At 40.4% G+C, this 72,089-nt stretch overlaps 1 protein-coding gene across 1 annotated transcript; it reads right to left on the bottom strand.

Moving 5' to 3' along the window:
- Positions 1 to 6,131: 6,131 nt before the first annotated feature.
- Positions 6,132 to 35,536, bottom strand: prelp (proline/arginine-rich end leucine-rich repeat protein). Its single transcript, XM_060845404.1, has 3 exons — positions 35,357 to 35,536; positions 15,060 to 16,102; positions 6,132 to 13,479 (listed from the first exon to the last, which is right to left on the bottom strand). The coding sequence occupies exons 2-3, from the start codon at positions 16,081 to 16,083 to the stop codon at positions 13,304 to 13,306; spliced, it is 1,200 nt and encodes a 399-aa protein (XP_060701387.1). The 5' UTR covers positions 16,084 to 16,102; positions 35,357 to 35,536; the 3' UTR covers positions 6,132 to 13,303.
- Positions 35,537 to 72,089: the final 36,553 nt, after the last annotated feature.

Here is a 72,089-nt window from a genome sequence, read left to right on the forward strand (position 1 = left end):
TAGAGGGTATGAGCTATAAGGAGAGGCTGGACAAACCAGGGTTGCTTTCTCTGGAGTGGCAGAGGCTGAGGAGAGATAGAAGTTTATAAAATTATGAGAGCCATAGATAGATTAGGCAATCAGAATCAGAATCTTTTTTCCAAGATATTATATCTAATACTAGAGGGCATGCATTTAAGGTAAGAGGGGAAATTTCAAAGGAGATGTGAGGGACAAGAAATGGAAGGATGTGGACCAAGGGCAGGTAGAAGGGATTGGTTTAATTTGGTGTCATGTTCAGCACAACAGCTTGGGCCAAAAGGCCCATTCCTGGGCTGTAGTGTTCTAAGTTCAATGTTCTATGAATTGCTAAATTGATGACTGGCTGATCTGGTCCAGTACAGTACTTTGGGCGGATACAACAATTTCAAAAAGAAAAAGATGTTCTCTTGACTTCTGCCTCAAACCAACAACGCTAAAAAAAAAGCAACAGAACATTTGAACCATTGTTGTTTATTGGAACTTATTGCACACAGAACAGAATGAAAATATTAACATAATAAGTCATTCACTTGAGTCAAAGTCTTTAGAAAAGGAAAGAAATAATAAAAGGAATATTGTAAAATGGAACATTCCTAATGGAAAGCTGCAATGGTGAAGCAAAGAAAAATCTTTTCACTCAGTGATTAGTTTGGGTATTGAATGCACTGACTGGAAGTGTGGCAGAGGCAGGTTCAATCGATGCATTCAAATGGGTATTGGATGGTACAAAATATTGTGCAAGGGAGAAAGCTGGAGATTGTCACTTGGTAAGGAGGTTCATTTAATGAGGCAGTATATGCACAATGGACTGAATGGTCTGTTTTTGTATTGCAGCACTTCTGTGTTAATTACTTTCATGTAACAGATCACAAGTTTTCTGGAGGCACTCAGTGAGGAACGAAGTTTGGAGGAGTTCACCAATATCATGCTGGCTCTGGTATGTGCGTGTAAGGCTGTCTTCATGAATAATTGGTGGCTGCCATGGAGACCAGATTTAGCACACACAGTGTCTGCTGGTCATCTGCACAGATCTGCACTGCACTCCTTGTGCTATTGGTATTCGGAATCATAAGCAAGGCAATGGGCATCAGGGAGTATTGACCCCACTCCAGATGATACTTCCTCATGGAATCCTCAAAATACTGGGCATGAAAGCCTCTGAGAAGGGGAGAAGTAGGATGGTTCTAGATGGATTATTAACATTGTATAATTAATTCAGAAACAAAAGCTATTTGGTGCACACAAGGATTGTGAGGTTGGGATGCAGAATGTGATTTTCTTCTCTCAACCCAAACCCTACGTTATCCAAGAAGGGCAGTGTGTGCATTTTATAGCCCAACATGTGAGGTAAATAGATCTGAGACCTTGTGCAGTCTATATGGAAATTTTGCGAGAATCATGGAACTGCGGTAAAAGTTTACACCTCGTGTGACGTTACTTGTGCTTCACCATCGTTACTGGGATTAATTTGCAATGTTCTGCGACATGGTGCGGTTGCTTGTGATCTGGATTTGTAGTTGACATTGTTGCTCATTGCATGAGGTGCACAACTGGATTTCTGTAATAACAGATAAATTGAACCTATGCTGAGCCTCTGATTATTGCAATTTTCTCTTGAAAGGCCTCACATTACTTAGAAGAAGAAGAAACAAATTACACCGCCGACTCTGTATGTGATGGCCATTTTTCATCCCAATTATGCCCTTGTGATTTGGATGAGGATGAAAGGTGACACAGAATAGAGTGAGTTGAAAGACCAGTGTCTCAATCTAGGTTGCACCATGCCCCAAAACTTCCATGTTCCTATCTGCTTTTCCTCTATGTCTAAGTTATTGGGTTTGATACTCCTCAAAGTCATACCCAACTCTTTCATTTAATTCTTTATCTGCCCACTCTTCACCAACTCTTACCCCACTCATGCCAAGTTCCAGCTTAGTCATGCCAACTATTGTTATGCACAACCCCTTACCAAAGCCTGGGCAGTGGTAGCCGTCAAAGATGCCACTTCTGCAGCCCTGCTGCTATCCCATGCTCTACCATCTCTCACCCTTATATGTTGACAATTCATAGTTATCCCCTCTGCATGCCAGCATGTTATCTCAATTCACACATTTGACCTCCCCCACTTTTCTGCTACAACAACCGACCCTGATAATCCCGCCTACCCCCAGCACCCACTTGACTTTCAGACATCATATCTTCTGCACTGACTAGTATCCATGCTCATAACTGACTTGACTAACTCACGACCAACCAAATCATTGACTGATATCTGTGTAGATCTTCCCTAATTTACTACTAATTCCTCGACTGGTTGCCTGGGGCCTGCAGGCCAGATTGTGAACCACTCTCTGGACTGCACTGAAATGGGCCTTTGACCCTGAATACCTAAATGGCCAACTGACTGCATCTAAGCCCCTGAATTGGCATTGATCACATTCTTGACTAATTGTGCCAGTATCCTCTGCCAGGTGACAGTTCTCATTGACTTCATTGCGGACCATTTCCCTTAGATATTGAGATGAGGGTATTTGTTGAAGGAGATTCAGTGTGTTTGCTGAATGTGCTGCTGGCACATTGTGTGTGTGTGTGCATTGACATTAATGCACAATGTCATACAGCAATATCAGCCCCTGTGAACTGATCATGTGTGGCATAACTGTCAAGCTGATTGGCTTTGTGGCTGTGCTAAAAGATAAGAATGCATAAGGACTGTAAACCTTCAAGTTCCTGTTGGGGGAGTAATGTGCGAAAAGGCAAAGCTGAGATCTTGTGAGCATGGAAGGAGGCTCAAAGTGAGTCAGTGCTAAGAAAGAAAACCAGGAGCTCTGAGATGCACCCAGTTCTGATTGGTGAGATGGGTGTCTATTCATGTGTGCAAAGTGGCCTGGCTAACTCATTGAAACGAAAACAGTCAGTGAGCTCTAGAGCTCAGTATTGTAGTGTCGAAATGTATAGTTTAAGTGACTCAGAGATGTGCCATGATAATGTGGTGAAGCTAATGCTTAGCTGATGTCCAAGTTCATGGACGAAGGATGCGGACAACATTTGGAGTGTGCCCTGTGGTGTTGTGGAATGCTAGCCAAGATAGATACCCAGGAAAAAAATGCAGATGACTTGCAGCTGCCGGATACCTATCAGATATTTATGTCAACAATTCTATCCATCTGATTCCTCTCTGCTGCCTAGGAAAATGTTTTCAGGATGGCAGTCGGTGACTTGAGGAGTTCTGCAGGGACCAGTGTTGGGACCACAACTATTCAAATTATTGATTAACGATCTGAATGAAGGAATGGAGGGTATTGTTGTTAAGTTTGCAGATGGAAAAAAGGAAGGTGGTAGGACAAAGAGTATTGAGGAGGAGAATAGGTGCAGAAGGACTTGGACAGACTAGGAGAGCGGGCAAAGAAGTGTCAGATAGAATACAATATGTGTAAGTGTGATGTTTTGCTAAGAAGGATAGAGGTGTGGATTATTTTCTAAGTGGACTAAGGCTTTGAAAATCTGAATCGCAAAGGGACTTGGGAATCTTGGTTCAGGATTCTCTTAAATTTAACATGCAGGTTCAGTTGGCATTTAGGAAGGCAAATGCAATGTTGGCATTCATTTCAAGAGGGCTAGAAAACAAGAGTAGCGATGGACTGCTGAGGCTGTGTAAGACTCTGGCCGGATGGTATTTGGGATATTGTGAACAGTTTTGGACCTTACATCTAAGGGAGGATTTATTGGCATTAGAGGGGGTCCAGAGGAGGTTTACAAGAATGACCCTGGATTGAAAAGCTTGTCATAACAGGATCAGTTGTCGACTCTGTGCCTGTGCTTGATGGAGTTTAGAAAGATGAGAGGGAGAACTCATTGAAACTTAGAATATTGGGAGACCTGGATAGAATGAACGTGATGATGTTTCCACTGGTAGGAGAGACTAGGAGCCAAGGGCACAGACTAAGGGTGAAGGCATGACCCTTTAGAACTGAAATGAGAATGAATTTCTTCAGCCAAAGGGTAGTTAATCCATGGAACTCATTGCCACAGAGGGCTGTGGAGGCCACGTCATTGATTATATTTAAATTAGCGAGAGATAGGGTTCTAAATTAAAGGGATCAAGGATTACAGGGAGAAGGCAGGAGATTGAGATTGAAAAACATATCAGCTATGATTGAATGGTGGATCAGATTTGATGGACTGAATGGTCTAATTCTGCTCCAGTATGTTATGGTCTTAAGGCCTAAAATAGCAACTCAAACATAATAGAGGCAAGATTAGTTAGTAATGAGATGTTTATTTATGTAACTATGTCCCATGCCTCTCAGTAGCAAGATTATCACCGAGCCGTTAGAGCCCAGAGTGGGGCTGTAGCAGTGGAGAGGGAAAAGTTAGACACTCTCTTTGTTATCTTTTCTAAATTTGATTCTAAGTTAATGTGAATGGCACCAATGCACAGTGACTTTTTAAATTAGACTTACAGTGTGGAAACAGGCCCTTCGGCCCAACAAGTCCACACCGACCCGCCGAAGCGAAACCCACCCATACCCCTACATTACCCCTTACCTAACACTACGGGCAACTTAGCATGGCCAATTCACCTGACCCGCACATCTTTGGACTGTGGGAGGAAACCGGAGCACCCGGAGGAAACCCACGCAGACACGGGGAGAACGTGCAAACTCCACACAGTCAGTCGCCTGAGTCGGGAATTGAACCCGGGTCTTCAGGCGCTGTGAGGCAGCAGTGCTAACCACTGTGCCACCGTGCCGCCCAAATATTTAGATTAGATTACTTACAGTGTGGAAACAGGCCCTTCGGCCCAACAAGTCCACACCGACCCGCCGAAGCGCAACCCACCCATACCCCTACATTTACCCTTTACTTAACACTACAGGCAATTTAGCATGGCCAATTCACCTGACTGTGGGAGGAAACCGGAGCACCCAGCGGACACCCACGCAGACACGGGGAGAACGTGCAAACTCCACACAGTCAGTCGCTTGAGTCGGGAATTGAACCCGGGTCTCAGGCGCTGTGAGGCAACAGTGCTAACCGCTGTGCCACCGTGCCGCCTCATTGTATTTTATATTGAATACATGAGACAATAAATGATACAAGTCAATTCAATTCATCATTATGTGCAAGGTCATATTTTCCTTTCACAATGTTGAGAGTTTAATTTTTCCAATCTCAATGTATTTTCCCAATTGAACTTCCTTTGGTCACATCCTCCCTGTGTATCATAACATTGGTCCTTGTGGTTGATTGCATTATGCAATAATTACAACTTGTTTAAGACAACAAAATCTTCTTGTCAGAATACCGAGTGACTTTGCTTTAGTACTCTATACCAGGCAGGCCCTTAATAGCTCAACCTGAAAGGAGGATGGTGGCAATAAATCTACTTGTTGCATCTTTCACCAAGATGCCAGTGGTGAGCATCCATTAGACAACAAAATGTGTTGTAATGCTGAGTCTGCAGTCTGGAAATTCTTAGCCCTTGTGGTGCCGTGGTAGTACATCTGCCTCTAGATAGAAGGCTTGGGGTCAAGCCATGGCATAACATCTCTGAGCTGGTTGTTTAGAAAATATCTGCATTCTTGAAATGCAGTAAGTGTTCATTTGTAATCCTCACGTGTTTTTGCATGAAGTAAGAGATATCAAAATTTGTGGGTTGTTGGCTAATTAGTGCTTTGCATCTGATTTAGTTCATTGCAGCACATTCCTGATTGTGAAAGACCTCACATTCTTTAATTTTCACTTCCAATAGAAATTGTAACAGTCTGAAAGTGAATAGTTCCCACTGAGTGGGGAGTAGACAAAACATTCCCATGTCTTTCAGGATTCCACTCTTGGTTAAAGAGGAGGAATTTTTCTGAGGAGGATAAATCTGACCCAATTCATGGTCAACCGTAGAATTTTAAGGCTAATTTTCTTCATCTACATTTCCCAGCAGGCCAACCAAAACATCTTAATTCAGATGCAATGGAAAATAAATAATTTTAATTAATGCTCTGAATGATCACACCAACACTTCTTTGATGAACAAGTAACAGTTATATTTGAAGCTTTTAATCTCAGGACATTGAGATGTATTTCAAATGACTATCAAAAAATGTTTCAAGTATTGAAATAATATTTATTTATTGCTGTTTAAGATAACAAACTTACAGTTAGTGAACCAACAGTTACCCTAGCCTTTTTATTGATCTTCCACATCTGGAATTTAATTCTTAACATAAATATATACATTATCTGTTAATAATTTCAGAAGCTTTAATAAAAAGCATTGCCATTTATAGTTCCTTCTGGATTAAAGATTTCAGAAAATTTATGGTTATATTTGTGTACTGTGTCTCATGTTACAATTGATAGGTACCTTAATTACTGTTTGGACTACCAAATGGAGTCTTACTTTTAAAGGAAGGAAAAACATACGTTGAACTAAATATGCCCTATATTATACACTCAGGTTATTCTGAGGGATAACACAGCCAAATAATATATGTAACATGTGTTCACTGTTATCTGTCCAAAGACAAACATTGATTAGGGACAAAAAAAAACTGCAGATGTTGGATTCCAAGTAGACGAACAGAAGACTGGAAGAACACAGCAAGCCAGGCAGCATCAGGAAGTGAAGCCTCCACCTCCTGATGCTGCCTGGCTTGTTGTGTTGTTCCGCCCTCCAGCCCATCTATGAAAGATAAACAAAGGAGTAGAATTAGGCCATTTGGGCCCTCCATAGGATCATGGTTGATCTGCTTGTGTTTTGAATTCCACATTACCACATACCCCTGATAACCTTTGATTTCACTGCCCATCAAGAATCTATCTGCCCTAAAAATATGAATTTATCTCACATCCACAGCCCTCTGAGGCATAGGGTTCCAAAGTTGCACAACCCTGAGGGAGATAAAAGAAACTCATCCCTATCGTAAAAAAGGAGATCCCTAATTTTTAATCAGTGCACCCTAATAATGTGGTTTCACCAGTATAACTGAAACATATCACCTTTTTTCTCTTATATTCAATACCCCTCCCAATAAAGACCAACATTCATTTAGCTTTCTTAATTACTTGCTATATTTCCTTGAAAAGGTTTAGTTATGTATGCATTAGGAATTCTTCAACCATTTCCCATTTGAGTAATACTCTGCATTTTCTATTCAACTAACTGGTCTACAATTCCCTCTTTCAGCTTCAATTCCTTCTTGAATAGAAACTTATCTTTGCTACTTTCCAGTTCAAATTGACCTTTCCAAAACTTGGCAAATTTTGGAAAATTAACACCAACTCATCCATTACCCCATGAGACACCACTTTTAAAACTCTAGGATGAAGTCCATCTGGACCCATCAATTTGAGAGCACAAAGATGTCGCAGTTTGCTCAGCACCATTTCTCCAGTGATTGTAATTTCATCAAGTTCTTTTTCTTCTGTCTTTGGATTTACAGGTATTACTGTCAATTTTTATGCAACATCAATAGTGAACTAGACTTAGTAAAGTCCAAATGCTGTTAACTCCTCATTGTTACTCTCTAACAGACCAATGCTAATTTACTTTTGTCATTTTCAAATACCTGTAGCAACACTTGCTATCTGTTTTTATTTTTCTTCGCTTGATTAATCTTTTAGTCATTCTTTGACAATCTTCACATAATGTACGATTATCAAACCTCCCAGTCATCTTTGTGCAGTAATATACTTTTACTTTAAAGTTTGATTCATGTCTTAATTTCTTTAATTATCTAAGAATGATGGGTACTTCATGCAGAAATTTTCTTACAGTGGGAATATTCTTATTCTTTGAATATTATGAAAAGTAACCATAAATGTCCACCATTGCTTCTCAATTGATCTATCTTTTACTCTAGTATCACAATTCACTCTAGTTATCTCAGATTTCATGCCAATATAGATGGTCTTACTTAAGTGTAAAATACCAGTTTTACTGCCATCTTCTATCTTTCAAAGTGAGTGAAAAAAATCACTCATTTTACAGTCACTGGTACTAGAAAGTGCATTTACTCTGAGGTCATTAATTAATTCAGTCACTTTATGCAATACCAAGTCCAGTATAATCTGCTGTCTGGTTGATTCCAGAATGTGCTGCTCCTGGAAAATAACTTAAAAGCAATCTATAAACTCTCAGTTAGACTACTTTTGTCAAACTGATTTTTATAGTTTACATGTAAAGTAATTCATCCATGATTATTCTTGGATCTTTATCCCCGACTCAGGCGACTGACTGTGTGGAGTTTGCACGTTCTCCCCGTGTCTGCGTGGGTTTCCTCCGGGTGCTCCGGTTTCCTCCCACAGTCCAAAGATGTGCGGGTCAGGTGAATTGGCCATGCTAAATTGCCTGTAGCGTTAGGTAGGGGTAAATGTAGGGTATGGGTGGGTTGCGCTTCGGCGGGTCGGTGTGGACTTGTTGGGCCGAAGGGCCTGTTTCCACACTGTAAGTAATCTAATCTAATCTTTATTTTATATACCCAATTTTTCTTCTTTTATATTTCTTCCTGCTTTGTGGTTACTCTTAAGGGGTCTGTAAACCACTCCCACCAGTGATTTCTTTCCCCAGTTGTTCCTCATTATCAAAGAGATTCTACATCCTGATCTCCTGAACCAAGGTCATCTCCAGTCATTGTATAAATGTCATCCTTGATTAGCAATGCTACCCCTCCACCTTTACCTAGTCTCCTATACTGCTTGAACTTCTTCTTGAACAGAATGTTCAATATTCAAGATGCAATCCTTGTCATCATGTCTTTTTAATGGCTGCCAGGCCATATTCATTTATTTTGCCATATACTATCAATTTGTTTGCTTAGTTATAAATGCTATACACCTTCAGATATAGAAACATTAGACTGTCTTCTTATAGTCTTTGTAATCTTCAGTCTTGACTTTTGGTGTACTCTTAGATTTAATCTCCTTCCTGCCATTCTCTGACTCTCTTTTCCCATATTATATTAAATGTGGCGAGATCTACAAACAACAGAGAAATAATCAGTTAAGTTTATTTTGGTGGTATTGATTGAGAAATTTTGGGAGAACTTCAGTACTCTTTTTTTCTAAGTAGTGCGGTAAGATCTTTTGCATGGAACTAATTTTGTGTCCTCTACCAGGCTCTTGGAAGGCAAAATGGATGGACTTGCAGTTTTTGTAAACCTAGCAAGTCTTAATTTTCCCCTGAAATGTAATGTTTATGAAGAAGAATTTTGTATAATAATAATCCAGTCGCTTTATGAAAAGCAACTGGTAATAGGTAGAATCTTTCCTGCAGACACAGAATGCTTTACAAACCAGGAAGCATTCCTCATTAAATATTCATGTTGGATTCTTTGTGACTTATGATTTGGATTCTGATTGATAGATTTTGTATGATATGTCCTCTTCAGGTCACTTGATCCCATGTCTAAGATCTTGTTGTTAATTTGTGTATAACTATTTGTAACCGTCAATTAAAATATAATCATTATATATTTTAACAATATACTTTGTACTGGCTTTAGGATTTCATCTCGGCCTTAGGGTTAAAATCTAACTGTTGCAGTAAAGTCTCTTTATCACAGAGAGTTCATTTCTGAGATGCCCTCTTCCAATGATTCTATCCCGTATGTTTAAATAACTCCAATAATTTGTCTCTCTTTGATCTCTTGTCAAAACCAACCACAAAAAAAGTTTAAAGAACATTTACTGCATAAAAAAACTCCCAATGTCCTTTTTGCTGAAGAACTGTAAATCAATTTATTTATTTTGTGCGAAATGTGAAGTAAGCAATGCTGACAATATTTGCTTTTGTGCAAGAAATGCATTAAACTGCACTGCAGTAAATTACAGATCTGTGCAAGTAAACAAATAAAACAAAGCAAATGAAAACAATTTGCATATCAAATTCTGAGGAAGGTGCTTAAAGCTGCAATTTGTTATAGTAAAATATGTTGGCTATAAATAATGTTAAAAATTTTGCTTAATAAAATATGCATGCTAGGAATGATTTTTTTAAAAAGCTATTATCTAATTATTATCTGACAGATACATTTTAAAACAAACAAGCTTTTAAAAGATGATAATAGCGGTAATCTAATCATTGTATAAAGCAAAGCTTTGAAAATGGATATATGTGAACAGAAGACCTGATAGGAATTTAATGATATTTTGCCCCAGCACTCACTTGCTTTGAAAACATTTTTGCTTTTTAGGATTAATATTCTATATATTTATTAATTGATTTAAAGGCAAGATAGAAATGTGCGCTGTCATTAAAATAAAACCTTATCTGCTATAAAATATTGCAGCTTTAAAGACCTTTGTAATATATTAACCTGGGATGAATGGATTTCCATGTGAATTCCTTAGAGGTAACATCACCGAACTGCTCACCATCAACTTTCTTTGGGTCATGATTGATCAGGAATCAGACTTGACATGCCCATAATGCCATGGATATAAGAACATGTCAGAAGCTGCGTAGTTTGCAACAAATGGTCCATCTCTTAATTCCCTACAGCTTCTACACAAGGCAGACTCAGGATAGATAGAGTAGAATTCTCCTCACCTGTCTTAATGAGTGCAGAAATAGCACCAATACCCAAGAAGTCCAATACCATCCAGAACAACATCATCCACTTCAAGCTCATTTCCACCCTTGGCATTTTTTTCTTTATTCTTTCATTGAATGTGGGAGTCACTGGTGAAGCCATCATTTATTACCTGTCCCTATCTGCCCTTGAACTGAGTGGCTTGCCAGGCCATTTCAGAAATCAGTTAAGTGTTAACAACTTCCTATGCACCTGGAGTCACATGTAAGCCAGACCAGATAAGGATAGTGGGTTTCCTTCATTAGTTAGGGGAAATCTAGAGTAATAAGTGTGGAGGAATGGGTCTGGATGGGTTACTCTTTGGAGGGTCAGTATGGATCTGTAGGGCAAAATGGCCTGTTTCCATACTGTAGAGGTTTTGTTTCTAACTGTAGGGATTCTAATTCTAAATAGCATAAGTGAACCAGATTGTTTTTAATGACAATATTTCCAACACATCATTAGAGATTTATATTCCAGATTTATTGATTGAATCAACATTTCATCATATATTCATGGCACCACCCCAAACATTCTTCAAAGGCACTATTGAAGTAACTTATTGAGGCTGCTTTGGAAGTATTTTCCAAATGCATAACATTGTCAGCTAGAAGGACAATACACTGCTCTGTCAGGAGCACAGCAGCTTCTCAGTTTCATTTCAAATCAGATGCAACCTCGATATGGATGCAAATTGCCGATCCTTCATCGGCATTGAAGTTATATCTTGGAACTCCTTGTCTAAAAGCATTTTGGATGTCCCTCCATGTAATAGGCAGCTAAGATTCAATAAGACAGCACAACACAACCTTCTCCAGGGTAACCATCTTAGGCAATAAATAATGACCTTGCTCCCAACATTGATCTCCCAAGAACAATTGTTTTTTTAACAAATTGAATCAAAGCAGAGCTATAGTGGAAGTAGAATTCAGAAATTTTGGCTGTGAATGCAAAATCTAAGCCAACTGACTTCAAATGTAATTTACTGATGGCATATATTGCTATTGATGGAAGGCATACATTTTCTAATTTCAAGAAAATATGTTTGCAAGCTGAAACAAACATAAATTCTATGTTTTAGACACAGTGCTCATATCTCAATATTTCCTGAAGCACATGTTGGATCCCTATACACTCTCATGAAATCTTTTTTAGTTTAGAATAAAAGCAGGAATGTTCAGTCTCCGATATGAATACATGAAAAGATAGATCCAAATAAGGATCTGTTTTCCTTTCCCTCTTTTGGTACTTTAACTGCAAAATTTTCAGATTCAGGACAAGTAATGAAAAATGTATAAGGCACAAACTAAGAGGGAAGTGAAACAACCTCACTAATAGCCAGGTGATATACTCTACAGAGTCTCAGGCCTTACATTGTATTTGTGATGACTGTGTTAGTGCTGGGGAACATTGCTCACAGTAATGCTTATGGCATTACTAATTTTCCTCAAGAGGCTGACAGAAGAGGCCACATGAGGACAGACAGACTTTAAATAAATTGGAGCAATCGAGCAGAATGCAAAATAGATCCAATTTAACATGTTTGAATTACTACAAACACTAATTTTCACCTTCCTCTCTGGATTTCATACTAATGAATTTTGGAAGTGATAATTATGTCTGCTATTATCTTGTCCATTAGTTCTACATCAATGGCACCAGCTGCTGAAAAGGGACAAAATGACTATTTAATCATTTCAAAGTCAGCACAAATTCAACAGCATGTAGTCTGATTGCCATTAACTGTGCATGAAATGATAAGACAGTGTGTAGGACAAAACTACCCTGTGTAAACAATTAACAATGACAAAAAAGTCTACAGGAGAGCAAAAGAATTACCAGAAGCAATTGTTAATGATGCATTTTGTTGCTGCCTTTGCTTTATTTCCTTGCATTAATACATAATTGGTGATAGATTTACAAAAGGGATAGATGACATTGGCATTGAACAGGTCTTATTTGGTTCAATTCACATGGAAGCCCATGGATCCCCTAATGTCTTAAATTGAGAAGGATATATAGGCAACGAATTAGAGAGAGAAAGGGAATAAATCTTAAGCTTTCCAGCAGATATTACCAAACCATACTACAGTAATTTCACATAACAAGTGGCATATTAGCTTTCATTAGATTAGAGAAAAAGGTGATTCTGCATTCTTCTGATCTGCACCACAGCAAGGGCAAATATCAATGTCATTATTTGCTCATCGTCTTAATACTGCAAATGGAGTATTTGAGAATCAGAGAGGCAATCACAAAGTGTGTTCTGTAGGTGCAAGGCTTACTACAGTTTCAACGTTTATTTCTTCCTAAATATCACTTAACTTTTTAAAACCTGTTTTTTGTCCCTTGTTTCTTCCAGGATAGGTTGATGTGCATGGAGTCTAAACCATATTTATATGCGACTGACTGAACATATCAGCTGGTCTTGTCTTTCCTCTTCATATGATACTTCTCCTATGAAGCAAATTTTTGCACACAATACTGAGGGTTTAATGCTGATGTAGTGGCCCCATTTGTTAGATTAATTTTGTGTCCAAATTGAAACAATAATAATCTGAAAAGGAAGAAACTGTTTCTGCAGTATTTTGTGTCTTGCCATTTAACACAATCATAGCAATAATCTGACAGAAAGAGAGTTGGACTAATAGTCCCATGAGAAAATTGGCTCTGTTTCAAAAGTGGAAAGAGAACTTGCAGGGATCTAGCTTTCAAACCACTATTGCCTGCAGGAGTCTGAAACACATCCTTATTTCCACTGGTATCGGGGGCGCCAGCGCATTCCCATCCAATCTTAGATATCGGAGGCGTGGTATCAGCTCCAGATCGTGGGCATGTAAAGCAATATTATCGATGGGACATGGGCAGATTTCAGTTCCATTGATTTCTGTGAGGAAGAGAAAAGTAACTTTAAATTGGTAGTTGTTTAGGAAACAAAACTTCCTGCACCAACCTTTTCCACAATTCCTATGTCCACTTTGACAGTGGCAAATGTTTATGGAAATGAATCACACTGTCATCACATCTGTTCAGCAGTAGTGGGTTATGTACCTCCCAGCTCCTTACCCTGGGCTGCAGTGAAATGTTGCAGCTAACTGTACTTTGCTGTTTCCAAAATTATTTTAAACTTTGTGAAATGACCATACAAAAATAAAGGAGAATTTAGGGCTTTCATATGCTGACTGAATCTCCTCTGACCCTTCATATTTGAAAACTAAACTTGGCATTCAATCATTGTGCAAAATGATTACAAGGTTGGGCATTTCCAAAGGCCACATTTACAAAATACGGTTGTAACCTGGGAGAATAGTGACATCATGTATTGGGATGGCACCATCACATGCAGAATGACATTATTACTTTTTTGGATGATATCATCACCTGTGAAGGAATGGGCATGGTGAAGGAATGGGCAAAAGATATGTATATCAATTTGACTTCTGCATGCCAATCTCTTTGAGATTGCTGTAGATGGGGAAAGGTCACTATTGGCATCACAGGCAGGTACCTATGGAATAGTGGGAGTGTCCGTATCTCTAAAACAGAAGTTGCAGCTTTGAGTCACTCCTGCTTTGTAGGTATTTCTAAACAGGTTGAGTTTTGTCTGATCTCTGTATAAACAAGGGTATGCTTTCTTTCACAGGGCACTTGTGGCGCAGTAGTTGTTCCCTACCTCTGAACTAGGAGGCCTCAGTTTAAGATCAACCTGCTTCAGAGGTGGGTAACAATACCTCTGAGCAGGTTGATTAGGAAAATATTTACAAATGCACAAATTATCAGGCAGTAAAAGTGTGATGTTGGACAGTGGCTAGATTGCCAAAGAAACGGAGTTGTCCAGTATAAAACTGCATGGAAGGCCACTGTAACAATATAGGAGATTTACATATTAATTATTTTTCATTGAATAGATAGGTTAAAATAATTCAGATCCGTGTTTTCAGATATAAATAGATGTTTTGTGCAGGTTTCTGACTTCTTAAACAATATTTGAGGCCATCAATGAAGAAGAGTTTTAGCTTTAAGGTAAGTACAAGATTTGAGTGACCTATTAGCAGGATATTGTTATTTTTGATGTCACAAATCAACTCTGTAGGCACAAATGATGTCAAAATTCATGATGCTTGTTTAATAATGAATCAATATCATCTATTAACTAAAGTACACAATATTACTGATTTTCTTCCATCTAGCTAATTACTGATAATTCCCATTACCTTGCATTAAATTAATTGCTTTACAAGTGTAAATCAAATAGCGACTTAGTGCTAAAACATCTCTGCTGATCCAATAATTTGAATGAAATGTTAAGAGGGAGTATCTTTGATGATCTAAATAATTAAAAGTTCATCAATAGTTCAACAGATATCTCAAAGTAAATTACTTATAAGTCTGAATAGTTTATCATATTCTATTGAAGTAGAACATTGAAATTGGAACCTGTCAAATAAAATACAAAAAAAAACTTACTATCAATATGGTTGTGGCTGAGATGCAGGTGTTCCAGCTTTGTGCTAAAGGTTGGTATCGAATTGAGATTGTTGTTGGACAGGTGGAGATCGAGGAGAGTTGATAGATTAAAAAGACCATTGGGAATACCTTGGTCTGTCAACTGGTTAAAATTCAGCCTTAAGAAAGCCAAATGATGTAAATTCTTGAAATAGTTGTCAGGTATTTCCTTGATTTGATTTTTATCCAAGAAGAGTTGGAATATATCCTGAGGTAGAGTTGGAGGCATCTTCTTCAAGGAATTGTGAGCCAGGTTGAGCTGCATTAGGCTTTTGAGACCTTTGAATGTATTCTTGTTGAACACACCGTCAGATAGCTTGTTGTGGTGGAGGTCAAGTAAAGTGAGATTCTCCAACTTGCTAAAGGTACCCGGTGGGATTTTGGAGATTTGATTCCTTGAGAGTCGAAGTTGTTCTAGACTAGATGGAAGATTTGGGGGAACTCCATTTAACTTATTTCTATCCATGTACAAGAAAAGAAGTTTGTTCAGAATGTTGAAAACTTGTTTATCAAGTTTTTGGTTCGAAATCCTGTTGTTGTCCAAATTGATCCATTTGAGTTCCGTTGCATTCCTGAAAGCCCGCTCTGGAAGAGCATCAATGAAATTATTTTGGAGATAAAGATAATGGATCCTGGGTGGAATGATGGGGACTATTCTCAGATTGCGACTGTCACAGTAGAGTGCATTGGGATAGTCAGGGGGACAGTTACACTCTCTGGGGCAGTCTGGGAACACAGACACTGGACCTGGGGGGAGAGGTGGTGGAAGCGTTGTGGCATGAAATGGCTCTGTAGGCTCAATGGCAATTGCTTTTCCAGGCTTTGGAGTTTTGGGGAGCTTGGGAAGCTTGGGAGGCTTGGGAGGCTTGGGAGGCTTGGGAGGCTTTGGACGTTTGGAAGGTTTGACTTTAGGTTGACGATCCTGGCAATGGACCACTGTAGTCAGAATAAGACAAATAGAAAGTATGTATCCAAAATGGGTCATGATCCAGATGAACGTTTACCTGAGAAAATACAATTTCCAAAGTTTTTAGAAGAATATCCAATGCAATGAATAAATAAATGAAAAGCAGTGACTGAAACAAAAGTTTAACAGTGCCTCATAAAACAAACCTGTACACAACAGGGGAATAAGTTTAGGAAAGGGTTCAGATCATACTTTTGCCTTTGAGCTTGAAGGTTGTGGGTTCACGTCTCACTCTAGAACCTGATGACCATGGATGGACTGAGCATAGTGCAAGCTATGAGGTTGTTAGTCAGCCGATAAACCCTTCTATATGGTTCTCCAAAGGAGAAGCAAGTATAAGATACGATAAACAAGCTTATGAAATTTTTCTTCCATAAAATCATGGATGCGCAGCCTAATCTGTTCTGGTAGATCCAGTATTATTTTAATGTTAGTATTAACTCATTACTTTTAATGAAAAAGTTAAACAACACAGAAAAATCATCACACATGTCTTTTTATAGGAGTAGCTGGTCTCACGTTGGCTGGTGATAGTAAGACATCAAAGTAGGTATTCTACAATGTAAGATTTTCTTCACCTTTTGTAGAACACAATTCTTGTAACTGTCTTGCGCTTTGGTAAGATACAACCTGAAGTATTGTGTGTAGCTGGTCTCCTTACCAAAAGAAGGATAATCTTGCTAAAGAAAGAGTGCAATGTAGGTTCAACAGACAGATTCCTGGGATGGCAGGATTGTCCTATGAGAAGTGATTGGGGAGACTGGGCCTGTATTCTCAGGAGTTTAGAAGAATGAGAGGCAATCTTGTGAAAACACACAAATTTTTGACAAGGCTCAACTATATAGATGTGAGAAGGCTGTTTCCCTTGACTGGGGATTTTGGAAACAAGGGTCAGAGTATTGCAATAAGGGATAGACCATTTAGGCTTGAGATGAGGGAGAATTACTTCACTAAGAGAGAGGTAGTATCTCGGAATTCTCTGTACCAGAGAGCTGTGGAGGCTCAGTTGTTCAACATGTTAAAGCCAGAGATTGATACATTTATTAGAATCATAGAATCCCTATAGTCTGAAAGGAGGCCATTCAGCCCATTGAGGGTGCACCAACCCTCCAAAGAGCATCCCACCAGACCCTCACTGTATCTTGTAAGCCCACATTTACCTTGACTAATCCATTTAGCCTAACACATCCGTGAACACAATGGACAATTCCAATGTGGCCAATCCTCCTAATCTGCACATCTTCGGACTGTGGGAGGAAACCAGAGCACCCAGAGAAACCCATGCTGGCATGGGGATAATGTACAAACTCCACATCACCCGAGGCTGGAATTGAATTCAGGTGCCTGGTGCAATGAAGCAGCAATGCTCACCACTGAGCCACCATGCCACCCAAATTTCTAGATCCTAAAGATATCTAGGGATAGGGAAATAGTGTGGGAAAATAGCATATCAATCAGCCATGATCTTGTTGAATTGTTGAAACAGGATAATTGGACTGAATAGTTTTACTTTTGCTTCTGCTTCCTGTGTTCCGAAGAGCCAGTTGCTCCTTGTTCAGTGTTCAGTGAAGATTTGGAGGTCCTGATCGTCTAGATTTGAAATGTTAGCTTGCTTTCTCTTCATGGATGCTACCTGACCGGCAGTGATCTCCAGCATTTTTTGATTTCAGTTTTAGGTCCTATTGCACTGCCTCAAAACATTTCCATTCAAAATAGAGCACTGCTCATCTAATCTATAGCCTATCTGTAGTGTCACAGGAGGGGATCCTTTTCAAGCTGAAAAGGTATTCCGTACTATTATCAATCAAAAATTAAGAATTTTTAAAATGAAACTTTCACTCTGGGATTTTAACAGGGGCTTTTGTTTTCACTGGGATTAACATTCTTGTTAAAATGGTGGATAGAAGAGCCAAAGCAAACATATGGTGCAGCCATACAAAAACATTATGTGAAATAACTCTACAGAGGGCGGTATCCTGAAACCGAGTCCCCTTTTATTTACACATGGAGAATCCTTGGCACTAATCCAGCTCCCACAGAGCCAGCTCTTAGTGTGAACAGGATGTCTGACACTCATGTTCTTTTCGGTCAGCCAGGACTCCTTGATTGGACCAGATTAACAGTGCCAATTAGGAACTCATATTCTATGAGGTCTACCTAACTGACCTCATTATAATCACTATATCTCTCCCTGTCTGAGTTCAACGATGTAGGCCGATTAAAAAATTTTTTTTTTGTGTAGCTCCTCCTGGGGTGTCTTAGCACCAGGTCAAGTTCCTCTGACTATGCCTCTGATGCGGATGGAGTGTAATGCACAGGAGCTCACCTCTTGTGCCTGGAGTGTCTCAGAAAAAATTCATTCTCTTCTCCAGGTGACAATGGCAACAAGGCAGCAGCACCTACCATGTCCATCTCAGATTCCAATGTACCTTCAATGCTTGACAGAGATGGAGAACCCACTGGCTCCAGACCAGTAGAAAGGCTGTCAAGTATTCGGGCATGTTTTGCTTCCATGCCATTTGCAAGTCCTGGCTTTCATATGATCTATGTGTATGTTTTCGGACTGTCACACCTACCCAAACTTTATTCATCACTGGACCTGACCTCACTCCGGCCATGCCTCTTACCCATGCAGGGCCATTCCCTTGGTTCCTACACCAAATCTCATCCCCTCAAGTATACTATCAGTCTCATTTAGCGGAATCTTGCGTCCACCATTGGTGTTTTTGATTTCATTTCACCCTTTCCCCTGGTCCAGGATGATGAGATTTAACTTGGTGTGGAGTCTTTTCCCTGGCTCTGCTGGAGCTATCCCTGTAGTTGCATAAGTGATGGTCCTGTAATCAAGTAAGGACTGGGACAGTTTGATATCTAGTGAAGCAGTAGGCAGTTGCTTTAAGCCTGCATTCAAAGTTTGGACTGCTCTTTCTGCCAGACCATTGTACAATGGCTGGTTTGGAGCTATCGTTATGTGTCGAATACCATTCAATTTTAGGAACACTCCGATTTCCTGCTGATAAATCATGGCCATTATATAAAAAAAATGAACAAAGAAAATTTTCAGCCCAGAAACAGACCCTTTGGCTCTCCAAGCCAGTGCCAATCTGTGACCAACTCTTCTGGAAGTCTGTGTGTTTCAAAAGATGTGTGTTTTTTTTTCTATCATCGTCTCTGTGTTTAATGAATGAACTTTATGCACATCCAGTCACTTAGAGTGGGTGTCCTCAGTGACTAGGAGCATTGACTGCATGAAAAGACCTACATAGTCAATGTGTAACTGAGTCCAGGATTTACCCACCATTCCGATGAATGTGGGGGAGCTGCCAATGGTAATTTTTATCCTTGTTGGCACTATTGGCACTAGCCCATCAATGCAGCTATGTCTACATCCTATACTGACCACCAAATATAACTTCTTGCCAGTATCTTCATTTTGAAAACCCCTGGATGACTCTAGTGGAGTCAGCCAGTATGTGGTGGGAAACTTCACTCAGGACAATCATATGCCATTCTCTACTGTGAGCTGGTGTCTCTGGGTCCATAGTGGTTTCAGTTCTGGTTGTGACAACACGTTGGTTTCCCATATCACCATGAACTGTTTTAGTTTTGCTAGAAATGGACCTTTCTGCATCCAAGGTCTGATACTTCCAGTCACAGCTGATAATATGTCGAGATAATTTAAAACCTTTATGGACTCTTCCAGTGGTGGTACTATCAGTAGTGCATCTGCCAGCGGGAGGCAGCTCAATGCATCCATATTTGCTACGCGGCCTTCCGGATGGCGTTCCAGCTTGCAATTATATACAGTTAGAAGTAGAAGTGAAGCTATGGGTGGTCGCTGCCTTGTCCTCTTTTAAAAGACTTAGCCGGGGATTGTGGTCCATTATTATTCAGAATTTATGTCTGTTAAGGTATAGGTGGAACTTGTTGAAAGAAAATATGACCACCAAGCCTTCTTTCTCTATCTGCGCATACTTTCCCTCTGCATTAGCCAAAGTCCTGGATACGTATGCTATTGGCCATTCCTCTTCATTGTGTCACATGTGAGCCAATGCTTCCCCAATGCCTTACAAGGAGGCATCTCATGTCAACATCAGACCTCGTTTAGAATTATACTGTGCCAACAGCTTGGAGGCTGATAGCTGTTTCTCCACTTCCTGGGAAGCTATGGCTTAGCAATGTGACCAATTCCAAGGCTAACTTTTTTTTTAAAAGAGTCAATGCAAAAGTGCCAGGATGGAGGCTGGGTTATGTACACACTTTCTGGAATAATTCACCAGCCCAAGGAAAGACCTAAGCTCTGGTACAGACGTGGGAACCGGGGCAAATATGACTGCCCTCACTTTTTCTTCCACCGGGTATAATCCTACTCTTATTGCCAGTGAAATAATTCCATAGAGACCAGTATCCCATCACCAAGTTGTCCATTATTTATACATGGACAGTCCTTGACACTGATCCAGCTCCCTCACCTCCAGCTGTCAGACTGTCAGGATGTCTGATACATGTCTTTCTCTCTGTTAACAGCCCCAATCAGGCAACACATATTCTGTGAGGTCAACCTGGATGACATTGTTACAATCACTAACAGTAAAGCTTGGATATGATAATGCATGATGTAAACAGTTGCACAAAATGCAAAAATTAAGATCAGACTCATTGAAAAAGACTTTAGCATAAACATCTCTCACACATAAAACATATGTAACAGAAATTGCTCCTTTTCAAAATCCAAATTACTGCGCACAGTTCAACACTTGTGGCATAATGACAGACTACTAAAAAATATATTATTTTCCAAGTGATCTCACTCTTTTACTAAGTTGGACTGATTGATTCCTCATGGCTACTCTGAAAAGCTCAGTGAGTTCACACTGAAGGATTCTATTTAGAATTGAAACAGTTTTGGTCAAAGAAAGAAACCAAGAGCATATGGTACATCACTTAGAATCTTTCAAAGCTGCTGAAGTAGTTGTATGCACAGAATAAAAATGGGAATTATATTACCATAGTGCACTCTCTGTCATCCCTTTGGCAGTGCATTGCTGGCATCGTTTGCTTTTTACTCTTAATGGAGATGAGGTAACCAAAGTTAGAACAGCATTATTAAATAATATCTACCAAATATTGTAGATGCTGGAAATCTGAAACAAAAAAAAACTGAAAATACTGACAACACAACATGGCTGCAAGCTACATTGGGTGGTGCCTCTACCCATTATATAAACAGGGGAGTCAAACCGTCTGGTAATCTCTCAGTAGTGGGTTATGAAGTAAACATTGGACATGTTAATAAGAGAACTAATAGGAGCTGAAACAGAACTCCTATGTTTATTCTTTTATTGTAATGATATTGGCAGCAGTATAGGCCAGGCAGCAGAATAGTTACTCCAAGAGTTAAAAATCACACAACACCAGGTTATAGTCCAACAGGTTTATTTGGAAATCTGAAACTTCCAGCTCAGCACTGACCCCATGGCCTGTCCTACCTGCCTATCTTTCTTTCCACCTATCCATTCTATCCTCCTCTCTGATCTATCACCTTCTTCCCACCCCCATCCACCTATTGTACTCTTTGCTACTTTCTCCCCACCCCCACCGTCCTCTCATTTATCTCTCTACCCTTCAGGCACTCTGCCTGTATTCCTGATGAAGGGCTTTTGCCCGAAACGTCAATTTTACTGTTCCTCGGATGCTGCTTGAACTGCTGTGCTTTTCCAGCACCACTAATCCAGAATCTGATTTCCAGCATCTGCAGTCATTGTTTGTACCTAGGTTTATTTGGAAGCGCTAGCTTCCAAGAGTGTGTCAACAGCATAGACAAGACTGCCTGGCTCAAGAATACGTTTTTTGTTGCATTTTGAATCAATCTTTATAATTGAGTGTTAGGTTAAATAGAGAAAAATGGGCTGCCTAAGGCGTACTGAGCTGTAACCATTTTTGTCATCATTGGAAAATCTCTTAACATGTTCTACTGATGAAGTAATGACGACATTTGCCTTGCAATCAATGACATTAACAGATTATCTGGTTATTTATTTCCTTACTGTTGATGGGGTTGGCTGTGCATGAATTGGCTGCTGCTTTTGTCACAACCAAACATTGCTTCATTGATTATAAAGTGCTTTGAGACATCCAGAAACTATCAAAGGCTCTATAAAAATGCAAATCTTTCTTATTCGTGTAATACATTGTTCCAATTATATTTTGTACTTATGCAGTAAATCTTTCAATTATGTTAGACATTTCTACTAACCTCTTATCTGGAAAAAGAAACACAAATAAGTGTGAAGCTGAAAGTTAGATTTTCAACCTGTTGCGTTCTGTTTTTTGTTCTGGATTTGTTGGATTGAATATAATGATCCTCCAAAATGGCACTGTGGAATTATTACAACATTACTCTCCTGCAAGAACATGGAGGCAGTAGCGCCTTTGTTCATAGCATTCCCATCATTTGTGGGTTGCTTATGCTGGAGTTTCTCTTAATGGAATTTTTCTTCAGCTGAATGAATGGGCTTGCATGAAATTAGCAACATTCATGCTGCTGTGGTTTATGAGTATCTAACATGTAAATGCTATTAAAATATATTGAATGCTATTTAAAAATTAAAGTTAGAAATTTAGTTTTAAAGATTACGGTGGAAAAAACATGCCATGCATAAAATAATGTAATGCTTTAATGATTGATTTGATTTATTGACATGTGTACCTAAGTACAGTGAAACATTTTGATTGTGAGCAGTACAGGCAGATCATAGTAAGCAAGAACACATAGATCATAGAGTGAAAAGCTTGGACAGAGTAAAACATATAGGTTATAGAGCACAAGATGTATGTAAGGCATGATCAGCATTACCAAGATTAACATTATTTAAAGTTAGACAGTCCATTCATCAGTCTCATAACAGCAGGGAAGAAGCTGTCCCTGAACCTGTTGGTATTCGTGTTCAAGCTTTTACATCTTCTGCTTGATGGAAGAGATTGTAGGAGAATACAACTGGGTGGGAGGGGTTTTTGATGATTTTGGCTTTAGTTGCTGAAACTACATTGCTTTGTGAACAGTGGGGCAAAGCACTTTGAATGAAAAATCAATTAACTATTGACATTAGCAAGCTTTGATAAGATTTGTAGCTCAGGTTGAGGTCCTGGATGTACATTTGCTCGCTGAGCTGGAAGGTTCATTATAGGATCTTTCGTCACCAGTATAGGTAACATCATCAGTGAGCCTCCAGTGAAGCACTAGTGTTATGACCCAATTTCTATTTATGTGTTTGTTTCCTAGGGTTGCTGACGTCATTTCCTGTGGGGATGTAATTTTCATTCTTTGTCTCTGGGAAAAAAGAACAGGAAATGACATCAACACAAGAAATGACATCACATACCCAAGGAAACCTAAACATGTAAATAAAACGTGAGACATAACACAAGTGCTTCACTGGAGGCTCAGTGATGATATTACCTAGTATGGTGACAAAACATCTGAAAATGAACCTTCTAGCTCAGCGAGCAACTTACATCCAGTTATTTACACATCCATGTACTTCAGTATTTTAAGCCAGGTGATCATAATTACAGTACAAACCATCTTTAAATATATTACATCTTTTGAACATTTACATATCAACATTTAGAGATATTCCTTAATAATTAGAAATACTTCAACACTCAATTTAATAGAATTACAGAATGACACAGCAAAGAAAGAGACCATTCAACATAACATGCCCATGTTGGCTTTTTGAAGGATTTTTTGGCCTATCCCCACTAACTTGCAAAATGTATCCCCTTTTGTCTAATGTGTTTTGGATTAAAATGATTTAGAAGGTTTAAATTTTATTTAACATAATATTATTTTTATCTTAAGGCACAACTGAATCTAAAGGCATGGGGTAGGAGTGACAGCAAAGTTAATTTCAGCAATCAGAACAATGGAGGACATCGACAAACACTGTGACAAATAAATTTGTCGCGGAGAATCAAGTTTGCCATTCCCTGCCCTCCTCCTTATTGGCTATACCTATGTTTGTATTTGTTATATAATTTCCAGATTTCCTATTCCAATTTGACATCAAACAAGTGAATTAGATTGTCAACCAAAATTGCTGAGTCCATTTTTAAAGGGTCTGAAATGATCAGTTCCACATTCTATAACGACCACTTGAAAACTTATCAAATTATAATTTTGTTTCCTGTATCCACCATGCAGCCCTGTTGTTCTGGAGTCACTAGTTTCAAGTTCAATAAATGTATCTGCTGTATATTCACAGCAGCTGTTGGTCAGATCCATTCTGCCATCTCTGTTAGTAGTTTTTGCCCTTAGTACTATGCGATACATTTTGGGACAAGTTACTACCTGTGTCTGGTAAGTTGGGGGGAGGTATCTTCCAAAGGTTGAATGCAGTGGCTAGTCAAGCAACATAGAATTAGGAAAGCAAAGGGAATGTGAATGAGAGTCTACAGTCTCTTGTCTTTGAGATCAGTACTGCAACCTCCATCCTGCCAGCTGGTGTGGTTTGGCATCCAGTGATGATCCCAAGCTTTTGGATGAAAAGCTCACCATCAGCATCAACGTTCGCCACAGTGGCACGACAGCTCCATAGAGCTATTGACCTCTGATTGGTCAGCAGCCCTCAGAAGCTTGAACCACTATCTCCTTCATCCTTGGAAAGATTCACCATTCTTCAGTGGTACTTAATTCAGGCAGCCTTCCATATTAAAGGATCCTTGCTGGCTCTGTATTTAATGGCTTAGACCTCTGTCATCGATCATTAATATTGTCTTGTCACACAGCCTGAAGGTGGCAGTACATGAATGGCTGTCATTTGTATTCAGTACAGGATACCACGAAGAGAGTTCGTGAGATGGAAACAACATGCATAAATGTCAGCTGAAAACTTCAGGTCTGCTTTTAATTGACTATTGTGTGCCTCCCAAGGGCTAACTGCAATAATTAACTGAAAGGATGTTACATAAACAGAAAGCTAGTGTCTAAATAACACATTTTATAACTTGGGGCATTGAAAGTCTTTGCCTCAATGAAATATTATTGTTTTAATGTATAACCAATCCTATAATACAGTATGACAGTGCGAGTTTCTACATAGCAATGTTTCACAAACCACTTGCAAGACAATGACTGAATAATCTCTTTTAGTGATGTTGGGTTGGAAGAAAAGAATATTGGCCATGCTCTTTTTTACATTCTACTGTGGGATCGATTACATCCACCCGAACGAAAACAAAACTTACCATCTATTTAAAGAAGTCAAGTAATCCTGCTCCATTGCCAAGTTTACTATGTGCCAAAGGAAATGAAGATATGGAGATGGCTTGCCATTTGCAAGTGTCAAGTTCTTATATCAAGTCATGACTTATTTTATGTGATAAAAAAATCGCAGCTGTAAAGTCATCCCACCAGAGTCTACTTACCGATCCATGCCAAATCATTAGACAATGATTTCAGTTCTCTTGCTTTATGACCAGATCTGAAACACGACTTGAAACTGTTGGCAGTGCTGAGGATTTGATGATAACAGAGTGGAGTTGTTGGGTCTGGAGCCGACCAGTACAATATATTTACACTGGGATACTTCCAAATCTTAAACTAAGACATGCTGAGTCATTTTGGATGGCAAGGGTATTGAAAATAGAAATGCTAGTGAACACAGTAACCTTTCCTATTTACTCTTTGAGTTCGATTGATTAAAATTTGGTTTTGTTGGTCATTTCTAGAACTGAAACTCTTTCAAATTACCCTGCAACATAAAAGGTGTATTTGAACATAATCGGCTTTATTTCATTGTATATTTTCAATTAATAGAACAATTTTCCAATATTCAGAAGAAAAATTAATGACTTGTGACTTATAGAAAGCAAGAACAGTCAGATTAAAGAGGAAAATAAAATTAATGCTATAGCCATTATGTTACTTGAGTAATGTGAAGTTGGTTAGCTCAGGTGGCTGGCTGGCTGCTTTACAATGCCTACAGCACTGATTTAAATCCTGTACAGGCTGAGGTAAACAGGAAAAGTCCCACCTTCACAACCTCACCCCGTGTTTTAGGCATGTTAGGTTAGGTGAGATTAGGTTAGATTAGATTAGATTAGATTAGATTAGATTACTTAGTGTGGAAACAGGCCCTTTGGCCCAACAAGTCCACACCGACCCGCCTCAGGTTAAGCCACTCCCAGTCATCCTTCTATCTAATGAGAGAGCAGCCCTCTGGGACTATGATGACTTTTCCAGTGTAGTAATCCAACTCAAACATCACTGTAGCTCCTGGAGGCTTTAAATTAGGAGAAGTAATGTTATGTCAAATAATAAAAAAAAGGTTAGTATCAGTCATCTACAGGGATTCTGTAAAAGCTAATGTCCTTTAGGAAAGGAAATCTGTCATCCTGAGCCATTCTAGACTACTGTTGCAACTGTCCTTGAATATGATTCCCAAGTCATTTAGTTATTATAGCTACTAGTCACCTTCCTAATGCCACCCATAACCAGTAAGTTAAAAAGAAAGAAATAAAAGAAAAACATGATTTGGCTTTGATCAGAATGTGGACTGTTGATTATTTGGACTGCTATAAAAAATATAGACTGCATCATGAGGAGAGTTTTTTTATTTTGCAATGTAAATGTAAGAATTTCTTCAGCTCAGCTTTTCTGGAAGAAGAGAATCTGAACAATTTGATGTGATGCAGAAATGATCATGGTGACATGGTGGCTCAGTGGTTAGTACTGTTGCCTCACAGCACCAGGGACCTGAGTTTGATTCCTGCCTCGTTTGACTGTCCGTGTGGAGTTTGCACACTCTCCCTGTGACTGCATGGGTTTCCTCCAGGCGCTCCGGTTTCCTCCCACAATCCAAAGATGCGCAGGCCAGGTGAATTGGCCATGCTGTATTGCCCATAGTGTTAGGTTCATTAGTCAGAGTGAAATGGGTCTGGGTGGGTTACTCTTCGGAGGGTTGGTGTGGACTTGTTGGGCTGAAGGGCCTGTTTCCACACTGTAGGGAATCTAATCTAATTTAAAAGTCATGGCATAAAGGCACTGGAGCAAACTCATTAACTAGGCTTTTAGGCACACACACTGAAGCTAAAAGATTAGAAGCAGTGTCCTACATTTATAAATAATTGAATAAATGAAGGGATTAAAGGTGCAGTCATGCACATAACACAGTCTGATTAGGAAATACGTATGCATTATCCAGCAATTTGCTGAAGTTCATTGTCAAAAACATTTTAGAGCATGACATAAAATCTTTCAGTTTTATGGGTGAAATTTTGTTCCAGGATGAAAATGCACTTTGGTTCCATATTCTGGATAATATTATATTGTATTTCAATGCCAATACATTTCAAAATGTATCATTTTACTTGATGCTACTTTGAAAATAAAATCTCGTAGATTTTAAAAGGAATTTTATTGAAATTAAAAATGTAAATGTTTTAAGCATGGGATGGCTGTGCGATATGTTTCACATTCTAATTTACAAGTCAATAGTAACTTGCTCAGAATTTCTTAGTGACAGATTTGTGAAATTAAGAATATGTATGCACTTTTGAGAAGATGGATTTTATGTTTATTCATAGGATGAGGGCATTGCTAATAAGTCCGATATTTATAATCCATTCCTAATTGCCTTTGAGAAGGTGATGATGAGGTGCTTTGTTGAAATACTGCAGTCCATGTGATGCAGGGACGACCATGGCGCAATTAAAGGTTTTGACCCAACGACAGCAGAGGAAGAACAAAATGGCTACAGGTCAAGGTGGTATGTGACTTGGATGGGAGGTTGCAGGTGGCAATGCTGTCTTGTGTCTGTTTCCAATGTTCTTCTCAGTATTAGAGGTGTCAAGTTCAGTAGGTGCTGTTGAAGGAGCTTTGGTGAGTTACTGGAGTGCATCTTGTTATGGTATATGTTGCTACCACTCTTTGTCAGTGCTGGAGGGAATGAACGTCTAAGGTGGCTGATGGGGTGCCAATCAAGCAGGCTGTTTTGTCTTGGATGGTGCACTGTTGGAGCTGCACGCCTCTGTGCAAGTGGAAAATTTAAATTCATTATGTGTGATGGATGGGCTTTGGGAATCAGAAGGTGGGTTATTCACTGCAGAATATCTCATCTCTGACCTGCTCATGTAGTACTGATAATTATATGGCTAGTCTAGTTCAGCTTCTGGTCAATGGGACATAGGTACATTAGTTATTATTTGGCCTGGTAATTGCCTTGCACTTCTGTGGTGTGAATATCATTGTCTAATTATCAAGCCAAATCTGAATATTGTCTGGTACATTGAATGTGGTCATGGTACATCTATCTGCTGAGTCATTAATGTGCTGGACATATTGAAATCATCAGTGAACATCCCCAATTCTGCCATTATAATGGAAGGAAGATAATTGATGACATCTTGATGGACTGAGGACACTACCTGAGGAACCACTGCAACAATGTCATGGTGCGAAATGGTCAGCCTTCAACATGGCAAACTTCACAGTGGCAGTAGTATGTACTATCTGCAAGGAACACTCCAGCAACTCATCAATGCTTCTCTGCTAACACCTTCCAAACACCACAAACTCTATTACTTAGAAGGGAACAGACAACAAATGCATGGGAATAACACCGTATGCAACAAACACAGATAATACTGAAGAAACTCAGCAGGTCTGGCAGACTCTGTGGATAGAGAAACAGAGTTAATGCTTCAAGTCTGGCATAACTCTTGTTCTGGTGGAGTTTGTCCAGCATTCTCTGTTTATTTCAGATTTGCAACATCTTCAGTAATTTACCTTTATACTCAAATTCTTTCTTAAAATTACATTCTTCATTATTCATGGAATGCGGCATAGTTGGTTGGGCCAGGTTATGTTTCCCATTCCAATTGCCCTTAAGAACGTGGTGACGAAGTGGTTTCACTGACCATGGCAGTCCATTTAGTGTAGGGACACTCCCATTATCATTCAACAGCCTGGATTTTGACATATTTCCATGTCTGGGTGGCAAATGGAATGGAAGAGAAATTTCAGGTGGTGGTGTTTCCGTGTTACTGCTGCCCTCGTCCTTTCTGAGTTGGGAATCTGGAAGAGTCAAGATTAGGTTGGTGCTGGAAACACACAGCAGGTCAGGCAACATCTGAGGAGCAGGAGACTCAACATTTCAGGCAAAAGCCCTCCATCAGGAATCTGGAAGGTACTTCCAAACTACATTTCTGCTATACACTGCTCCAACTGAGTGTGGATGGTGAGAGAGTGAATTTTTCTTGATGTGCTGACCAGTAATTTGATGCTATCACCTGGACAGTGTCAAGCTTCTTGACTGCTGTTAGAATTGCACTCCGGGCAAGTAGGGAGTGTTCCATCACTCGCGTCTTGCAGAGGGAGAAAGTGAGGACTGCAGATACTGGAGATCAGAGTCAAGATGCTGGAAAAGCACAGCAGATCCTGCAGCATTCAAGGAGCAGGAGAATCAACGTTTTGGGCATAAGCTCTTCATCAGGATTTGATGGTAGACAGACTTTGGGAATTAGGAGGTGAGTTACTCATTGAAAGATTCCTAGCCTCAGACTCGCACTTGTAGCCACAGTATTATATGGCAAGTCCAGGTCAGCTTCTGGTCAATGGTCGGCTGTGAGGAACTCAGTGATCGTAATGTTTTTGACTATAAAGAGGCGATGACTCAATTCTCTCTTACTGGAGATTGTCATTGCCTGACATTGTATGGCATTCATTTACTTGCCACTTCTCAGAACAAGCTTCGTTATTGGCCATGTTTTGCAGTATTTTGACATTGCTTTTGTATCCAAGGAATCATAAATCATGCTGCACATTGTTCAAGCATCAACATTGTCACTTCTGACCTTATATTGGAAGGAAGATTGTTGATGAAGCAACTGAAAATGGTTGGGACTAGGACACTACCCTGCAGAACTCCTGCAGAGATGTCCTGGAGCTGAGATGACTGACCAACAACCATGACCATCTTCCTAATGAGCAGAAGGATTTCCCTTTGATTTCATTGACCAGTTTACAAGGGATCTTTTATTGTCAAATGCTGACTTGATGTTATGGCAACCATTCTAACCTTACCTCTTGGATTCAGCTCTTTTACCCATGTTCAACCAGGGCTTCAATGAAATCAAGAGCTAAGTAGATGTTGGGAACACCAACCAAGCTCAATGAATTGGTTATCGTAAGCAAGTATTAATCAATAAGCACTATTGACAACACCTCCCATCACTGTGCTTATTATTGTTGTGACAGTAATTGGCCAAATTGAATATGTCCAGCTTTTTATGCTGATAATCTTCCATGTTGGGTGAATGTCAGTATTGTAGTTGTCCTGGAGCAGCTTGTCTAGGGATATGGCACATTGCTCAGTTGAATTGACATTGGTGATGCTGGGGACTTCTGGTGGAGGTTGACGTGGATCATCCACTTGCATTTCTGACAGATTATTGTTGCAATGGTTCAGCCTTATCTTTTGCACTGATGTGCTGGGCATCGTCATCATCAAGGATGACAATATTTGTGGAGACTCCTCTTCTTTCTCTGGTGAATAGTTTATTTCTCCACCATCATTCATAATTGGGTGTGGCAGGACAGCAGATTTTAAATCTGATCCATTGGGAGAGGAATCACTTAATCTTGTCTATATGTTGTTGCTTATGTTGTCTGACACACCTGTAGTTATGTGTGATAGACTTGCTGCTCCTAGCATGCCCCCTCCCCTGCACTCTCCAATGAACCATGATTGATTCTCTGGCTTGATGGAGATGGTAGAGTGGGAGATATGGTCATAAGGTTGTAGATTACATTGGAATACAATTCTACTGCTGATCAGTCACAACAAGGTGCACATACAGTCATATGGCCTTGGAGATATACAGTGCAGAAACACTTCAGTCCAATTCATCAATGACGACTAGCTATCCTAACTTAATCTAGTCCCATTTGCCAGCATTTGACCCATATTCCTCTCAACCCTTCCTATTCATGTGCCCATGCTTGAAATGTTTTAATTTTATCAGCCTCTACCACTTCTTCTGGCAACCCATTTCATACACGCAACATCCTCTGCATGAAAATGTTGCCCTTGTGTCCTTTATAAATCTTTCCCCTCTCACCCTAAATCTTTGCCCTGTAGTTTTGGACTCCCTTACCCTGGGGAAAAGACCTTGGCTATTCACACTATCCAGGCCCCTCATGATTTTATAAATCTCTGTACGGTCACTCCTCAGCCTCTGACACTCCAGGGAAAACAGCCCCAGCGTATTCAGCCTCTCCCTACAGATCAAACCCTCCAAATCTGGCAACATCCTTGGAAACCCTTTCAAGTTTCACAACATCTTTCCTACAGCATGGAGACCAGAATTGAATGCAGTATTTGAAAAGTGGCTAGCCGACATCCTATATAACCTAATATTAACCTCCAACTCCTATACTCCATGCACTGATCAATAAAGGCAAGCGTACCAAATGCCTTCTTCACTACCTTATCTACGTGCAACTACACTTTCAATGAACTATGAACCTGCGCTCCAGGATCTCTTTGTTCAATATCACTCTCCAGGATCCCACCGTTAAATGTATAATTATTTGCCTTTCCAAAATACAGCACCTCGCATTTATCAAAATTAAACTTGACCTTCCACTCTCAGTCCATTTGCCCATCCGATCAAGGTCTCATTGTATTCTGAGTTAACCCTCTTTGCTGACAACTATACCACTAATTTTGATGTCATCTGCAAAGTTACTAACCATTCATCCTATATTCAAATGCAAATCATTTATATACATAACAAAAAGCAGTGGACCTAATACTAATCCTTGCAGCACATTGCTTGTCACAGGCCTCCAGTCTGAAAAGCAACCCTCAACCCTTTGTTGCCAACCTTCGAGCCAATTTTGTATCCAAATGGCTAGTTCTTCCTGTACCTTGCCAACCAGTCTACCATGTGGAACCTCATTGAAAGCCTTGCTGAAATCCATTAAGACAATGTTCATTGCTCTGCCTTCATCAATCATCTTCATCACATCTTCAAAACCCTCAGTCAAATTAGTGAGACACAATTGCACAAAGCCATGTTGAGTATCCCTTATCAATCCTTGTTTTTCTAAATGTAAATCCTGCCCTCATAGTCCCTTCAACAACTTACCCACCAGTTTTGAGTTTCCAGATCTATTTGAAGTCTGTCATATTTCATCCAGCAATACCACATCATATGTTCAATGCAAAGATGAGATTTTGTCTCTACACTGACTCTTACTGATAAGTCATGAACAGATGCACTGTGGCTGGCAGATTGGTCAGGATCAGGCCAAGCATGCTTTTACTCTCTTGTTGATTCCCTCACCACCTGTCGTAGGCCAAATCTAGTAGCAATATCCTTTAGGACTTGACCAGCTCAATCATAGGAACATAGGAACAGGAGGAGGCCTTTCATCCCCTCATGCTTGTTTCACCGTTCAATGAGATCATGGCTGAACTGTGGCCCAACTTTGTATATTTGCCTTAGGTTCATATCCCTTAATACATTTACTTAACAAAAATTTATCTATCTAAGATTTCAAATTAACAACTGATCCAGCATCCATTGGCATTTGTAGAAGAGAGTTCCAAACCTCTAGCATCCTTTGTGTGTGGAAATGCTTCCTAAAATCTCTCCTGATGGTCTGCCCTTATGCTCAGATCATGCCCCCCGAGTTTGAGAATCTCCAACCAGCAGAAATAGTTGATAGTATCTTGAAGTTGTGCTGTTGAGCCTGTCTTAGTGATGGACATTGAAGTCCCCCACCCAGAGTATATTCTGTATCCTTACTACCCTCAGTGTTTCCTCCAAATGGTGTTCAACACTGATCCACATGACCCCCTGACTGAGACCTATACCGTTATCCCTTTGGGGTGTTGTGTCAAATTCCAGGAACTCTCTTCCTAATAACACAGCTAATCTCATAAACATTTTTTTTAAAAAAATCCCTGATTTTCATTGACCTTTGTATTGTGATAGTGTGTCATGCCACATTGATACCAATGCTATCTTAATGCCAGATAAGGTCCTCTCATCTCAGCTCTGGAATTCAGTTCATTTATCCATGAATTTGATACCTTTTGATGCTAGAATAGAAATCCAGACCAGAGCTGAACCGAATTTGAAAAGTGCTCAAAAATCCATTCAATTGAATGTTTAAACACATATGGAACACTTACTAAACAAATTTCTGATTTCCAATTTCTGGGAGTGCCATATGTAACTAGAAGAATTCTCTTCTGGACAACAGTAAATGAAGTACAGCTGGGAAACTAAAAGCAGAGAACTATTTGGCTGAAGCTCAGTTGGTAGCCTCAGACCACAGAACATATAGAAATGGCTCTCCCCTGTTGGTTTAAATGATAATGTCAAAGTATATTATGGAACCGAGCCATTATAAACTAAGAGGAATGATTACTCATTCTGTGCTGAGTTAGCTTCTTTGGGTTAGTATCGTGCCAGTGTTCCTCACTTAGTATTGGTTCTGTTAAGTTTGGGAATTGAATCATATTGGCTGCTCCTGGTTGTTATCTCAAAACTCCTGATGAAGGACACAAATGTGTGAACAAATAACCAACACCAGTGTGGAGTGGGCTGTGATACCACCGTGTGAGATAGTAGCCAATATGAATTGTTTGTGCTCAGAACTGCACCGCTGAACCCATGTCTCATGTGCACTATCAGACATGTTCTCAAGTCACACATGCTCTACCAAGCCTGTATCCCAGTCACATCTGCATTAACAAATCTATACCCCAATCACAAATACATTGGTTGTCCTCTGTGAAGCTTTAATTGTGCATCTTGCACAAGGGAGGCTTGTGAAGGGTGAAGGTTTAAAGGTCCCAGTGTTTTTCCGTGAGCAAGAATGCACCAGAAGGTTTAGACGACAGTAGCCTTCCAGCAGGTTACCTCATTTTAGAAGGAGTTTGGAGTGGCGTGAACAGAATATGGAGAGGAAGTGAAAAAGAAAACTGATGAAATACAAACTGTTAAATGAAACTGTTTTTCAAAGTACTTTAAAGGAATTTAATGAGTTCACTGAGTTCTCTTAACCTGAGAAAGGCAACAAAATCAGTGTCTCAGAGGAACTGTCCAATAAAGAAATAAAATTGCTCAGTAATCTTAAGCCAACAGGCTTTTTTTTATAGCTGAGACTGCAGTTGTTCACAACACAAAATGAGACTTAAAGACAAGGGACTTCACAAAGATGAAACAGAACATGTTAAGAGATTCAGTTACTCCTTTATTTACATTCTAATGATGCATCTATTTTGTGCTATAGTTTCCTTCAGTTTTGTTAATTTAAAGATTTTCAGTTGCCTGAACCACTTCAGAATTCTATAACAACCCTCTTTCGTCTTTTTTTTATGTCATTGAATGGTTGGCTGATTACCTGCGCTGACATGTGAAGCCAGCACACTTAAAAATCTTATAACCGGTAACTCACAGTCATAACTTTAAAGTTCTAATGAAGAGTGAGTTCAGGAAAAGTAAATAAGACACACAGTACAACACTGACATCAGATCCAACTGACTTGAGTACTAATTTCCAAAGAAAAACAGGAAATCTGCTCGATAATTAATTTACTGCAAGTATTTGGCAAGGGAGAACCAACAGAGTTAAAGTAATTTGTCGGGTACTCAATAAGTTTTGTTTGCTCAACAAAGCTGTAACCTAGCACCAAAGCTTGACTTAAATTCAAAAACATGTAAATTGAACAGGAAATATAATGTCTGAAAACACTCATGTGCCTTATCATGAAGGGTGATATACCCGAGCTTGGCCCCTGCTCAAGAGAAATGGCGTGCTCATTAGGAACTAATTACAATAAGCCCTGCTATATGAAGTCTCCACTTACTGTGATGTTTTTAAAAATACGTTTGTAAGACTGAATGCCAAGTTCTTTATAGTAATCGCAATCAAAGTTAAACTTCAGCAAAAGTAACTTAACACTTACTTGAATTTAAGCAAATACTTAAACATAACTTTAAAGTTTTGTTTCAATCTGTCAAACTAGGTGCAACAATGTGTTTTAGAACAAAATATATTCGTGCTGACAAAAATGCTTTCAGAAAAGCTGCTCTTCTGAATCACTAAGATACTGAACGAAACATCTCCAGAAATTTCTAATACTTTCTTAATTTTCCATCAAAAACTTCAGTAACTATCAGAAAACCACTAATATTTGATGTTAGAGCTATTTGAAGAGTTTAGATCAACACTGCAGAATGTTAAACTTGCAGTAAAATGTATGCTTACCCCAACCCTCCAGAATCTGTCTGCTTCTTTCTCAATGCAGCCTCGACTGATAGTGCCGTATGTTTTTGTTATGTTTCAGTTTGTTTCTAGTCTCTCAGACTCCATCGGAGCAACAATACATCCTTTATCTCTCAGCCAACTCCTTAAGTTTGAATCCACACCCCCAAATCCTCATTCACAAGTTCCCATATTTAATAACGTTTACCTCAGTGAAATAAATGCATTCTTTCATCACTGCATTCCCCACATTCTTTCCAATATTTATGCATCATTTCTCCCAGAATCATTCTGGCAGTTGCCCACGTCCCCAAAGTATCTGGGTGAAGGATATGTAATTCTGTGGAGACTTGTTAAGGGAAAATGGAACTAGCCTGCTAAAGTTTTCTTTCTGTGCTGGGAGGCATTTCAGAAGTCTGAGCTTCTTTATTTTACAATGTGGATGGTTTATATGCATTCCAAGTGAATGCTGAAGAGTCATAAAATGCAGAATGCCTTCGTTTCTGGTCAATTCTTGATAAGTACATACCAACTGAGTTATCTATGGACATAGTTTAACATTTTCTCACTGGGAGCAAAACAAAGGATTGTACTTTTCTTCAGCTGTTTTGACACTTTGATAATTGGCAATAAGTTTTTATTCTGGATTTTGTACTTTGGGTTCTGCCAGAATTCAGTTCTCTCCACATCTGGAGGCAACCAATTTAAGAGTGCAACGAACTTTGGAATAACATACAGTGACTGAAAATGATAAGGTTTTATAATTTGGTGTCAATGTTTCTAGAGGAATCTATTTTCTGGTTTCACTAAAAAAAGCATAAACACTAATAATGCCGTCTTCTCCCAACTGCCACATGACGATCTCTCCAGAATGAAGCCATGTTTTATCACTATTTCTTAAATGCACATTTGGCACTAAACAGCATTAAAAATAGATTTTCTGTTATCTATGTATCTGTCTTCAGAAGATATCCAATGACTAAAACAAGCTTCCCAGTATGTAAACATTGCTTTGAACATATGATTACATGGTATCCCCAGCCTTTTGCATCCTGCTCCTTTCCCACGCACCTCACTGCATTATTGACTTCAAAATGACGATGGGACACTGAACAATGGTGAGATCCCAATTTAAAGCTTGTTGCAACTACAGCAATTGTAAACATCAGTGAGTGGTTACAAATCATCTTAAAGATTGATTCCTTATTCTTTTTTAAGGAAGAGACAAACAGTTATGCCATTAGAAAGACTTTGCCTTCTTTGGCAAAATAGGAATGCCTAAAATAATTGGTATGTTAGTTTATAATGGTTAAATCCAGTTGCATTAATTAACAGCAGAGAAATAATTATTTTCCAAGCTGCTACATATCCTTGTCATTGGTCAATTCCTGCAAAGTAACAGATTTTCAGAGTGTATCGGTTTTCTCAAAGTGAAAAGTGATCCTGGTATAGTCAGCCTACAGGGTCTCCTTGTTAGTGGTGTAGTGGTTGTGTCCCTATCTCTGGGATCGGAGAACCCTGCTTCATAATCCCACCAGCCCTGAAGATGTGTTACGGTACGTCTTAACAAGTGGATTGAGGATAATTGTAAAAGGCCTGTCAAGTTTTCTGTGAGGCTGTTGTGCTGCCGACGTAAACCCTTTTCACTCCCAATAATTTAATCAGAAATTTTTCATTTCCATACTTTGTGCCAACTAGCCAACAGAAAAGCGAGGCAAATCTCCAGAGCTGAATGTAACATCACGCACTGTCTATGTTATGGAAATTGATTTGTTGTTTCACAAAAGTAATACCAGCTCACTTGAGTTGACAATCCTCTTGCCTATGAGTCAGAAAGTTATAGATTTAAGCCTTAATTGAGGATATAATTCTGACATTCCAAATCCATTTGAATGCCATGCTGTCTGATGTATTGGTATTTGGATGAGAATTTAAACTCAGGATATATCTTCCTGTTCCACTGGTTTTATTCAAAGGAAGCCCTTAATTAGACTTTCCAAAACTGTTCAGCTGTTGAAAACTAGTGAATTAGTGAGTCTCCACCTGTCAGAATTTTTTTGTTGTTTCTGAGATCTTGCTTTATGCAAAATAGCTGTCAGGGTTGCCTGAACGCTATATTTCAAAATGATGTTTACAATCAAAGAGCAGTGAAACAGTTTGGCTCATTATGAATATTTCATGTAAATATGTGTCTTCTTTCATCTGAGACTCAGTTGGAGCTACTCTTATCTCAAAGTTCTTGTGGGTTCAAGACCCCTCGAAGACACTCCATAAAAATCTAAGCTGTTACCTTAGTGCTGCACTTTTGATGTTAGTTCATTCTTAGAATGGGAGCAGCACTAGCAAAGCCAGAACTTATTGCTCATCCTATCTGCTTTTGAGAAAGTGGTGGTGAGTTTTTTCTGCTGGAAATGCTGCCGTTCTTGTGATGTAAGTGCTCTCATGAAAGTATTAGAGTAGGAACACCAGCATTTGGACTAGCAATGGTGAAGACACACTGACATAGTCTTAGGTGAGGTGACTAGTGGGGGAGCATTTCGGGTGGTGGTGTTACCGCATGCCTGCTGCCCTTTTTCTTCCAGCTTTGTAGATTTGGGTGATTCCTGTTGGAGGAGGAATGGATTAATGGAAATTAGTCAGCCTTGTAACTGCCAATGTAATCATGACATCAGAGATAAGAAACTGAGAGAGAATTAGTATACACACTCTGTACTAGACTGTAGTAACATTGGATAATTGTTAATATGTCCAACTTGCATCATCTAATTTTATTTCCTGAGGAATTAGTGGACTGATGCAGCATTTAAAAAGAACAAACGGTGATGTAAAATGGATGCTGTGATCAAATGATCACAGATTGAGGCAAGCCTAGTCAGGCAGTGTGAAATATATAAACCTTGTTCATGTTGGAATTTCGGTTTCATCTGAAGGCAATTAAGTCAGCATCATGTAATTTGCACCCTGTTGAATTCATGTTTCATTCAACATCTACGTATTGGTAGATGACAGCCTCACCTGCCAGTTTGGAAATATGATGAGCACACTCGGGAATATATCTATAGAACTATATCAACAACTGCTTGGGACAGCAACACAGAGACAAGGAAAAGTGAATGCGTAAACAAGAACGGAAAGACACTCTTTCCCTTTTCTCTCTGCCTTAGTCCCTGTTTCACATCAAAAGTCAGAATGCAGTGAAAAAGCAACTTGAATTAGCGACAATTCACTGAGAACTGAAGAATATCTGCAAATGTTGCCACTGTTGAAGAAACAAAACCACAGCAAAATAGTTGGGATTTAAGTCAATCTCTGAACTGAAGAATTCAAAGAACTACCTTGCTGTGTGTACTAGGCATTCTCCAATTTCTTTTTCAGCTTATGACTTGAGTTTGTGTTTGGTCTTGTGTTAATTATTATTTTTCAGTATTGTCAGTAATAAAATTAATCATGTTCGCTTGAGGAACCCTTGTAATTTGTCTCCTTCAGTTTGTATCTAGTTCATTATGTTTTAAGTGAAGTATGATAGTTATGTGTTAAACAGATGAAACGTATTTGTTGTAACAGACTGAGATGAGCTGATCATCCCTCCTCATCTGGGCATACAGTGTGAATAAAGGGTTGGAGTTACTTTCCCATGTCTGCATCCAGACTACTGGTACAGTACAGCAGGTAAGCAAAACTAAACAGTTCAATACTAATGGCTTGGGGCAAACTAAGCTTTAGATTAGGGACAGATTGGAGCATAGTGCAGATCTCCGGTCCATGGTCAACGCCCTCCCAAACCTGCTGAATGGAGTACTGCACCTATGACTGCTGGCCAGTGTGGATGTTAATGTATCCCATGGCACTGTTATGAAGAAATGTAGGGGAGTTATTTCCAATGTCCTGGTCAACACTTATCCTGCAATCACCATTTCAAATGCAGATTCTCTGATCATCATTCCATTACCATTTGTGAGAGTTTGTTGTGTGGAAAATTGGCATCCCAAATTACAAGGCCTTCTTGGGTTTTAAAACACTTCTAATATGCTTCGTGATTATGATATAACTGCAAGTCTTTTTTTAACAAACCTTTTTTGTTTCCTATTCAAAAACAGGATGATGCCTTATGCAACAGCTTTTGCATATCAAAACGGTTAATTATTTTATGATGGAATGATTGACAGCTTCATCAGTGTCCTACACACAGTGACAACTCTCTTGATAGCTGAACTTTTTGTGCATTTCTCCATATGCTCTTTGAAAATGTGCTGAACTCCAAGAATTTAATAATGGAAACTCTATTTTGAGGGACCTCAATGGTAAAATAAATTCCATGGAGTTATCTGTTACACAACATTTTTTGGGATAAGTTTAATGAATATCCTTTTATGAGCTTTAGATTTTTATTTGAAATCTTTTACAGACATATATTCCTTATTTTATGTTATTTGCACTGTCGGGTCATTGTTATAAATGAGTATATTGGGCAGGATGATAATGTTGGAGGACAAGGTAATAGATACTTCTAAAACAAAGCTTTTAATAAGTAACAGATGAAGCAAGCTGCACAAAAAGCAATCCAATCTGCCAAAAGAACATGATATCTGACATCAAACTGAATTATGAACTCAGAGACGTGTATTGTGGTTATAATTATCCTATGACTTATTCAAACTTAGAGATCAATGGTACAGAATAACAAAGTGTTTTATTCAGGGGTCATCAGAGCAGTCTGCAGGTAAGATATCCTACACTAAAATCTTATTTTCTGAAATGCCATTGAGTTAACTGGGCTACAAAATGCATTCTTTGATGACTGCCAATTTTCATACTGCCACGAATATGGATTTTAGTTGCAGAAAGCTGATTTTTTCTTGGGAGCCTTCTAGCCCTTTCACATGAGCTCACACACCCTCTGGATGTCCCTTGATTTCACATAGCTTTTTACTGCCAGTATCAGTTATCCTCGATTGTAAAGCTGGAACTCATCGAACAGCAATTATGGCCAACATGTGCTCAAGTTAATGTTCCCTCATCATGATGGATGAAGTCCAATGATAACAATGTTGTTCAAATGTACAGCACCGAGACATGAAAGCAGCAATGTATACAAAATGGAAGAATTTTCCAAAAATATCTGCGATGATAATTTAATAGTACAGGTTATTTAATAGTGTAGATCATTTTAAGATTAACAATAAATGTTTACTACCTATTTACACTACATACATAAGTTTGTAGGAAAGAGTATTCTCAGAATTTTACACATTCAACCCCAGATTCAAATGAATCCCTACATCAATTGGCATTTCTGTTGACATAGAGGGCACAGTGGCTTGCTGGTTAACACTTCTGCCTCACAGCGCCAGGGACTCGGGTTTGATTCCATCCCCAGGTGACTCTGGTTTCCTCCCACACTCTGAAGATGTGTAGATTAGGTGGATTGGCTGTGGGAAACTGCCAATTGCTGATGTGCAGGCTAGGTATATTAGCCATGGGAAAGATAGGGTAAGGGGGTAGGCCTGGATGGGATGCAGTTTGAAGGGTCAGTGTGAACTTGATGGGATGAATGCCCTGCTTCCACACTGTAGGGATTCTTTGATTTGATTGGTCTTGCTCATTATCCCACAATTCCCACCCAGGCCTTTTGTTATGCCTCTTTAAATCTTTTTTTAAAAAATATTAATATTTCTCTTAACAGATCTCTTCCCATTTAGCCATTTTAAAAAAGACTGTGTTCAGTTTCCTGTGAAGTCTATTAGGAAAATAGCCATTTACGCAGCCAGTGTAAACAGATTGGAAAGACAAATTGGGGAAATGTTCCTGATTTTACATCTGAAAAATGTTCAATTCCGAGGTTCAGAGCATGGGTCAAGGTGTGGAGACGCATGATACTGAGATGTTTGCCTTTAAGTTGGCCACGGACATCCTGGCTATTTCCCAGGGCAAATGGAGCCTGTGTCTCAATTTTCCATTAGCTTTCTGCATCAATGAGCCCCTTCGGAGAACCACTTGAACAATGTGGTTATGAGGCAAAAACAGCAACATCAGGAAAACCCAGCAACAGGGGGCTTTAGTCTTCTCGTTTTGGACATTTGCCTGAAGACCTTTCAGCAAGTCTACAATATTGGATTTCAGGCATGAGGCCCTCCTTTGTCTTTGGTTTATCAGGCCTAAAACAATAGTCTGAGGCTGTATTGACAGTCTGGCCAGGTCAGGCAGTCTATGGAAATTTACAACTCATGGCAAATATTTCTGGAGAGAGCGAGAAATGTAGAATATGACGATAACATAGATATTCAACACTGATGTATCAAATGAAGCAGGCATTGCTCTGAGCCATTTTCTGATTTATTTGTGTGAATATCATTGTCATGGCCAGCATTTATTAATCATCCATTGACAATAAGAGAAGGCAGTAATACACCTTCTTAAACTGTTACCATCTTGTAGATATGGTGCTGCCACAGTGCAGAAATTAGACACTCCCGTGATCCTGTCCCAGTGACAATGAATGACTAATATATTTCTAAATTTGAATGGTTCACAACTCAAGTCGGCCGCTCATCACCACTTTGGCAAGAGCAACTAGGGATGGTTAATAAAATGCTGGCTAGCCAGCTATGTCCATGCCCCATGAGTGTATAAAATCTTCGAGGAGAAAGTGAGGTCTGCAGATGCTGGAGATCAGAGCTGAAAATGTGTTGCTGGAAAAGCGCAGCAGATCAAGCAGCATCCAAGGAACAGGAAATTCGACGTTTCGGGCATAAGCCTTCTTCAGGAAGGGCTTATGCCCGAAACATCGAATTTCCTGTTCCTTGGATGCTGCTTGACCTGCTGCGCTTTTCCAGCAACACATTTTCAGCCATGAGTGTATACGTGATAATAGCATAGTGGCTATAATACTGGATTTATAATGTAGAATCCAGGATTAACGATCAATAGATAAGTGTTTAAGTTCACCCATGGCAACTGGGGATTTTAAATTCAGTCAAGTCTGGAATACAAAAAAAATGTGCCTGAAGTGTTGATCATAAAACTACTGAATTGCCATTAGAAATACAATTCTCCAATGTACTTTAGGGAAAGAGATCTGCCTAGTTAATCTGGCTATTGTGTCTCCAGACACACAGCAACATGGTTACCTTTTAAATTCGTTCTAAACTGGTCCATATAGTCATTAAGGAGAAAGTGAGGACTGCAGATGCTGGAGATCAGAGCTGAAAATGTGTTGCTGGAAAAGCGCAGCAGGTCAGGCCACTCCCACTCCACCAAGGACATGCAAGTCCTTGGACTCCTCCATTGCCAGACCATAGCAACACGATGGCTGGAGGAAGACCGCCTCATCTTCTGCCTAGGAACCCTTCAACCACAAAGGATGAACTCAGATTTCTCCAGTTCCCTCATTTCCCCTCCCCCCACCTTGTCTCAGTCAAATCCCTCGAACTCAGCATCGCCTCCTTAACCTGCAATCTTCTTCCTGACCCCTCCGCCCCCACCCTACTCCGGCCTATCACCCTCACCTTGACCTCCTTCTACCTATCGCATTTCCAATGCTCCTCCCCCAAATCCCTCCTTCCTACCTTTTATCTTAGCCTGCTGGACACACTTTCCTCATTCCTGAAGAAGGGCTCATGCCCGAAACATCAATTCTCCTGCTCCTTGGATGCTGCCTGACCTGCTGCACTTTTCCAGCAACACATTTTCAGCTCCACATAGTCATTATTTGGGTGGCACGGGGCTCAGTGGTTTTCACTGTTGCCTCACAGTGCTAGGGACCTGGGTTTGATTCCAGTCTCAGGTAATTGTCTAGGTGGAGTTTACATATTCTCCCTGTATCTGGTTGGGTTTCCTCCCACAGTCCAAAGATGTGCAGGTCAGGCGAATTGGCTACATTAAATTGCTCATAGTATTAGGTGATCATTCAGAGAAAAATGGGTCTGGGTAGGTTACTCTTTGGAGGGTCGGTGTGGCCCTTGTTGGGCCAAAGGGTCTGTTTCTATATTGTAGGGAATCTAATCTAATCTAGTTGTATCCAATTGCACTAAAAAATATGAAAAATAAAATAGAATTATCCATGATCTTCTACACAGGCAACAAACATGTGAAAGGGCCAATAAAGCTCATCACACTCTCCAACTGAGGACTCGTACTAGAGTTATGAGAGCTGTCCCACAGATTAATAAAACAACAGTGCAAGATAGTTGACACTTGAACCAAAAGTGCCATCTCCGCCATCATCAACCTTGAATGTATTCTGTCACAGTAGTAGGTTCGAAGTTGATGGCACAGTGGTAGGCAGTTGGCAGGGAGTGGACATAGGAGTCCTCGATGTTGCCTGGATCTCATGAAGTCTGGTCAACTATTGCCCCATCAATTTATTCTCAATTATCAGCAAAGTTGTTGTTGACTGTGCTATCATATATCATTTTTGTGGCAATAATCTGCCCCCATGATGCAGTTCACAGCATCTCCAAGCCTCATTAAAACCATGGCTGTACATGTTCAGAATTCCACAGTTAACGCGAGGGTGGTTGCCCCTGACATCAGTTGAGGTCAAGACCCAGTGCAGCATCAAGAAGATGGCACAAAATTGAAATCAATAGGATTCACAAGGAAAGCTTTCTCCTGTTTGGCATTATATCCCATCACAAAACAATATGGTGTAACTGTTGGAGGTCATTCATCTCAACATAAGGACATCAATGTCAGAGCTCCTCAAGGTAATTTCCAAGGTCCATGCCTCCCTCCATCATCAGGATGGAAACAGGGGTGTTCACTGAAGATTGTACGTGTATCAAAATTCTCAAACGTTACAATTTCTAGATATTTTGACAAGACTACATTTTCATTTAATTTCAAATATAACCAAGACTGTTTGATAGTTGGCTTCAGCAGCAATTTATGCCCAGCCACAGCAATATTGGCCTAGTAGGCCTTGAGTCAAAGTCATAGTCATAGAGATGTTCAACACGGAAACAGACCCTTCGGTCCAACCTGTCCATGCCGACCAGATGTCCCAACCCAATCTAGTTCCACCTGCCAGCACCTGATCCATATCCCTCCAAACCTATTCATATTCAAACCTATTCATATACCCATCCAGATGCCTTTTTAACTTTTGCAGTTATACTAGCCTCCACCACTTTCTCTGGCAAATCATTCCATACACATATCACCCTCTGTATGAAAAGGTTGCCCCTTAGGTCTCTTTTATATCTTTGCCCTCTCACCCTAAACCTATGCCTGCTAGTTCTGGATTCCCCCATCCCAGGGAAAAGACTTTGTCTATTTATCTTATCCATGCCCCTCATGATTTTATAAACCTCTATAAGGTCACCCCTCAGCCTCTGACACTCCAGGGAAAACAGCCCTAGCCTATTAAACCTCTCCCAAAACCTCCAATCCTCCAACAATGGCAACATCCTTATAAATCTTTTCTGAACCCTTCCAAGTTTCACAACATCTTTTCGACAGGAAGGAGATCAGAATTGCATGCAATATTCCAACAGTGGCCTAACCAACGTCCTGGACAGCCGCAACATGACCTCCCAACTCCTGTACTCAATGCTCTGACCAATAAAGGAAAACATAACAAACACCTTCTTCACTATGCTATCTACCTGCAACTCCATTTTCAAGGAGCTTTGAACCTGCACTCCAAGATCTCTTTGTTCAGCAACACTCCCTAGGACCTTACCATTAAGTATATAAGTCCTGCTAAGATTTGCTTTTCCAAAATGCAGCACCCTATATTTATCTAAAATAAACTCCATCTGCTACTTCTCAGCCCATTGGCCCATCTGATCAAAATCCTGTTGTAATCTGAGGAAACCTTCTTCACTGTCCACTACACCTCCAATTTTGCTGTCATCTGCAAACTTACTAACTGTACCTCTTATGCTCACATCCAAATCATTTATATAAATGATGAAACGTAGTGGACCCAGCACCGATCCTTGTGGCACTCCACTGGTCATAGGCCTCCAGTCTGAAAGACAACCCTCCACCACCACCCTCTGTCTTCTACCTTTGAGCCAGTTCGGTATCCAAATTGCAAGTTCTCCCTGTATTCCATGAGATCTAACCTTGCTCGATAGCTTCATTATCCATATTTGCCATCTTCAATAGGACAAATCTTATTATTCCCTGTTTTGGACAGCCCCCAATAGCTGTTTTGCTGTCACTAATGATGGGCTTGAAGGCAGATAGGGCATTCAACTCAGCAGCATGGCAGCATAGCCGAGCCACATCACCTTCACATTTACACTAGAACCTAATTCTGGGCAGAAAGGTCCTTTGGAAACCTTCCCATGTGCTGTCAATTGAGACTCCCATGTAGTTAATTCAGATCAGACTTGGGCCTCGATATTGCTGCAAGAATTATGGCATCTAAAAATGTGAACGGGTGATCACCTCAGGAGAAGGGCAGATGGTGACTGGGGAGGAACAGATTTGAGCATCAATAAAAAAAAAGTGCCTTACTGAAGAACTGGACATTGGGAAGGTGGAGGCTGAAGACAGTGACCTTCACATTGCCTCTAACTCCCATGCCACTTCTCTCCACCTTGCTCAACAACTCTTCCTCTCCATAAATCTCTTTACCTGTCCATGGTCTGGGCCAAATGTGATCCTGAACCTTCAGATGTTGTCCTTCCTGCAGCAGCTATCAGGAGAAGAACGGCTGATGAACTCATTGCTGCCTGAGTGGCCTATTGTTCAGCGGCCATTCCCAAAGAGAGAATGGATTTCTACCGGCTCCACAACCATCAAGTAAGTTCCCAAAGCAACAACACCCCAATGCAACAATAACTTCAGCTCTGGGTTTTGCTTTAGTTTTCCATAAGAACAATCAAGCATAGAAAATCCATTATGTGGGTAGCAACATAGACTCCCGACAGTGTGGAAGTAGGCCATTCAGTCCATTGAGTCCACAATGACCCTCTGAAGAGCATCCCACCCAATCACTGTAAACTGCATTGCCAATGGCCAATCCACATAACCTGCACATCTTTGGACTGTGAGAAGAAACCACGCACCCAAAAGAAACCCATGCAGACATGGGATAATTTACAAACTCCACAAAGACAGCTGCCCAAGGCTTGAATCGAATCCGGATCCCTGGGCCTGTGAGGCAACAGTGCTAACCAAGGAGCAACCATGTCGAGAGTTTTATGTACAGAGAACTCATCCTGGAGAGTTAATGACCCAGTTTAATACTGTTTGTGCAACTGAAGATGAGCAGTTGGTGTGTTCAATATCCTTACCTGAAATGAAGCTGGTGCTTTTCCATACCTAAGATTCCTGAAGAAGGGCTCGTGCCCGAAACATCAACTCTCCTGCTCCTTGGATGCTGCCTGACCTGCTGTGCTTTTCCAGCAACATATTTTTAGCTCATACCTAGGACAAGCCAAACAGAGATACACACTAGAATTCCTAGAAGCATGGTGGTGTCCTTCCTCATCTGTATGTAAGGTGGGTTGGCCATGGGATATGATAGGGTCGGGGTAGGATGCTATTCAGATGGTTGGTGTGGGCTGAACGGCCTCCTTCTGCATTATACGGGGCCCATGGTTCTAAGTGCAGCAGGTGTAGCAGCATTTGTAGGGATCAAAACAGAGTTAATGTTTCAAGTTCAATGACCCTTCCTCGGAATATTAACCATGTATCTCTCTCCACAGATGCTACCAGACCTGCTGAGTTTCTCCAGCAATTCATGTTATTGAACATATTTTGTATGTTCTTCGTGAGTCAGGAGATGCATTGGTCCATCTTCAAGCTGCACATTGAAATCTCAGTACTTTGCTGCCCAGGCCGTCTCTCACGGTCCATCCAAATCACTCCTGGACTGGCTTCAGATCAATTACTGAGTATTTCTGGAGGCCTCTTGCCTCCTGAAAGCCCATTTCTATTAGTTGGTCAGACTTCACTTCCCATCAGCTTCAGGGAGACCAACAAACAATAAGCTGCACATGAGATATAACCTCTCGGGTCTTGCACTGTCCAACTCAGCTGTGATGTTGCCCTTCTCAGTTCCCTCCACATGTATCTTGGTCAATGTTTCAAATCAGGCTTTTAGTTCAGCGTAATGAAGCAGAATATATTCCAAAGCTTTTCTTTCCCTTGGTTGCAATTTAGTACAATAGAAATGAAATGCATCAGTGGTCTGACAGCAAAGGTTATACGCATTACATCTGGATGAACTTATGCAAGTTAAAATTTGCCACTTGGGAATTCAGAGAGTTTCTGCATGGATGATAAATATACACTGACACACATAGAAAATAGGATTAATTTGATATCAAATGCATTAACAAAGGAATACTGAGAGAATTTTATTGGGTGGGGCATTCAGTGGTTACTAAGCTACAGAGATTTCAGTTGCTACTCTGACAGCTGCAAACCTGAAGAGAAATCTATGTTTTCACTTTGAATTAACTGACCACTTCCTGAGACTGAAGCCAGGGAACATTCAAAGCTCTCCAGAAACTGCCCGAACAGGTCAACATTGAAGGAGTTCTGTTTTAAATCTCACAACACTTGGAAGTGTTTATAGACTCATGGTTCTCCACAGAACTCTTTCCACTGTTCAGATTCGTTCCTGCAGAGTCCCAGTTGCTGAGCAAATCATCACAACCCCAGTGCGATGCAGAGCTACACAGGCCTGGATTAGCTGTGAGTTGAATCCTGTGATTGTCAGTGAGTGAACCCATACCAACTCCAACATAAACATTGGTGATATTGATAAAGGGTTCAGTAATACTAGAACACCTCTTAGCCAACAGGACTGCAGACGTAAAATGAGATTTAAATCTCCACAAGTTCTTTGCATGAGGGGTCCCATTGGGAGGATTGATGTGCGGAGCTCTCTCATCAGAATTCCAACTGAAATTGTAGAAATAATCCACAGCCAGTTCATTTTTGGGAAGAAAATGATTGACTGGCCTTTTCTCCTATTTGCGATGGCAGTGTTCCGCAGCCTGCTGAGCACAGGAACCCACACCATAGGACGTCCTAAACTCAAATACAGAAACAGGCTGAAAGCCAAACTCAGAGCTCTGATATATAAAGAAAAATAGAATGTGCTGAAAAAACTCTAGCAGAATCTTTGGAGTGATAAACAGTGAACAGTTTGAGTCCAATATGACAATTCCTCATTACCTAAAAAATAAATACTCATGTTTGCCTTAAAACATGAACTCTGTTCCTCTCTCTGCAGTTGTTGCAAGACCTGCTGAGTTTCTCCGACTTCCTGTTTTCATTTCAGAGCTTGTCAGCTGGATCCCACTCCATAGGGGAGAAAACAGTCTTGGAAAGATAAAAAATGGAGCAGTCGATCATAGGAAAATCCCAACAATTGAAGAGAATACGATCAGATCCCCTACAGGACAGGTGACCATTTTGAATACCACTGCCTTCACCCACCTGACTTCATCTGCAACATTTGTAATTGGATTTACAAAGCAAGGGCTGGATTTTATGTCTCCCGACTACCTACACCCCCAGCCAGGAATGTTTTTGCCAGTGAGGGGAAGGGATAGACACATGTAATAGGTTGAATGGGTGGCCAAGTGTCCTCCTGACTCTGCCCCCATATGTATGCAATGAAGAAAATACCCACCAGTCAGACCAACCTTGCATCTATTGAAAATTTAAGTGGTTAATTATCTCCACTCACTGGGTAGGGGAAGGCATGGGGAAGTGGATAAACTGTTTTTCCAGTGAGATTTGTGACTGGTGTGAAAAAAAAGAGGCTACACATTTTTTTGCAAGGGCAGGTGGGTAGCCGGTCTGTGCATCAAAGCTCCCTTTTGTATAAAGTTGTTCAATTTTTGACCCAGCAGGGATTCAAGCAGCACTTCCAACCCTACTGCTGCAAAACCAAAACAAATGAGACAACAGACAATGAGCGTTTAGTTTGCTTGCTCATTACTCACACATCGAAGCAATGGAAAAATCCATCAAGGCTGGTCTGTGAACAAGATGGCTGCCACATTTGCCAGCAAAACAAGAAATAAGAAGAATCAGTTGCCTGTAAAATGTGTTGAAACATTTTCAGAACATGAAATAAATAGAATTTCTTTATTTTTCTTCCTCACTTATCTTTCTTAGAGGATGAGTGACAAGTTGCTGCCTCCATTTCTAAACCTGATCAACAATAAAAAGCACCATTAGGGAGAGAAGGAGAGATTAAAAATGTAAAATGTACAGGACTAAAGGAAGGTGTAAAATAAATACTTCCAGTGACAGATATGCAACTTAAAATATCTAATTTTCTCTGCTCTCATTTCTAGTGAAACGTATGGACAGGTAAAGATTTTGCTAAGATAGTAAACACAGGAAAAACATCGGAAATCTTTTACAAATATTTTATTGTCTGTTAAGACACCATTTCCTGTATATAGTTCGTTTTAAAGTCTTGTAAATATTGAATAGGCTGTTCTCATTTGAAGGAGAAAGTGAGGACTGCAGATCCCGGAGATCAGAGCTGAAAATGTGTTGCTGGAAAAGCACAGCAGGTCAGGTAGCATCCAAGGAGCAGGAGAATCGACGTTTCAGGCATAAGCCCTTCCTGAAGAAGGGCTCATGCCTGAAACATCGATTCTCCTGATCCTTGGATGCTGCCTGACCTGCTGTTCTCAATTGAAGGCATTTAATGTTAACCACAAAATGTTTCTAACATGCCTTAATTGACACTATTCAAGATTATGACATGTTGGACGATGTTTTGGCGTCAACAGAATTTTTCTAGAGAAGGGATCTCATTGTGAGTAAGTTTTAATTTGTGCAACGTAATCTGTGAAGTGTTCAGCATCAGCTTTGAGAAGTTGCTTTCGTTAATGTACACACACAGTGACATAAGGCAGAAGCCTGTGAAGAGCCAAGTATTCAGCGAAATGAAAGAACAAAAGTACAGATCATCTACTTGTGGTGAGGTGGTGTCAATCTGTGATTGCTTGGTGCTGACAAATGGATAAATTTTTTTGACATTTTGCTTGATAAATTTCATGCTTTCAGGGAACACATACACACAAACTTTCTTTCAAGGTGAATGAATACAGAAGAGTTCATGAGAGTGGAGGATGCGTACAGTCTGTGGAACGGCTACATTTCATGGATGATTGATTGTTCTTTGATATGTACCCCCTTGTGCAATTTTTGTACTCATTTTGTGCTACAAGAGTCTTTAGAAATAGCAATTTGTAGTTTGATTCTGTCTTCACAATATAAATGTTAGCTGAACAATCCTAATGGATTAGCTTCCCATGACCTTTAGACTTGGGGTTCTGTCCTGCTCTGCTGTAAGACTGTTTTTTTAAGACTGTATTGTCTCTGCTTTGAGTTTGTTACTTATTCATCTCCATCTTACTGAAGAGAACGATTAACCAACTCACAGGAATTCCAAGGAACTGTTTTGTTTAGACCCCATTATACATAATTCAGAGCTTTGTAATACAGCTGTCTCTTGCAGATTAGTACATTCTCCCTCCTGACAGTCTCAATAACATGGGACTGCCGATGCTTGTGTTGTATCATTTTATTTGAAGATGATGGCCGATTGGTATTATTGCTGCAGCATTAATCCAGAAACTCAGCTAATGTTCTGGGGACTCAGGTTTGAATCCTGGCATAGCGGATGGTGGAATTTGAACTTAATAAATACCTGGAATTAAGAATCTAATGACGACCATGAAATCAACTAGGTAAAAACAATGACTGCAGATGCTGGAAACCAGATTCTGGATTAGTGGTGCTGGAAGAGCACAGCAGTTCAGCCAGCATCCAAAGTGCAGTGAAATTGATGTTTTGGGCAAAAGCCCTTCATCAGGAATAAAGGCAGTGAGCCTGAAGCATGGAGAGATAAGCTAGAGGAGGGTGGGGATGGGGAGAAAGTAGCATAGAGTACAATGGGTGAGTGGGGGAGGGGATGAATGTGATAGGTCAGGGAGGAGAGGGTGGAGTGGATAGGTGGAAAAAGAGTTAGGCAGGTAGGACAAGTCAGGACAAGTCATGGGGACAGTGCTGAGCTGCAAGTTTGGAACTAGGGTGAGGTGGGGGAAGGGGAAATGAGGAAACTGTTGAAGTCCACATTGATGCCCTGGGGTTGAAGTGTTCCGAGGCAGAAGATGGGGCGTTCTTCCTCCAGGCGTCTGGTGGTGAGGGAGCGGCGATGAAGGAGGCCCAGGACCTCCATGTCCTCGGCAGAGTGGGAGGGGGAGTTGAAATGTTGGGCCACGGGGCAGTATGGTTGATTGGTGCAGGTGTCCCAGAGATGTTCCCTAAAGCGCTCTGCTAGGAGGCGCCCAGTCTCCCCAATGTAGAGGAGACCGCATCGGGAGCAACAGATACAATAAATGATATTAGTGGATGTGCAGGTTAAACTTTGATGGATGTGGAAGGCTCCTTTAGGGCCTTGGATAGAGGTGAGGGAGGAGGTGTGGGCACAGGTCTTACAGTTCCTGCGGTGGCAGGGGAACCTGCCAGGATGGGAGGGTGGGCTGTAAGGGGGTGTGGACCTGACCAGGTAGTCACGGAGGGAACGGTCTTTGTGGAAGGCAGAAAGGGGTGGGGAGGGAAATATATCCCTGGTGGTGGGGTCTTTTTGGAGGTGGCGGAAATGTCGGCGGATGATTTGGTTTATGCGAAGGTTTGTAGGGTGCTCATTGTAGGAAAAATCCATTTGGTTCACCAATGTCCTTCAGAAAAAGAAATCTGTTATCTTCACCGGGTCTGGCCTACATGTAACTCCACATCCACAGCCTTATGGTTGACTCTCGAGTGCGCTCTAAATGTCTTAACATGTCACTAAGTTATGTCAATCACTACTACAAAGTCTCCAAAAAGTAATGAAAGCGAATGGACAACATGGAATCAACATAGGCACTAGAAATGACAAAGCAAAAACAGCCCCGTCAACTGGGCAAAGGTCTTCTTGATTACATTTGAGGAGAATGCAAGGATTAGGAGAGCGATCTTTTGGATTGTCAAACAACAGCCTGACATTGTCTGACTTTATGAATATGACTATATTCCAGATGCCACCAATCCCCATCCCCGGATATGACCTGTCCCATCAACAGGACAGACCTAGCAGAGGTGGTGGCACAGTGGTATACAGTTCGGATGGAGTTGCCTTGGGAGTCCTCACCATTGATTTTGGACCTCATGAAGTCTCATGACATCAGGTTACACATGGGCAAGGAAACCTCCTGCTCATTTACCACGTACCATCCTCCCTCAGCTGGTGAATCAATACTCCTCCATGTTGAACAACAACTGGAGGAAGCATTGAGGATGCAAAAGGGCACAAAATGTACTCTGGGTAGGGGATTTCAATGTCCACCAACAAGAATGACTCAGCATCAGCATGACCTATTGAGCTGGTCTAGTCCTAAAGGACAAAGCTGTTGGACTGGATCTGCGGCAGGTGGTGAGGGAGCCAATAAGAGGGAAAAACATACTTGAACTGATCTTCACTAATCTGCCAGCTGAAGATGCATCTGTCCAATAGAGTATTGGTGAGTATTACCACCACATAGTCCTTGTGGAGACAAAGTCTCACCTCCATTGTGTTGTGTGGCACTATCACTGTGCTACCTGGGACAGACTTTGAACAGATCTATCAATTAAAGACTGAGCATCCATCGGCTCTGTGGGCCATCAACAGCAGCAGGTGAATTCCAACATAAGCTGTAACCTCATGGCCTGGCATATCCACCATTCAACCTCTACCATTAAGCCAATGGAGACCATGGGAGGGTATATCAAGAGCAGTGCCAGGCATATCTAAAAATGAGGTGTCAACCTGGTGAAGCTACCAAACAAGACTAGTGTGCCAAGCAGTATAAGCAGCAAGTGATAGACAGAGCTAAACAATCCCACAACCAATCGATCAGAGTTAAATTCTGCAATCCTGCCACATCCAGTCATGAATGGTGGTAGACAATTAAGCAACTCACTAGAGGAGATAGCTCCATGAATATCCCCATCCCTAATGAGGAGTCCAACACAAAAATGCAAACTATGAGGTTGAAATATTCGCAACAATCTTTAGCGAGAATTGCTGAGTGGATGATTCATCATGGCTTCCTCCAGTGGTCCCCAGCATCACAGATACCAATCATCAGCCAATTCAATTCACTCCATGTGATATCAAAAATCAGTTAGAGGCACTGGATACTGCAAAGGTTATGGATTTTGACAACATTCTGGCAATAATACTGAAGACCTGTGTTCTAGAACTTGCCGCTCCCTGAGCCAACCTGTTCCAGTATAGTTACAACACTGGTATCTACCCGATAGTGTGAAAAATTTCCAAAGGTGGACTCAAAAAGCAGAACAAATCTATCCCAGCCAATTACTGCCCCATCAATCTATGCACGATCATCAATAAAATGAAGGAAGATGTCACCAACAGTGCTATGAAGCAGCATCTGCTCAGCAATAACCTGCTCAGTCACACCCAGCTTGGGTTCCACAAGGGCCACTTAGCTCCTGATCTCATTATAGCCATGGTTCAAACATGGACAAAAGAGCTGAATTCCAGAGGTGAGGTGAGAATGATAGTCCTCCATATCAAGGCTATATTTGACTGAGTGTGGCATCAAGGAGCCCTAGCAAAACTGGAATCAACTGGTATCAGGGGAAAACTCTGTGTGATGATTAGAGTCATACCTGGAATATAGGAAGATTGTTGTGATTGTTGCAGGTCAGTCATCTCAGCTCCAGGACATTTCTGCAGGAGTTCCTCAGGGTAGTATCTTAGCTCCAATCATCTTCAGCTGCTTCATCATTGACTATTCTTCCATCAGAAATGGGGATGTTCACCAATGACTGCACAATGTTCAGCACCATAGAGTCATAGAAATGTACAGACTCTTCGATCCAACTCATCCATGCCGACCAGATATCCTAACCCAATCTAGTCTCATTTGCCAGCAATTAGCCCATATCCCTCCAAACCCTTCCTATCATATACTCATCCAGATGCCTTTGAAATGTTGTAATTGTACCAGCCTCCACCACTTCCTCTGGCAGCTCATTCCATACATGGAACACCCTCTGCATGAAAAAGTTGCCCCTCAGGTCTCTTTAAATCTTTCCCCTCTCACCCTAAATCTATGCCCTCTAGTTCTGGACTCCCCCACCCCAAGGAAAATACTTTGTCCATTTATCCTATGATTTTATAAACCTCTATAAGGTCACCTTCAGCCTTTGATGCTCCAGGGAAAACAGCCCAGCCTATTCAGCATCTGCCTATAGCACAAATCCTCTAACCTTGGCAACATCCTTCTCAATCTTTTCTGAACCCTTTCAAGTTTCACAACATCCTTCCAGTAGGAAGGAGACCAGAATTGCACACAATATCCCAAAAGGGCCTAACCAATGCCCTGTACAGCCTCAACATGACCTCCCAATTCCAAACTCATACCAAACACCTTCTTCACTATCCTATCTATCTGTGACTCAACTTTCAAGGAGCTATGAACCTGCACTCTAAGATATCTTTGTTCAGCAACACTCCCTAGCACCTTATCATTAAGTGTATAAGTCCTGCTAAAATTTGCTTTCGCAAAATGCAGCACCTCACATTTATCTAAATTAAACTCCATTCCTGCCCCACCTCAGCCCATTGCCCCATTTGATCAAGTTCCTGTTGTAATCTGAGGTAACCTACTTCACTGTCCACTACACCTCCAATTTTGTTGTCATCTGCAAACTTACTAATTATACCTCTTATACTCACATCCCAATCATTCATATAGATTACGAAAAGTAGAGGACCCAGCACCAATCTTGTGGCACTCCACTGGTCGCAGGCCTCCAATCTGAAAAACAACCCTCCACCCCCAACCTCTGCTTTCTACCTTCAAGCCAGTCTGTATCCAAACAGCTAGTATTTGGATACAGAATTCCAAATCCCTTTATTCCATGAGATCTAATCTTGCTAACTAGTCTCCCATGGGGAACCTTGGTGAATGTCTTATAAAGTCCATAAGATCACATCTACCGCTCTACCCTCATCAATCCTCTTTGTTACTTCTTCAAAAACTCAATCAAGTTTGTGAGACATGATTTCCCACGCACAAAGCCATGTTGACTATCCCTAATCAGTCTTTGCCTTTCCAAATACGCGCAAACCTCAGGATTTCCTCCAATAAATTGCTCACCACCAACGTCAGACTCACTGGTCTATAGTTCCCTGGTTTGTCCTTAGTACCTTTCTTAAACAGTGGCACCATGTTAGCCAACCTCCAGTCTTCTGGCACCACACCTATGACTATCGATGATACAAATATCTCAACAAGAGGCCCAGCAATCACTTCCCTAGCTTCCCACAGAGTTATACAGTACACTTGATCAGGTCCTGGGGATTTATTTATGTGTTTCAAGAAATCCAGCACTTCCTCATCTGAGGTTACCATCTATTTCCCCACATGCGATATCTTCCATGTTCTTCTCCACAGTATACACTGATGTAAAATACCACTTACGACTCCTCAGATACTAAAATACATGATCAAATGCAAGACTTGGCTTGGTCAGACAGGTAGCAAGTGACATTTAAGCCACACAAATACAAGGCAATGACCATCTCCAATCAGAGACAATCAAACTACCAGCCCTTGAAATTCAATGGCATTGTCATCACTGAATCACCTAATATCAATACTTTTGGAGACACCATTGACTGGAAGCTCATGTGGGCTTGCCAGATAAATGCAGTGGTCACAAGAGCAGATCAGAGATTCGGAACATTGCAACAGATAACTCACCTCCTGATTCTCCAATTCCTGTCCACCATCTTCAAGGGACCTGTCAGGAGGGTAATGGAATATTCCTCACTTCCCTGGATGAATGCATTTCCAATAATACTCCAAATACAGCAAGATTTGGACAGTATCCAGGCTTTTTCTAATAAGTGCCAAATAATGTTTGCACCACACAAATGCCAGGAATTGAGCTTATCCAACAAGAGACCATCTTACCAACACTCCTTGGCAATCAATAGCAGTATCATTGCTAATCTCCCACTGCTAACCTCAACATCCTGGGAGTGACCTTCGATCAGAAAAAGAAATAAACCAGCCATATCAATACACTGATTACTGAAGCAGGTCAGATGCTAGAAACTCTACAGTAAGTAAAGTCCCGACTCCTCAAGGCGTGTGTACCAACTAAAAGGTGCAAGTCAGAAGTATGATGGAATACTTGTCTCTTGCCTGGATGAGTGCAGTACCAGCAACACCACCCAGAACAAAGCAGCCATTCACTCCCTCCACAATCAATACTCAGCAGTAGCAGTGTATACCATCTCAAAGATGCACTGCAGAATAGCACCATCACTTCTTTCGTAGCACTTTCCAAACCTCAACCATTGTGATTTAGAGGAACAAGGGCAGCTCTTACATGGGAACACCACCGTTACAAGTTACCCTCCAAGTCACCATTCTGACTTGGAAATATATCATTGTTCCTTTACTGTCACTGGGTCAAAATCTGAGAAGTCTTTCCTTAAGGGCTTTGTGGATTGCCCTGCAGCATATAAACTGCAATGATTCAAGAAGGCTGCTCACAACCACCTCCACAAGAACAACCAGCAGTAAACACTGGCCAGTTAGTGACACCCATGACTCACAAATGAGTAAAAGCAAGTCATCATATCATTAACATGCATTTTCATTATGCTACACTTTATTTCATACATGAAAGCACTATATTTCATGAAATAAGTATCCTTCAGAATTACAAAAATATTTTACATTTAAAAGAGAAGCGTTATCACTCATTGTGAGGTAGAGTCACTGTAGTCCCAGAGAACCACTCATACAATAGAGAGAGATAACCAATGATGCTTTAACCGGAGGTTAAAAACTGAGGTCTGCAGATGCTGGAGATCAGAGCTGAAAATGTGTTGCTGGTTAAAGCACAGCAGGTTAGGCAGCATCCAAGGAATAGGAAATTCGACGTTTCGGGCATGAGCCCTTCCTGATGAAGGGCTTATGCCCGAAACATCGAATTTCCTATTCCTTGGATGCTGCCTAACCTGCTGTGCTTTAACCAGCAACACATTTTCAGCTTTAACCTAAGGGTCATCATACCTCAGCCAAGTGAAGTGGGAGAGAAGGAGAATCCTTCATGGTAACCTTAACTGATACAGGAATTGAACTTGGACTATTTGTGTCACAATGCATTAGAAATAAGCCAACCAGCCAACTGAGCTAAACCAAATCCATCATTCACTGCAGCCTTCTGAACACACAACAGTGTAAGTCACTTCATTTGTATATGAAATTAGATGAACCTTCAACAACATGGAGACTGGGTCATACCGAATTATAAATACATTACATTCCCTTCTCTTTACTCAATAATTTTTTACACAGAAAAGAATATTTAAAGTATAAATATTATGTAAAGAAAAGGCATTCTGGGAATCTGAAAGAAAAGCAGAAAATGTTAGAAATGAGCAGCTGGTTTGTTGGCGGCAAGGAACGTTTAGGGTGGGATTCTTTGTTGAAATAGTTTAAGTCTGCATTACACAATATCCTACTTAGACAATTAGAATCCTCCCACAAAAAAGAATATATTTAGAAGGATGGATTTATTACATTAATGGGCTGACATTCCATATTTGTTGTAGCATAAAACAGATGTGATATGAAAGGGTTCAGTGCCACAAATAGAATATCTGTCCAAGTTGAATGCTACAATCAGCAGTTTCTATCTCTCCAAACTATATAAATGAACTTTAATGTTGTATTCAGGAAAAAGCAACATTTCTGCATGTTGAGCACATTAATGTTGAACTGGTGTGGCATCCCAGAGCTGCAAAGTAAAATCAACTTGCACCCGTTATTAGTCAATGTAATAAAGGCAGAGAAAGGAGTGAATCAGTTGGGGGATTTTCCTCCCTCCACCCCTGTCCTCCCCCAGAAAAGGCATGGGTTTATGACAAACCAATATCTGAGGGTGACAATGTTAACATTTCAAGAGGTTATTTTGTCCTGGTTTTTGTTTTGGAAGAGAGGTTGTAAGGCAAAGATGATGAACTGTCTCTGAGAAAGTCAACAATTTGTGGGGCCTTTGGGGCTTTTTGCTAAAGTTGGAACAATGGAAGCCATGATTTGGAGATGCCGGTGTTGGACTGGGATGTACAAAGTTAAAAATCACACAACACCAGGTTATAGTCCAATAGGTTTAATTGGAAGCACACTAGCTTTCGGAGCGACGCTCCTTCATCAGGTGAATCAGACGCTCCGAAAGCTAGTGTGCTTCCAATTAAACCTGTTGGACTATAAACTGGTGTTGTGTGATTTTTGACTTTGAACAATGGAAGCAGCCTGGATGGGTGTGGCCAGCTCTCACAGACCAGGACTTCTAGGATATTGTTTGGTTTTTAGGCTAAGACTTAAGCTGAAGCCTTTAGGGTCTCAAAGGAATTGGAAGCTTCAGTGAATGTCTCCTGGCAGTGACTGTCTCTGAATTTTCACTTGATGTTTTTTCCTCCTGGATTGGACAATTGCATATGAGAAGCTGTGTCTGAATTTGCCTTTTTGCAAAGAGATGTGTAAGATGTTAATTGGTATTAGGTACTGTATCCACTCTCCGGTTAAGTTTTCCATTAGTTAAGTTATTCTAAATTCCTCTTTGTTTTGTTCCTCTTTTTAATATAGTGTTTAAATAAATGGTGTTTTGCTTACCGTTGAGTAGTTTGACCTGTCACATCACATCTGGAACACAACACTTCACATCTACCTTTAAACTAAGAGAAAGTTATCTTCTCAAAATATTTTGCGGGGGCCTGGTCTGGTCCAAAACAGAGGATCATTATATACTGTTATAGCCACTGAATCTGTCACAGCATACACACATCACTATTTCTACATTACTGGAGCACAAAATCAGCTGCAGACTTCAAACTCTTCTTTAGACGTTGTTGGCTTGAAACTTGGAACATAGTGTACATTTCTTCATTAGTGGTGTAGCAGCTCTATAGAAAATGAAGGTCTACACATGTGAAATGGGCTTTGGGTGTGGTTTAAATTACAATAAATCTGGCGTGGTAGTTCCATTTATCAAGAACTCCCTCTGTGCCAATACAGGGCTGAGTGGATATAATTACCCCATCCTGTGATGACTTTCAGGAAGAAGTATCAGCTGAACCATACATTGCAATTGCGAAGAACATGGTTGCATCAATGGAGGAAGATAGAAGATCTTCCTTGATGTCATACATTTGTTATATGGACAAGAGATTGGCTTCCACCTGGGCCTACATACAGGTAAGCTGATGCAGTACCAAAGTGCATTTGGGAGATTCTCTGAGGCTCTCCAGAACAGCCTGTTGCAATTTTTAAAACACATGTAATATATGGCCTTTTCTGGGACTTATGAAAAATTCACAATTGGCCTGAAGAAGACAATAGTGAGTCAAGATCCTGACCTACTGCAAAGGTGATGTTCCTCTCACGTGATTGTTCACTTAGGAGTCCCAAGATTCGAGTTTTGAAATGTGGATCAGTGCAGATTCACATAAGAAAGTGACATTTCAAAGTCATCAGTGAGCATGTCTGAGGATCAATAAAGGTAACAGAGAACAATATCCCCTCCCAAAAACAACATGACTGTAAGCACTAACAGGAGTCTCTCAGTTCTGAATCGGAAAGAGGAGGCAATTATTGGGCTTTCAAAACACATTTGAGAATATGCCAAATAATTGGCTTGTGGGCAACATAACAGCCCACGGAATTTGATAGACTGTGTATGATATAGAATTGGCTCGGCAATAGTAAACACCATGGTCACTAATGGCGGTTTGGACAGACAGGAAAAGGTGTGGCCTAGGGGCCAGTAATACAACCACTGCACTATTTAGTCTACATTAGTGACCTGGATTTGGATCCACTGGACGAAGATCTGAAATTGATGGTGACTGCTGAAAATTGGTGGGAGGGCGTGGAAAACGGCGCAGGAGTCTGTCTGTCAGACTTACAGAAGGAAGCTATAAACAAATAAATGAGTGGTGGGAGGTTAAGAAAAGCCGTGGGAAGTTGATTGGTATGCTTAACTGATCTCTTGCGTGTAATTTAAATCCAATTCACCAAGATTTAATCCTGTTTCCATGGTTTTGTAAAATTTCCATTTCTCTTGTGTTTTCCAGTCTTTCATCAGTGGATGCTAGCTGGACTCACTGAGAGAGCAGTTTAGATTACCAGGAGTCACAGGGTATCGAATCGATGTTGGAGACATTCTATCTGTGTAAAACCTCACTGGGCTGGCACTCTGAGTTGGGGCAGAACGCCAAGCTGAAAATTCAGAAGGAAGAGGTCCAACAATTTAAAGGAGTAGCACACAACTGAGGAGCAGACGGGTGATTTTTAAAGTGGCATCACAGATCTGAGTTTCTCAGTGAAGATTGAGCATTAAGCTCCATAGCAACTGAGGCCACACAGCAGCAGCATTGCGAGCTAACACAAGAGCAGAAAGCCAAGGAACAAGCTTTTGCTAACCCTTGGGATGGTGCAGAGTGACAAATCAATCCTTTGTTTTTTTTTCCTCTTGTGGGATGTGGTCATTACTGTTGGCCAGCATTTATAGCCCGTCCCTCACTGCCTTTGAACTGAGTGGCTTGCTAGGCCATTTCAGACGGTAGTTGAGACGGTAGTGTGAGATACCCTACCCACAGCAGGGTATCTCTGCTGTGGGTAGGGTATCTCACATAGGCCAGACCAACTGAGGTTGGCAGATATCCTTCCTTGAAGGGCATTAGTGAACCAGAGGGGTTCTTCCAACAATGGTTTCCAGGTCATCATTCGATTCTTAAATCCAGATTTTCTTTTTTTTTAAATTCAAATTCAAATTCCACCATCTGCTCTGGCAAGATTCAAACCCAGGTCCCCAGATCATTAGCCAAAGTTTCTGAATTCGTAGCCTAGTGATAATGTCAGTTGGCCATCACCTCCCTTCTCTGCAGTATGTTCTTCAAAGGCCACCTGGATGGTTTCCAAACTCAGAGTTATGGCCCTTTAACTAAAGCACCAGTCCTTGCGTGGCTATCAGGTGAGCAGGTTTCCCCTTGCCAGAGTCACCTCCTGCAAAATGATCTAGTAACAGCTTGAATCACCCACACACGTTGGCCAACCATCACATAAATCAGGTCCAACCAATCCCCATGGTCTTGTATTACATCCCTGATCGTTTTTAGGACCACTGGTGGGTGCTGCGTTAGTAAGAATGCATCTAACCCATATTTTCGAATATTATGCATGAACCAAACCTCAGAAATACTATAAATTATGAAGAAAATGGGAGCAGATATCAGAATGATAAAATGGATACACACTTGGCAGACGAAGTTTGAAGTATGGAAGTGTGACATGGTTAATTTTGAAAAATGAGTGACAACAAGTACAAAATAGCACAATTTCTAATAAGGCTTAGAAACAGAAGAAATGTGGAGAATATATACAGCTATCTTCAAAGTGAGAAATTGAGAAGGCTTCTACAAAACCTATGAAAAACTTGACTTAATTAACAGAGGCAAAGCATCTGTGATGTGGAATGGGTCACAATCGAGACCTGGAGTTCAGATTTAAGGAAGTCATGCTGAAATGTCTAAATAAAACTTTGACTGAGTTCCAGCTGGAGGATTGTGCTCAGTTCTGACCATGACACTTTAGGAAGATTGTCAAGGGCTTGCAAAAGGGGCAGAAATTGAATTATGAGATATTGGGAACTTCAGTAATGTGTAGAGACTAGGAAAGCTGAGGTTGTTCCTCTTACAGGAGAGAAGAATGGAGAGAGATTTCTGAGTGTGTTTAAAATCAAGAAAAGCTGTTTCCCATGACAGAAAGCTCAGTAACAGTTGACACAAGTTAACAATATAGGCAACATGAGGCAAAGGAAATTGTACAGTGAGATGGTATGGTGTGGATTGCATTGCATCAGGATGCTCTCTAACAACCCTGTCCATGTCCCTCATAACTTTATAGACCTCAGTCAGATCCCTATCTGCCTTCTCTGCTCAAAGAAAACAAACCGAGCTTATTCAGATTCTCCTCATTACTAAACTGCTCCATCCTCGCGAATCTCTTCTTCACTTCCTCCACTGCAATCACATCCTTTCGATCGTGTGGTGACCCAAACTATACACAGTACTCCTGTTGTGGCCCAACAAAACGCCAACATAACCTCCATGCCCACATAATCAATGCCATGACTAATGAAGGCCCACATGCTTTCTTAACCACCCTATTAATCGGTCCTGCCACCTTCAGGGAACTGTGGACAAGATAAGGCCCTTCTATTGTTCTGAGCTTCCTGGTATCCTGCCATTCACTGAGCACAGCCTTGACTTGTTCCTTCTTTCAGAGTTCATCAGCTCACACTTATCAGTTTTAAATTCCATTTGGAACTGTTCTACCCAGCTGACCAACCCATCCACGTTCTCCTATAACCTAAGACCTTCCTCACTGTCAACCACCCAGCCAATTTTTGTGTCATCTGCAAACTAACTTATCATCCTGGCCCACATTTTCTTCTATATTGTTAACATATATTAAGGGACCCAGCACTGATCACTGTGACATGTCACTGGAGACTGGCCTCCAGTCACACAAACAGCCCTCTACCACCACTCTCTGTCTCCTAATGCTAAACACATTTTTAAACCAATTTTCCAAGTTACCCTGGATCCCATGAGTTTTTATCTTATTTATCAGTCTCCCATGTGGGACCTTGTCAAAGGCTTTTCTGAAATCCATATAAATTACATCAACTGCACTGCCATTATTTACATAGCTGGTCACCACCTCAAAAAATTCAATTCAATTTGTTTGGTATGACCACCCTTTGACAAAGCCATGCTTCCTACTCCTGATTAAACCTTACCATTCTCAGTGGAGATTAATTGTCTCCTTCAGAATTTTCTCAGACCACTTCCCATGCACCAATGTGTATAATTCCATGATTTATAACTACCATGCAGTCAGTTGGAATCCGATGGGAAGAATGAAGTGGAATACATACTGCAAGTACTGCTGACCTGCCTCTGATTTGCCAATCAGCAGTGCTGTGTGAATTGAAGATTCAGCAGTAATCGGCATTTTGAAGACTTTGGAACAAAGAGTCATAGTATCATAGAGATGTATAGCAGGAACAAACCCTTCGGTCCAACTCGTCCATGCCGACCAAATATCTTAAATTGATCTAGTCCCATTTTCCAGCACTTGGCCCATATCCCCCTTTGCATGTCCACATCCAGATGCCTTTTAAACATCATAATTGTACTGGTCTCCACCACTTCCTCCTGCAGCTCGTTCCATACATGCACCACCCTCTGCATGAAAAAGTTGACCCTCAGGTCCTTTTTAAATTTTTCCACTCTCACCTTAAACCTATGCCCTCTAGTTCTGGACACCCCATCCCAGGGAAAAGACCTTGTCTATTTACCCTATCCATGCTCTTCATGATTTTATATCTCCATCTACATTCCCACAGTTCAAAACTAAAATCTGCAGCTGTTGGTGATTTTCTCTTGAGACCTTTCTCACATTGCTGTCTCTGAACTGTGATCACAAATCTGTTTTCAGCAGAAAGAAAAGATACAAATGAACAAAGAGTCTTAATATTGTGAGAATCTGTTCTTGTTTTCTTAGTAAAAAGTAAAGGATGGAATCATTTCCCTCAAGAAACACGTTTAGCCTCTGAACTTTTAACCCTGCAGTAGATTCGAATAGCTGCCCAAACACAGTTTCAGGAGTGAAACAATTTGCCCTGAACCTCGGCTGTTTGAAGGTGGATATTTATGATCTGGAGACTCTCAGGGTTTAAGCTGTAATGATAAGCTGTGGTAACTTAATAACACCAGAACATAGAAGCACTGTCTTAAGCAGAATGGGTGAGATTTCAAGGCTGTGTTGTTTGTATTTAGTTTAATTAAAATAAAACCTGAAAGGATTAGAGAATACTGTTCACTACTACAGGATAAGAGCAGAGAGTGAAATAAACTATGATTAGAGATCAAACTGCTTGCAATTCAGAAAGGTACACAACAGCTTGATTCTGGCGAGTTAATGATATTCATTTTCTGGTCTATCCAATATCTGATGCATGCAAGGAAGAAAAAGAATTAAGTCAACCTCATTTGCAAACCAATTTTAAAACTATTTCTCACTAATTTGTTTCAGAGAATCATACAACACAGAAAGAGGCCATTCGATCCATCATGTCATTTCCAGCTCTTTTGAACAGCTATCCAATTCATCTCACTTCCCTGCTTCTCCCCAATGCCTGCAATTGTTCTTTCTGTTCCGATTGTGCTGTAAGTCCTACGGCCGATCATAAAGGCACCAGGGATGGTTGTCTACACGTGCTTGGCTTGCAATGTGCTGCTGAAGCAAGCATAGTGACTATATACCATTCCAGTTGGACTGCAGGGGCATCAGAGTGTGACAAATTCCAATTCCTGTGCATCCCATCTAGCCTAGTTGGGAGATAATGGGGCTCTTACTCCCCAAGTCTCTGACTTGAGACCAACTTTGGGCATCGAATTGTTACTTATTTATTTAAATTGTTTTATTGAAAGGACTAAACAATCACGACAACTAAAGGCTCTTTCAGCACATAGCAAGAATTATAAAATGTGAGCAGGGCTCCCCAAGAGAGTCTATACCAAAGATTACGTTATACAAGATGGAGTAAACCCAGATATTCTAATGCTTTTCAAAATTTTTTAAATTGAATTTGCAAAATGTCCTATTATAAAAGCAATACACTTGTGTAGTTCTAATGCACATTTCAATTAATAATGACTGTCAAATCCTAATATGATTTTGTCTTAATTTACGCCCCAATAACAAGCTTTAGTTAGCCTCTCCACTGGAGCACCTGGAGGAAAGCCATGCAGACACAGGGGAGAATGTGCACACTCCATCAGACAGTCACCTGCAGTGGGAATCAAACCCGGGTCCCTGGCACTGTGAGGCAGCAGCGCTAACCACTGAGCCAACGTGCCACCAAAATCCTTATAATTCATTGCTTAAAAATATTCCTCCTCCACTTCCCCTGGGTTTTTTTTATTTGCTAGGTGTCTTCAATCTGTAAACTCAGGTTATTAATCCTCTTGCCATTGAGACTTTAATATATCACAAATTTTCTGAATTTGACTGAACGTTTTCTGCTCTGAGGAGGACACTCCTGGATCCTCTAGTGTCTCTGTCGGACTAGTTCTTCTTTGGCAGTTTTCTTCAGAACTTCAGAAATTCTTCAGAAGGGTCACTGGATCCGAAATGTTGACTCTGATTTCTCTCCACAGATGCTGCGATTTTTCCGGAAATTTCTGTTTTTGTTTCTGATTTCCAGCATCTACAGTTCTTTGGTTATTTTGTTTAAAACTTTCCAGTCTCTGGTGCCACTATTTAAAAAAAGTAAGGACAAACCAGGAAACTATAGACCAGTGAGCCTAACATCAGTGGTGGACAAGTTGTTGGAGAGAATCCTGAGGGACAGGATGTACATTATTCAGAAAGGCAAGGATTGATGAGGGATCATCAACATGGCTTTGTGCATGGGAAATCATGCCTCACAAACTTGATTGAGTTTTTTGAAGATGCAACAAAGATGATTGATGAGGTCAGAGCGGTGGATGCGATCTATTTGGACTTCAGTAAGGCGTTCAACAATGTTCCCCATGGTAGACTTGTTGGCAAGGTTAGATCTCATGGAATACAGGGAGAGCTAGCCATTTGGGTACACAACTGGCTCAAAGGTAGAAGACAGCGACTGGTGGAGGAGGGTTTCTTTTCAGACTGGAGGTCTGTCACCAGTGGAGTGTAACAAGGATCGGTGCTGGGTCCACTACTTTTTGTCATTTATATAAATGATTTGGATGTGAGCATAAGAGGTATAGTTAGTAAGTTTGCGCATGATATGAAAATTGGAAGTGTAGTGGACAACGAAGAAGGTTACCTCAGATTACAACAGGATCTTGACCAGATGGGTCAATGGGCTGAGAAGTGACAGATGGAGTTTAATTTACAAAAAGGCAAGGTGCTGCATTTTGGGAAAGCAAATCTTAACAGGACTTATACACGTAATGATAAAGTCCTAGGAAGTGTTGCTGAACAAGGAGACTTTGGAGTGTAGGTTCATAGCTCCTTGAAAGTGGAGTCATAGGATAGTGAGAAGGCGTTTGGTATGCTTTCCTTTATTGTTCAGAGTATTGAGTGCGGGGGTTGGGAGGCCATGCTATGGCTGTACAGGACATTGGTTAGGCCACTGTTGGAATATTGCGTGCAATTCTGGTCTCCTTCCTATCGGAAAGATGTTGTGAAACTTGAAAGGGTTCACAAAAGATTTACAAGGATGTTGCCAGAGTTGGAGGATTGGAGCTATAGGGAGAGGTTGAATAGGCTGGGGCTGCTTTCCCTGGAGCATCGGAGGCTGAGGGGTGGCCTTATAGAGGCTTATAAAATTATGAGGGGCATGGATAGGCTAAATAGACAAATTCTAATCCCTGGGGTGGGGCCGTCCAGAACTAGAGGGCATAGGTTTAGGGTGAGAGGGAAAAGATATAAAAGAATCTAAGGGGCAAAGTTTTCATGCAGAGGGTGGTATGTGTATGGAAAGAGCTGCCAGAGGAATTGGTGGAGGCTCGAACGATTACAGCATTTAAAAGGTATCTGGATGGGTATATGAATAGGAAGGGTTTGAAGGAATATGGGCCGGGTGCTGCAGATGGGACTAGATTGAGTTGGGATATCTGGTCGGCATGGATGAGATGAAGGGTTTCTTTCCATGCTGTATATCTCAATGACTCTGTGACTCTCGCCATTTAAGAAATGTTCCTTCCCTTGTGTTCTTATCAAATTGGCACCTTATACATATCCATATTTTATTTTATCTACAGTGCTATTGCCCATTTGCTCAGCTTGTCCAATTTTAACTATAGGGTCTTTGCATCCTTCTCACAACTAAAAATTCCACCAAGTTTTATACGATCTGTAAACTTGAAAATGTCATATTTGACCCCTCCACCCCGCAAGATTTATGGATTGTAAGCCACTAGTGCCAAAGCAATGATCTTTGTGGTACCCTATTGATATTAACCTGCAAACCTAAGAATGATTCATTTACTGATACACTCTACTTTCGACCAGTTAACCAACCCTCAATCCAAGCTAACATATTTCTTCCAACCCCACATGCTTTAGTTTTGTTTACTAACCTCCTGCATGGGACTTAATCAAAAGTCTTATGAAAATCCAAATACACCACATTAACTGGTTCCCTTTTATTGCCTCTGTTCATTGCATACTCAAAAAAAACTCCATCAGGTTATTTTAAGCATGATTTGCCCTTCCTAAATCCATATTGAATCTGTTCAATAGAGTCATCACATCATATAGCATGGAAACAGACCCTTCAATCCAACGAGTCTGTGCTAAATATGTTCTCAAACTAAACTAGGACCACCTGCGAGCACGGGCCCACATTCCTCCAAATCTTCCTATTCATGAACTTATCCAAATGATCAGGCAATTATTTTATGAACAATTCTTCTACTCATATATTTTATAACTATTATTCTGACTATTAATGTCACGCTAACAGGCCTATATTTCCTTATTTTCTCTCTCCCTTCCTTCTTGAACAGTGGGGTTACATTTGCAATCTTCGAATGGAGGCAACATTGCAAAATTAATAGAATTTTGAAAGGTGATCACCAATATTATCCCTATAGATATCTTTTTAAACACATTAGGGTGAAGGTAATTAGATCCCAGGTGCTTGTTGATTTTCAATCTCATGAATTTCTCCAAACCTACTTTATTTTTTATTAAGAATAGCTTCTTTAAGTTCCATAATGTCACTAGACCCTTGAATCCTAATTATTTTAGCAAAGCATTTTGTAGAGGTGTGAATGGCAGGGTTTAAGACAAGAAATCTGGGAGAAATGTATGAAAAATTCAGCAATGTCCTTCTCTGAGTCAGGAACAACATGTTGCATTTTCCAACAGAGTTCCAGATGTCGGGATGATATTCGCACTAGGGAGCAGCAAGCTGTGTATTCATGAGAGTTATTGTTCATTATCATCCTCATTAACACTGAATCTCAACTTATTAAAGTGCAGGGTGCTATTCTCTCAAACACCACATAGAAACTTGGCATTAAAATGTCCTGACATGAAAGTCAGAGTGGGTACCTGGTGGCTCCAGGTAACTGTATGTTCCTCTGGACTGCCACCTTAAACACTCACTTGCTCACCTGGACTGTCATCATGGAGATGCTTGCGGAATAAAGAAAACCATTACCATTTTCATTTTATCGAAGGGCATCTCAACCAGACAACTAAATCAGTGTCAAGAAATAGGCATCTTCTGATATAATTCACACCTGTATGATAATTTCAAAAAATAAAAAAAAAGAGGCTTGCCTACCAGTTAGTCAGCTTGTAAGATGATGGAGCCAGATTTCACAGCAATTTTTAAGGAGGAGGAATATGGTCCCTCATAATAACAGAATCTTGAAATCTCTCTCTCTTTGTTTCCTCATCATCCTTGTGGAAACAGTGCTGAATGAAAAAGTAAATTTGAATTTAAAAATTCACTGAAACCTCAAAAGTATCTATGCATTTTGTCAATGCTGAGGATAAAAGGTAATAATTTAACAACGGTTGTGTCAGGTAGAAAATCTAATGCATCAAGAACTTGTGGAGCTTATTAACAGTGTAAGCTTTATTCTCCCTGGCTGTACCACATGCTCTCTTTCTTTCAACCTTGTTACCTGAGTTTATGCTTTTTCTCATTCATTCATGGGATGTAGCCATTGCTGGTTCGGCTCGCATTATTGACTGTCCTAAACTGCCTTCTTGAACTTCTACAGTCCATCTGGTGTAGTTACATGCCCAATGTCATGAACGAGGAAATTCCAGGATTTTGATCCAGTGACATTGAAGAAATTATGATATATTCCCAAGTTAGGATGATGAGTAGCTTGAAGAGGAAATTGCAGGTGGTGGTGTTCCCAGGTATTTGCTACTCCCATCCTTCTAGATGTAAGTGTCTTGGGTTTGGAAAGAGCTGTCTAAGGAGCTTTGCTAATATTCTTCAGTGCATCATCTAGATTGTGCCTATTGCTGCCACTGAGTATCGACTATGGAGGAAGTGATGTTTGTAGATATCATGCAAATCAAATGGGCTGTTTTGTCTTGGAAGGTGTCAAGTTTCTTGAATGTTTTTGGATCTGCCCTCGTCCAGACAAAGGAGGAGTATTCTAGTACACTTCTGACTTGTGCCTTTTAGATGATGGACAGGCTTTGGGGAGTCAAGAGGTGAGTTACTCACATTAATATTCATAGCTTCTGACATGCTTTTGTAGCTATTGTTTTGAAATGGCTAAACTAATTCACCTTCTGGTCAACTGTACTCTCAGGAGAACAGAGAGAGTGTGAGTGAGAGTATGTGTGTTGATGCTAAAAAGAAATAAACCTACTTCTATGTTTCTTTGAGCTGACTGAGAGGGTTAAAAAAGAAAGGAACTAGCCCACCTCTCTTCACCTGGTCATCTTCATTGTTCGTCCCTCACAGATGATGATGACTCTCTCCCACTCTCAGGGTGAGTCTGTAGGTGGTTGTACAGACTGATGCAGCTACCACAGGTTCTGTTACACTTGGAGCAGGTAGGCACTTGGGGTGTCCTTGTTACCAACATAGTGTAGTGCCAAAAAAAGACAACGTAGCAGCACCCATGCTTCAATCACTGGCACCTCCTTGACTATATCACCAGGCCATAACAATCCTAGCATGGAAGGCTTACATTCTATTGAGCAGAAATATTTGTTGTTTCCCTTAAACAGCAGACCAGCACTAAAGAACACTTATTGGTGTTCTAAGTAATGTTTTTCTATTCATTGGAAATTATACTCTTGAACAAAATTTATCTCTGTTCTGCTTCTACATCTGTTGCTAAACTGCATATTGGTGCATAAAATCATTTTCTTGTAATGTTTGCATTGGCAAACTTACGGATATAAAATAGCAAAAATGACCAAGTGCCCATCATGAAATACTATCGCACTTGGATTGCGGCATTTTGCTGTATTTTCTTGTTACAATGCATGTCACAGTATATCTTATTTGTTGGTGAAAAATAATTGTCAGGTTTCAAAGATCTAAACAGCTCAGGAGCATTTCTGCATCCCAAACTAATTAAAACGTGAGGTGCTGATCTTGGACATTTACTGTGATGGGATTTTAGTGCAACATACAAAATCATAATTTTCCAATTTCAGGGCAGGGGTTAAAAGACTACAAGGAGAGCGATATGTGTCAAATGCATATTGCTCCAGGCAAATATTTTGTGGATAGCTGTAGCCTGCTGTGTGTCATTGTATGGATACTTTGACAGAAAGGATCTGTGGCGCTGAGTATCTGAGTATCAGATATGGACTATGCTTATGAAGACCTAAAAACACATTTTATTCAGACTGTTGGCCTAGCATCTGATTAGCTTTGTTGGGACTCAATACTTATTACATTTAGATGCCACAATAGGCTGGTCATATAGGTCTCTATTTCTTAAGAGTTGTATCAGTCATTGCATTAACATTCAATGGCACCTCAAATTCTTCTTATCTCTTCATAGCTTGTAGATGTCGGTGGCAGGGTCAGCACTTACTACTCATCCCCAGCCCCCATGAGAAGCTGCCTTCTGGAACGAAAGGTGCTGTTAGGAAGACAGTTCAGGATATTGAGTTAGTGATAGTGAAGGAACGACAAAATAGTTCCACACCAACATGGTGAGTGGTTTGTAGAGGAATGTGCAGGTGGATGTGTTCCTATATTGATCCCACAAAATATTGATAGTGAAGGATCAAGCAAGATGATGACATTGAACTGCAAGGGGAATTAATAGATTTTCTATTTTTGGAAAGTCCCATTGCCTGCCATTTGTAGTCAGTCTAAGATTGGATGGTATTCAGGCTTTCTTCCCTTCAGATAAGGACTAAGTATCTGAGGAATAGGGAATGGTGCTGAACATTGTGTAATCATTAGTGAACATCTCCACTCTTAGAATAAAACAAAAAAACTGCGGACACTGAAGTTCTGGAGCAAAAAACAGAAATTGCTGGAGAAACTCAGTGGGTCTGTGTAAGGAAAACAGAGTTAAAGTTTCAGTCCAGTGATCAGCTCCATTTCTCCACTTCTGATCCTATGGTGGAGGAAAAGTCATTGATGAAGCTGCTGAAGATGATTGTATTTCAGACACTACTGTGAGGAATTCCTATTGTTGTGGCCGGTGACTGAGATGATTGACTTCCAACAACCACAACTAACTTCCTTTATGCCAGGTATGACGCCAACCAGCAAAGAGTTTTCTACCTGATTCCTATTGACTCCAGTTTTACTAGGGATCCTTGGTGCTAATGTCAAGGCTAGTCACTCTCATCCCACCTTTGAAATTCAAATCTTTTGTCTATATTTGTGTCCTATTACCATATATTTTCATGGAAAATATTGACCTTATAAAAATGTCTAACCCATTGTTCTTAATAGTAAAAAAACCTTTCTTATAGTTCTTTTAAAAATCAATCCTAGCTTTTCATGGATCAAAGCTTTCACAAATAGAAATAAATCATGATCTTGGAGATGTTAATGATTGAATTTAATTTAAAATATATTATTATAAAGGTGAAGGGACACCATAGCATTTATGGGCATATTAAACTTTTAATTACAGTGTGTTATC

Source organism: Hemiscyllium ocellatum, chromosome 26 (assembly GCF_020745735.1).
Source record: "Hemiscyllium ocellatum isolate sHemOce1 chromosome 26, sHemOce1.pat.X.cur, whole genome shotgun sequence".
Classification (NCBI taxonomy): domain Eukaryota; kingdom Metazoa; phylum Chordata; class Chondrichthyes; order Orectolobiformes; family Hemiscylliidae; genus Hemiscyllium; species Hemiscyllium ocellatum.

Excerpts from the sequence above, each read along its gene's own strand:
- prelp (XM_060845404.1), bottom strand. The coding sequence starts at position 16,083 with ATGACCCATTTTGGATACATACTTTCTATTTGTCTTATTCTGACTACA. Across the intron at positions 13,480-15,059 it reads CAGCCACAACCATATTGATA|AAATCAATGGAACTGAAATC; the intron begins GTAAGTTTTTTT and ends TCTTCCTCACAG.